The sequence below is a fragment of the Lolium perenne genome, chromosome 3 (assembly GCF_019359855.2).
Source record: "Lolium perenne isolate Kyuss_39 chromosome 3, Kyuss_2.0, whole genome shotgun sequence".
Classification (NCBI taxonomy): domain Eukaryota; kingdom Viridiplantae; phylum Streptophyta; class Magnoliopsida; order Poales; family Poaceae; genus Lolium; species Lolium perenne.
The window spans coordinates 319969924-320041464 of record NC_067246.2 but is presented as its reverse complement, the minus strand read 5'-3'; the positions used below and the strand labels follow the sequence as shown (position 1 = coordinate 320041464).

Sequence of the window (71541 nt, the reverse complement as noted above, 5' to 3'; positions counted from 1 at the left end):
TCTTCACAGTCCCGGCCTACCCTCGCGACAACATCATGTCTGCGGGGTTGGCTGCCGCCTTCTTCGCCTCGGTGGCCTTCTTCTCCTCGGCTGCCCTCGTTGCCGCCGCCCCGCGCGGGGATGGTCTTCTTCAGAACCTTCTGTTTAGCCCTGCAAGGAACCTTAGTTGGCTCTCCAATCTTCCGACAAATAACGATAAAACTAGAGAGCATGGGCGACGCTTACTTCACCGTCGGGAGCTTATTCACGCCATGTCCGACTCGCGCCCCGCCATCGAGCACGGCCTGGAGGGGCCGCTGGAGCTCCGTCGCGCCCTCCAGGATGGTTTGGTGCAGTCGCTTGGGTCGCGGTTCATCGGGCTCCACGGCGGGACCCTTCCCTTCCGGAGGGGAAGTCGTCTCCTCCTCTTCCTCCACCGCGCCTTCCTCCGGAGGGCTCTGTGACGAGGAAGTCGCTCCCCTCTTTGAGCCACGGGGGCGTCGAATGAAGTCCTGCGCCTCGGAGTCCGACTCCGTGCGGTATCCATCGTCCTCCTCCTCGTCCTCAACGATATCGTCTCCCTCGAAAATCTCCGGTGACTCTTTCCCGGCGAGCGGGGGCAGGTGGTTTGAGATCTTCTGCCACCGCTGCGTCACAGCCAAAAGAATAAATCAGTAACATCACCAAGTTCATCTACTCACCGCGAAGAAAGACAGAATCGTCGCGTACCTTAGGCGTCGGCTTGTCCTCGGAGAAGGGTTGTAGCTCTGCGTCGAAGGAGGTGAACGTGGCCGTGGTGATCTTGGCGAGTGCCTTCAGGTACTCGTCCTCGGTCCACTCGGCCGCCATGGAGCGAGTGCAGTCATTCTGCCCTCGTACTCTGATACGCGTTCAACACGCGTCCGTTGGGAACCCCAAGAGGAAGGTGTGATGCGTACAGCGGCAAGTTTCCCTCAGTATGAAACCAAGGTTATCGAACCAGTAGGAGCCAAGAAGCACGTTGAAGGTTGATGGCGGCGGGATGTAGTGCGGCGCAACACCAGAGATTCCGGCGCCAACGTGGAACCTACACAACACAACCAAAGTACTTTGCCCCAACGAAACAGTGAGGTTGTCAATCTCACCGGCTTGCTGTAACAAAGGATTAACCGTATTGTGTGGAAGATGATTGTTTGCAGAAAACAGTAGAACAAGTATTGCAGTAGATTGTATTTCAGTAAAGAGAATTGGACCGGGGTCCACAGTTCACTAGAGGTGTCTCTCCCATAAGATAAACAGCATGTTGGGTGAACAAATTACAGTTGGGCAATTGACAAATAAAGAGGGCATGACCATGCACATACATATCATGATGAGTATAGTGAGATTTAATTGGGCATTACGACAAAGTACATAGACCGCCATCCAACTGCATCTATGCCTAAAAAGTCCACCTTCAGGTTATCATCCGAACCCCCTCCAGTATTAAGTTGCAAAGCAACAGACAATTGCATTAAGTATGGTGCATAATGTAATAAACAACTACATCCTTGGACATAGCATCAATGTTTTATCCCTAGTGGCAACAGCACAACACAACCTTAGAACTTTCTCACATCGTCCCTGTGTCAATGCAGGCATGAACCCACTATCAAGCATAAATACTCCCTCTTGGAGTTACAAGCATCTACTTGGCCAGAGCATCTACTAGTAACGGAGAGCATGCAAGATCATAAACAACACATAGATATAACTTTGATAATCAACATAACAAGTATTCTCTATTCATCGGATCCCAACAAACGCAACATATAGAATTACAGATAGATGATCTTGATCATGTTAGGCAGCTCACAAGATCCAACAATGATAGCACAATGGGGAGAAGACAACCATCTAGCTACTGCTATGGACCCATAGTCCAGGGGTAGACTACTCACACATCACTCCGGAGGCGACCATGGCGGCGTAGAGTCCTCCGGGAGATGATTCCCCTCTCCGGCAGGGTGCCGGAGGCGATCTCCTGGATCCCCCGAGATGGGATCGGCGGCGGCGTCTCTGGAAGGTTTTCCGTATCGTGGCTCTCGGTACAGGGGGTTTCGCGACGGAGGCTATTTGTAGGTGGAAGGGCAGGTCAAGAGGCGGCACGGGGGCCCCACACCACAGGGCCGCACGGCCAAGGGGGGGGGCGCGCCGCCCTAGGGTGTGGCCCCCTCGTGGCCCCTCTTCGTCTCCTCTTCGGACTTCTGGAAGCTTCGTGGCAAAATAGGACCCTGGGCGTTGATTTCGTCCAATTCCGAGAATATTTCGTTACTAGGATTTCTGAAACCAAAAACAGCAGAAAACAGCAACTGGCACTTCGGCATCTTGTTAATAGGTTAGTTCCAGAAAATGCACGAATATGACATAAAGTGTGCATAAAACATGTAGATAACATCAATAATGTGGCATGGAACATAAGAAATTATCGATACGTCGGAGACGTATCAGCATCCCCAAGCTTAGTTCTGCTCGTCCCGAGCAGGTAAAACGATAACACAGATAATTTCTGGAGTGACATGCCATCATAATCTTGATCATACTATTTGTAAAGCATATGTAGTGAATGCAGCGATCAAAACAATGTATATGACATGAGTAAACAAGTGAATCATATAGCAAAGACTTTTCATGAATAGCACTTCAAGACAAGCATCAATAAGTCTTGCATAAGAGTTAACTCATAAAGCAATAATTCAAAGTAAAAGTATTGAAGCAACACAAAAGAAGATTAAGTTTCAGCGGTTGCTTTCAACTTGTAACATGTATATCTCATGGATATTGTCAACATAGAGTAATATAATAAGTGCAATAAGCAAGTATGTAGGAATCAATGCACAGTTCACACAAGTGTTTGCTTCTTGAGGTGGAGAGAAATAGGTGAACTGACTCAACATTGAAAGTAAAAGAATGGTCCTCCATAGAGGAAAAGCATCGATTGCTATATTTGTGCTAGAGCTTTGATTTTGAAAACATGAAACAATTTTGTCAACGGTAGTAATAAAGCATATGTATCATGTAAATTATATCTTATAAGTTGCAAGCCTCATGCATAGTGTACTAATAGTGCCCGCACCTTGTCCTAATTAGCTTGGACTACCGGATCATCACAATGCACATGTTTTTACCAAGTGTCACAAAGGGGTACCTCTATGCCGCCTGTACAAAGGTCTAAGGAGAAAGCTCGCATTGGATTTCTCGCTATTGATTATTCTCAACTTAGACATCCATACCGGGACAACATAGACAACAGATAATGGACTCCTCTTTTATGCATAAGCATGTAACAACAATTAATAATTTTCTCATTTGAGATTGAGGATATATGTCCAAAACTGAAACTTCCACCATGGATCATGGCTTTAGTTAGCGGCCCAATGTTCTTCTCTAACAATATGCAAGCTTAACCATAAGGTGGTAGATCTCTCTTACTTCAGACAAGACGGACATGCATAGCAACTCACATGAAATTCAACAAAGAGTAGTTGATGGCGTCCCCAGTGAACATGGTTATCGCACAACAAGCAACTTAATAAGAGATAAAGTGCATAATTACATATTCAATACCACAATAGTTTTTAAGCTATTTGTCCCATGAGCTATATATTGCAAAGGTGAATGATGGAATTTTAAAGGTAGCACTCAAGCAATTTACTTTGGAATGGCGGAAAATACCATGTAGTAGGTAGGTATGGTGGACACAAATGGCATGGTGGTTGGCTCAAGTATTTTGGATGCATGAGAAGTATTCCCTCTCGATACAAGGTTTAGGCTAGCAAGGCTTATTTGAAACAAACACAAGGATGAATCGGTGCAGCAAAACTCACATAAAAGACATATTGAAAACATTATAAGACTCTACACCGTCTTCCTTGTTGTTCAAACTCAATACTAGAAATTATCTAGACCTTAGAGAAACCAAATATGCAAACCAAATTTTAGCACGCTCTATGTATTTCTTCATTAATGGGTGCAAAGCATATGATGCAAGAGCTTAAACATGAGCATAACAATTGCCAAGTATCACATTACCCAAGACATTTATAGCAATTACTACATGTATCATTTTCCAATTCCAACCATATAACAATTTAACGAAGGAGAAACTTCGCCATGAATACTATGAGTAGAAACCAAGGACATACTTGTCCATATGCTACAGCGGAGCGTGTCTCTCTCCCATAAAGTGAATGCTAGGATCCATTTTATTCAAACAAAACAAAAACAAAAACAAACCGACGCTCCAAGCAAAGCACATAAGATGTGATGGAATAAAAATATAGTTTCAGGGGAGGAACCTGATAATGTTGTCGATGAAGAAGGGGATGCCTTGGGCATCCCCAAGCTTAGACGCTTGAGTCTTCTTGATATATGCAGGGGTGAACCACCGGGGCATCCCCAAGCTTAGAGCTTTCACTCTCCTTGATCATGTTGCATCATACTCCTCTCTTGATCCTTGAAAACTTCCTCCACACCAAACTCGAAACAACTCATTAGAGGGTTAGTGCACAATAAAAATTAACATATTCAGAGGTGACACAATCATTCTTAACACTTCTGGACATTGCATAAAGCTACTGGACATTAATGGATCAAAGAAATTCATCCAACATAGCAAAAGAGGCAATGCGAAATAAAAGGCAGAATCTGTCAAAACAGAACAGTTCGTATTGACGAATTTTAAAATGGCACCAGACTTGCTCAAATGAAAATGCCCAAATTGAATGAAAGTTGCGTACATATCTGAGGATCATGCACGTAAATTGGCTTAATTTTTTGAGCTACCTACAGGGAGGTGGACCCAGATTCGTGACAGCAAAGAAATCTGGAACTGCGCAGTAATCCAAATCTAGTACTTACTTTTCTATCAAAGACTTTACTTGGCACAACAAAATACTAAACTAAGATAAGGAGAGGTTGCTACAGTAGTAAACAACTTCCAAGACACAAAATAAAAACAAAGTACTGTAGGTAAAAACATGGGTTGTCTCCCATAAGCGCTTTTCTTTAACGCCTTTCAGCTAGGCGCAGAAAGTGTATATCAAGTATTATCAAGAGACGAAGTGTCAACATCATAATTTGTTCTCATAATAGAATCAAAAGGTAACTTCATTCTCTTTCTAGGGAAGTGTTCCATACCTTTCTTAAGAGGAAATTGATATTTTATATTACCTTCCTTCATATCAATGATAGCACCAGCGGTTCGAAGAAAAGGTCTTCCCAATATAATGGGACAAGATGCGTTGCATTCAATATCCAAGACAACAAAATCAACGGGGACAAGGTTATTGTTAACGGTAATGCGAACATTATCAACTTTCCCCAAAGGTTTCTTTGTAGAATGATCAGCAAGATTAACATCCAAATAACAATTTTTCAACGGTGGCAAGTCAAGCATATTATAAATTTTCTTAGGCATAACGGAAATACTTGCACCAAGATCACATAAAGCATTACAATCAAAATCTTTAACCTTCATCTTAATGATGGGCTCCCAACCATCCTCTAGCTTTTTAGGAATAGAGGCTTCGCGCTCTAGTTTCTCTTCTCTAGCTTTTATGAGAGCATTTGTAATATGTCGCGTGAAAGCCAAATTTATAGCACTAGCATTAGGACTTTTAGCAAGTTTTTGCAAGAACTTTATAACTTCAGAGATGTGGCAATCATTAAAATTCAAACCATTATAATCTAAAGCAATGGGATCATCATCCCCAATGTTGGAAAAAATTTCAGCAGCTTTATCACAGGCAGTTTCAGCAGTTTTAGCAGTTTCAGGCAGTTTCTCGCGCTTTGCATTAGAAGTGGAAACATTGCTAACACCAATTCTTTTATTATTAATAGTAGGAGGTGCAGCAACATGTGTAGTATTAGCATTACTAGTGGTGGTAATAGTTCAAACTTTAGCTACATTCTTCTCTTTAGCTAGTTTTTCATTTTCTTCTCTATCCCACCTAGCACGCAGTTCAGCCATTAATCTTATATTCTCATTAATTCTAACTTGGATGGCATTTGCTGTAGTAACAATTTTATTATGATGATTCTCATTAGGCATAACTTTCGATTTCAAAAGATCAACATCAGCAGCAAGACTATCGACTTTAGAAGCAAGTATATCAATTTTCCCAAGCTTTTCTTCAACAGATTTGTTAAAAGCAGTTTGCATACTAATAAATTCTTTAAGCATGGCTTCAAGTCCAGGGGGTGAATTCCTATTATTGTTGTAAGAATTCCCATAAGAATTACCATAGCCGTTGCCATTATTATAAGGATATGGCCTATAGTTGTTACTAGAATTGTTCCGGTAAGCATTGTTGTTGAAATTATTATTTTTAATGAAGTTTACATCAACATGTTCTTCTTGTGCAACCAATGAAGCTAATGGAACATTATTAGGATCAATATTAGTCCTATCATTCACAAGCATAGACATAATAGCATCAATCTTATCACTCAAGGAAGAGGTTTCTTTGACAGAATTTACCTTCTTACCTTGTGGAGCTCTTTCCGTGTGCCATTCAGAGTAGTTGATCATCATATTATCAAGAAGCTTTGTTGCTTCACCAAGAGTGATGGACATAAAGGTACCTCCAGCAGCTGAATCCAATAAATTCCGTGAAGAAAAATTTAGTCCTGCATAGAAGGTTTGGATGATCATCCAAGTAGTCAGTCCATGGGTTGGGCAATTTTTAACCAGAGATTTCATTCTTTCCCAATCTTGAGCAACATGTTCAGTATCTAATTGTTTAAAATTCATTATGCTACTCCTCAAAGATATAATTTTAGCAGGGGGATAATATCTACCAATAAAAGCATCCTTGCATTTAGTCCATGAATCAATACTATTCTTAGGCAGAGATAGCAACCAATCTTTAGCTCTTCCTCTTAATGAGAAAGGGAACAATTTTAATTTTATAATGTCACCATCTACATCCTTATACTTTTGCATTTCACATAATTCAACAAAATTATTGAGATGGGCAGCAGCATCATCAGAACTAACACTGAAAATTGCTCTCGCATAACAAGATTCAAGAAAGCAGGTTTAATTTCAAAGAATTCTGCTGTAGTAGCAGGTGGAGCAATAGGTGTGCATAAGAAATCATTATTATTTGTGGTTGTGAAATCACACAACTTAGTATTTTCAGGGTTGGCCATTTTAGCAACAGTAAATAAAGCAAACTAGATAAAGTAAATGCAAGTAACTAATTTTTTTGTGTTTTTGATATAGCAAACAAGATAATAAATAAAGTAAAACTAGCAACTAATTTTTTTGTATTTTGATTTAGTGCAGCAAACAAAGTAGTAAATAAAACTAAGCAAGACAAAAACAAAATAAAGAGATTGAGAAGTGGAGACTCCCCTTGCAGCGTGTCTTGATCTCCCCGGCAACGGCGCCAGAAAAAGCTGCTTGATACGCGTTCAACACGCGTCCGTTGGGAACCCCAAGAGGAAGGTGTGATGCGTACAGCGGCAAGTTTCCCTCAGTATGAAACCAAGGTTATCGAACCAGTAGGAGCCAAGAAGCACGTTGAAGGTTGATGGCGGCGGGATGTAGTGCGGCGCAACACCAGAGATTCCGGCGCCAACGTGGAACCTACACAACACAACCAAAGTACTTTGCCCCAACGAAACAGTGAGGTTGTCAATCTCACCGGCTTGCTGTAACAAAGGATTAACCGTATTGTGTGGAAGATGATTGTTTGCAGAAAACAGTAGAACAAGTATTGCAGTAGATTGTATTTCAGTAAAGAGAATTGGACCGGGGTCCACAGTTCACTAGAGGTGTCTCTCCCATAAGATAAACAGCATGTTGGGTGAACAAATTACAGTTGGGCAATTGACAAATAAAGAGGGCATGACCATGCACATACATATCATGATGAGTATAGTGAGATTTAATTGGGCATTACGACAAAGTACATAGACCGCCATCCAACTGCATCTATGCCTAAAAAGTCCACCTTCAGGTTATCATCCGAACCCCCTCCAGTATTAAGTTGCAAAGCAACAGACAATTGCATTAAGTATGGTGCGTAATATAATCAACAACTACATCCTTGGACATAGCATCAATGTTTTATCCCTAGTGGCAACAGCACAACACAACCTTAGAACTTTCTCATCGTCCGGTGTCAATGCAGGCATGAACCCACTATCGAGCATAAATACTCCCTCTTGGAGTTACAAGCATCTACTTGGCCAGAGCATCTACTAGTAACGGAGAGCATGCAAGATCATAAACAACACATAGATATAACTTTGATAATCAACATAACAAGTATTCTCTATTCATCGGATCCCAACAAACGCAACATATAGAATTACAGATAGATGATCTTGATCATGTTAGGCAGCTCACAAGATCCGACAATGATAGCACAATGGGGAGAAGACAACCATCTAGCTACTGCTATGGACCCATAGTCCAGGGGTAGACTACTCACACATCACTCCGGAGGCGACCATGGCGGCGTAGAGTCCTCCGGGAGATGATTCCCCTCTCCGGCAGGGTGCCGGAGGCGATCTCCTGGATCCCCCGAGATGGGATCGGCGGCGGCGGCGTCTCTGGAAGGTTTTCCGTATCGTGGCTCTCGGTACAGGGGGTTTCGCGACGGAGGCTATTTGTAGGCGGAAGGGCAGGTCAAGAGGCGGCACGGGGGCCCCACACCACAGGGCCGCGCGGCCAAGGGGGGGGCCGCGCCGCCCTAGGGTGTGGCCCCCTCGTGGCCCCTCTTCGTCTCCTCTTCGGACTTCAAAGCTTCGTGGCAAAATAGGACCCCGGGCGTTGATTTCGTCCAATTCCGAGAATATTTCATTACTAGGATTTCTGAAACCAAAAACAGCAGAAAACAAAGAATCGGCACTTCGGCATCTTGTTAATAGGTTAGTTCCATAAAATGCACGAATATGACATAAAGTGTGCATAAAACATGTAGATAACATCAATAATGTGGCATGGAACATAAGAAATTATCGATACGTCGGAGACGTATCATACTCCCACATATAATGGCCCCGACACCGTAGAGGAATCAGGCGCCGGGCGAGCCAACAGTTGTACATATTGGCGGCTGATGTCTACGCACGCTTCTATTCCTGTAGACAGTGTTGGGCCTCCAAGAGCAGAGGTTTGTAGAACAGCAGCAAGTTTCCCTTAAGTGAATCACCCAAGGTTTATCGAACTCAGGGAGGTAGAGGTCAAAGATATCCCTCTCAAGCAACCCTGCAATCACGATACAAGAAGTCTCTTGTGTCCCCAACACACCTAATACACTTGTCAGATGTATAGGTGCACTAGTTCGGCGAAGAGATAGTGAAATACAAGTAGTATGGATGTATATGAGTGGTAATAGCAATCTGAATAAAATATGGCAGCGAGTAAACATTGCAATAGAACAGTAAATAAACGGAGATTCGATGTTTGGAAACAAGGCCTAGGGATCATACTTTCACTAGTGGACACTCTCAACATTGATCACATAATAAAACCACTCTACACTCTCTTGTTGGATGACAAACACCATTAATTGTGTAGGGCTACAAGAGCACCTCAATGCTGGAGTTAACAAGCTCCACAACATTCGATGTTCATATTTAAATAACCTTAGAGTGCATGATAGACCAACGCAATTATACCGAGTACTAACATAGCATGCACACTATCAACATCAGCTATGAAAGGGGGAATAGATCACATCAATACTATCATAGTAATAGTTAACTTCATAATCTACAAGAGATCACAATCATAACCTATACCAAGTACTTCATGATGCACACACTGTCAACATTACATCATGGAGGAGGAATAGACTACTTTAATAACATCACCAGAGTAACACATAGATGATATTCAACTAGATCACAAAGAGAGAGATGAACTACATAGCTACGGTAGAGCCCTCAGCCTCGGGGGAGAATTACTCCCTCCTCATCATGGAGACAGCGATGGCGGTGAAATGGCGGAGGAGATGCCTTCCGGGGGCACTTCCCCATCCCGGCAGGGTGCCGGAACAGAGACTTCTGTCCCCCGAGTTGGAGTTTCGCGATGGCGGCGGCTCTGGAAGGTTTTCTGGTGTTTCGTCAATCCGTGTCGAAGATTTAGGTCAGGACGGCTTAAATAGGCGAAGATGCGGAGTCGGAGGGTCCACGGGGGTCCCACACACTAGGGGAGCGCCCCCCTGGGCCGCGCCGCCACCACGTGTGGGGCCCCCAGGGCTCCCCTCTGGTCCCTCTCTCGCTCTCTGGAAGCTTCCGGAAAAAATAAGGTTCTGGGCATTGATTTCGTCCGATTCCGAGAATATTTCCTTTGTAGGATTTCTGAAACCAAAAACAGCAGAAAATAGCAACTGGCCCTTCGGCATCTCGTCAATAGGGTAGTTCTGGAAAACGCATCAAAACGATATGAAGTGTGAACAAAACATGTAGGTATTGTCATAAAACAAGCATGGAATATCAGAAATTATAGATACGTTAGAGACGTATCAGCATCCCCAAGCTTAGTTCCTACTCGTCCTCGAGTAGGTAAACGATAAAAAGAATAATTCCTGTAGTGACATGCTACTTACATAATCTTGATCATACTATTGTAAAGCATATGAGATGAATGAAGTGATTCAAAGCAATGGTAAAGACAATGATTAAACAACTGAATCATATAGCAAAGACTTTTCATGAATAGTAATTTCAAGACAAGCATCAATAAGTCTTGCATAAGAGTTAACTCATAAAGCAATAGATTCAAAGTAAAGCTTTGAAGCAACACAAAGGAAGATATAAGTTTTAGCAGTTGCTTTCAACTTCAACATGTATATCTCATGGATAATTGCCATCATAAAGCAATATAACAAGTGCAATAGCTAAACATGTAAGAATCAATGCACATAGTTGACACAAGTGTTTGCTTCTAAGATAGAAAGAAGTAGGCAAACTGACTCAACATAAAGTAAAAGAAAGGCCCTTCGCAGAGGGAAGCATGGATTACTATTTTTGTGCTAGAGCTTTTATTTTGAAAACATAGAAGCAATTTTGTCAACGGTAGTAATAAAGCATATGTGTTATGTATAAGATATCCTATAAGTTGCAAGCCTCATGCATAGATTACCAATAGTGCCCGCACCTTGTCCTAATTAGCTTGGATTTACATGGATTATCATTGCATAGCATATGTTTCAACCAAGTGTCACAAAGGGGTACCTCTATGCCGCCTGTACAAAGGTCTAAGGAGAAAGTTCGCATTGGATTTCTCGCTTTTTGATTATTCTCAACTTAGACATCCATACCGGGACAACATAGACAACAGATAATGGACTCCTCTTTAATGCATAAGCATTCAACAACAGATAATATTCTCATAAGAGATTGAGGATTAATTGTCCAAACTGAAACTTCCACCATGGATCATGGCTTTAGTTAGCGGCCCAATGTTCTTCTCTAACAATATGCATACTCAAACCATTTGATCATGAAAATCGCCCTTACTTCAGACAAGACGAACATGCATAGCAACTCACATGATATTCAACAAAGGTGTAAAAGTTGATGGCGTCCCCAGAAGCATGGTTACCGCTCAACAAGCAACTTATTAAGAAATAAGATACATAAGTACATATTCTTCACCACAATAGTTTTTAAGGCTGTTTTCCCATGAGCTATATATTGCAAATACAAAGGATAGAATTTTAAAGGTAGCACTCAAGTAATTTACTTTGGAATGGCAGAGAAATACCATGTAGTAGGTAGGTATGGTGGACACAAATGGCATAGTTTTTGGCTCAAGGATTTGGATGCACGAGAAGAATTCCTCTCAATACAAGGCTAGGCTAGCAAGGTTGTTTGAAGCAAACTCAAGTATAAAACGGTGCAGCAAGACTCACATATGAACATATTGTAAGCATTATAAGACTTTACGTCGTCTTCCTTGTTGTTCAAACACCTTAACCAGAAAATATCTACACTCTAGAGACCAATCATGCAAACCAAATTTTAACAAGCTCTATGTAGTTTTTCATTAATGGGTACCAAGTACATGATGCAAGAGCTTAAACATGATCTATATGAGCACAACAATTGCCAAGTATCAAATTATTCAAGACCATATACCAATTACCACATGAAGCATTTCCTGTTTCCAACCAAATAGCAATGAATGCAGCAGCTTTTAACTCCGCCATGAACATTAAAGATAGAACTAAGAACACCAGTGTTCATATGAAAAAGCGGAGCGTGTCTCTCTCCCACACAAGCATAAATTTATTCAGAGAATGAAAATAACAAAATGAAAATAAAAGCACACAGACGCTCCAAGTAAAGTACATAAGATGTGACTGAATAAAAATATAGTTTCACTAGAGGTGACCTGATAAGTTGTCGATGAAGAAGAGGATGCCTTGGGCATCCCCAAGCTTAGATGCTTGAGTCTTCTTAAAATATGCAGGGATGAACCATAGAGGCATCCCCAAGCTTAGACTTTTCACTCTTCTTGATCATAGTATATCATCCTCCTCTCTTGACCCTTGAAAACTTCCTCCACACCAAACTCGAAACAAACTCATTAGAGGGTTAGTGCATAATCAAAAATTCACATGTTCAGAGGTAACACAATCATTATTAACACTTCTGGATATTGCCCAAAGCTACTGGAAGTTAATGGAACAAAGAAATCCATTCAACATAGCAAAAGAGGCAATGCGAAATAAAAGGCAGAATCTGTCAAAACAGAACAGTCTGTAAAGACGAATTTTTTAGAGACACTTAACATGCTCAGATGAAAAAGCTCAAATTGAATGAAAGTTGCGTACATATCTGAGGATCACGCACGTAAATTGGCAGAATTTTCTGAGTTACCTACAGACGGGGCTGCTCAATTTCGTGACAGTAAGAAATTTGTTTCTGCGCAGTAATCCAAATCTAGTATCAACCTTACTATCAAAGACTTTACTTGGCACAACAATGCAATAAAGTAAAGATAAGGAGAGGTTGCTACAGTAGTAACAACTTCCAAGACACAACAAAACAGTAATAAAATAAAATATGGGTTATCTCCCAAGAAGTGCTTTCTTTATAGTCATTAAGATGGGCTCAGTAATTTTAATGATGCTCACATAAGGATGAGAGTTGAAGCAAAAAGAGAGCATCAAAAAGCAAGTATGAAACAAATTTAAGCCTAACCCACTTCCTATGAAAAGGAAAATCTTGTAAATAAACAAGTCAATGAAGAACAAAGTGAATAGCATAGGAAGACAAAACAAGTGTAACTTCAAGATTCTCAACATAAAGAGGGGAAACTTAATATTATTAAGATGCATATAACCATGTTTCCCCCTCTCATAATAACTTTCAGTAGCATCATTGATGAAATCCACAATATAAGCATCACTTAAAACATTCTTATCATGGTTCATATGCATAAAAGTATCATTAATTTTGGCATAAGAAGAATTCTTCTCATTAATAGTAATTGGAGCAGGATCATTATCAAGAATTTGAACATGGTAAACAAGTTGCATACTAAGGGAATTGTTTTTGGCAATCCAATCATAACTATGACAAGTTTCATAAGGATAGTTATAACCTATATCATAGCATTCCTTATAATAATCATCAAAGATTGGAGGCACAGTGTCATCATAAGAAATAGAATAGTTATCTTTCACAGTATGTTCATCTATGACCATACCATCATTGTTACTAGAAGGAGATGTATCAAACATATAATGATCAGTAGCAAAAGGATTTTCAAACACCTCATCCCCAAGCTTAGAGCTTTCTATATCATTATGGGAGGAAGCATGGATAGTACTGATACTATGGCAATTATTAACATTATCATTTTCAGAATTAGTTTCCCAGAGATTTGCAATATCAAAAGTAGTGTGCTCTTTCAAATCATGATCACTAATGTAGGTAAAGGGCATAGGAAGATCATTGTACTCAGATTCATTATCATAATAATCATCAGGAGCAACATACTTACGGTTACCTATCGTTATCTCATACACGCGGGGATATGCTGTTACCTCTTTCTTTTTATTCCCCTTCTTCTTCTTCTTCTTCTTCTTCGTTCCCTTCTTCTTCTTTTTCTCATTCTCCTCATTCCTTTCTTTAGGAGGGAGAGGCTTGATGAGAGGCTTCTCCACATAACCTGTTTTATTTCCAGAAACAATAGAAGAAACTTGGGAGGATTCCTCCTTTTCATTAATGAGTTCAAAACACACAGAGGTCCTATCATATTTTGGCAAAGTGTCGTCTTCTAAAATATTTTGTATGTAAGTATTTGTATGGCAATTATCAATGCAATAAGAAAAACACCCATGCAGGACATTATCAATATCAAGATCACTCATATGTAACAAAGAGATTTTTCTTGATAACTCTTCACACCACAAAAATAAAGTAAGTTCATCATGCTGATTAGGAGTAATTTCATCATCACAATACAAATTTGCAGCACGCATGGGGTTCGAATTATCATTGGAGGAGCATTGAAAATTAAAATGACCCGCTCTATGGCAAAGTTCACAAATAAAAGGATAGAGGGCACAAACTTTTTTACCAAGATCATCTAGAGCCCTAGACCACTTTCTAGTTTTTTCATTTCTGTGATGGATACAAATTCATCTTCGATTTGATTAATTCCACAAGGTCTATGTATTCCACAAAAATTAACATGCTTATAGGAAATAGCATTCTCAGAAGTTTGAGCATGTTTATTGCAATCATTAACAACAATTTCATTTTCCATGCAAGTGTCTTTGAAAGGTTCATGATACTTATCAAAATTCTTCCTAGGCAATTCAAAATGAGAGGCAAAAGCTTTATAAAGATTTGCAACAACTTGAGAGTCAAGACCATAAGTAGCACTCATATTTCGAATTTTATCAGTATCCATAAAAGTTTCAATGCATTCATAATCATAATTTATACCTGACTCTTTACCTTTGTTGTTCTCCCATCCTTCAGTATTCTCCTGAATCCGATCAAGAAGGTCCCTTTTAAACTCTTCTTCATTGCGTGTAAATGATCCAGAACAAGTAGTATCTAGCAAGGTTTTATCTTGAAAAGAAAGTCTTGCATAGAAATTATCAATGATGATATTACCAGGAAGCTCATGAATGGGGCATTTGAGCATTAAAGACTTCAATCTTCCCCATGCTTGGGCAATACTCTCTCCATCATGAGGCCAGAAATTATATATGCGGTTCCGGTCTTTGTGAATTTCACTTGGAGGATAGAATTTAGAGTAAAATAGAGGCACAATATCCTTCCAATCAAGAGAATTCTCATTCTTCAGCAATTTATACCAATGCGCCGCTTTACCAGACAGCGATATAGAGAATAGTTTCTTCCTAACTTCATCCATAGAGATACCTGCACACTTGAATAACCCGCATAATTCATATAATTTTCATAGCGGTTATCCATAACACGTTCAATAATTTTCATAGGTATTTTATATGGAATACTTTCAGTTGGTGGATTTAAAATATCACAAGCATCATTAGAGTTATCGCATATGGGAGATAATGTATTATCAGAGCAAATTTTCTCCCCTAAAGATGGGAAGCTAAAAAGATCACAAAAACTAGCTTCCCCAAGCTTAGACTTCTCCATAGCATTAGCAGTAATTGCGTTCATACTAATAACATTGCCATTAGCATGCAAATAAGGTTCCATAGGTTTTTAAATTTTCGCATCACATAATTCATGTCTTATTTCAGGAAATAGATTAAAAAGCTCTCTGTTGTTTTCCATTATGCCTAACTAGTGAAAAATAAAAACAAGAAACAAAAAGATGCAATTGCAGGATCTAAAGGAAATAGCTTCGAGCACTCACACACCGGCAACAGTGCTAGGAAATAGCTTAGTAGTCGGAGGATGTGAATACCTTTTACCTTACCTCCCCGGCAACGGCGCCAGACAATAGCTTGATGTCTACGCACGCTTCTATTCCTGTAGACAGTGTTGGGCCTCCAAGAGCAGAGGTTTGTAGAACAGCAGCAAGTTTCCCTTAAGTGAATCACCCAAGGTTTATCGAACTCAGGGAGGTAGAGGTCAAAGATATCCCTCTCAAGCAACCCTACAATCACGATACAAGAAGTCTCTTGTGTCCCCAACACACCTAATACACTTGTCAGATGTATAGGTGCACTAGTTCGGCGAAGAGATAGTGAAATACAAGTAGTATGGATGTATATGAGTGATAATAGCAATCTGAATAAAATATGGCAGCGAGTAAATATGCAATAGAACAGTAAATAAACGGAGATTCGATGTTTGGAAACAAGGCCTAGGGATCATACTTTCACTAGTGGACACTCTCAACATTGATCACATAATAAAACCACTATACACTCTCTTGTTGGATGACAAACACCATTAATTGTGTAGGGCTACAAGAGCACCTCAATGCCGGAGTTAACAAGCTCCACAACATTCGATGTTCATATTTAAATAACCTTAGAGTGCATGATAGACCAACGCAATTATACCGAGTACTAACATAGCATGCACACTGTCAACATCAGCTATGAAAGGGGGAATAGATCACATCAATACTATCATAGTAATAGTTAACTTCATAATCTACAAGAGATCACAATCATAACCTATACCAAGTACTTCATGATGCACACACTGTCAACATTACATCATGGAGGAGGAATAGACTACTTTAATAACATCACCAGAGTAACACATAGATGATATTCAACTAGATCACAAAGAGAGAGATGAACTACATACCTACGGTAGAGCCCTCGGCCTCGGGGGAGAATTACTCCCTCCTCATCATGGAGACAGCGATGGCGGTGAAGATGGCGGAGGAGATGCCTTCCGGGGGCACTTCCCCGTCCCGGCAGGGTGCCGGAACAGAGAATTCTGTCCCCCGAATTGGAGTTTCGCGATGGCGGCGGCTCTGGAAGGTTTTCTGGTGTTTCGTCAATCCGTGTCAAAGATTTAGGTCAGGACGGTTTAAATAGGCGAAGAGGTGGAGTCGGAGGGGCCACGGGGGTCCCACACACTAGGGGGGCGCGCCCCCCCTGGGCCGCGCCGCCACCACGTGTGGGGCCCCCAGGGCTCCCCTCTGGTCCCTCTCTCGCTCTCTGGAAGCTTCCGGGAAAAATAAGGTTCTGGGCGTTGATTTCGTCCGATTCCGAGAATATTTCCTTTGTACGATTTCTGAAACCAAAAACAGCAGAAAACAGCAACTGGCCCTTCGGCATCTCGTCAATAGGTTAGTTCCGGAAAATGCATCAAAACGATATAAAGTGTGAACAAAACATGTAGGTATTGTCATAAAACAAGCATGGAACATCAAAAATTATAGATACGTTGGAGACGTATCAGCGGCGGTCAACCCCGCGTCCTTCAGCGCCTGGATCGACGATCGCATCGTCTTCACCACTTCTTCCTGGTCGCGTGGCAGCGACCGCACGTTGAGGCACCGAGGCACACTCGGCTCGGGCGAGTACTGGGCGATGTGGACCTCGCCCGCTCAGGTGTGCTCCATGGCGTAGAACCAGTACTTGCGCCACTGCGATTTTGCCTTCTTCGAAAGCGCCATGTCAATGAAAGCTTCCCCAGACTTCACCTAGAAGGTGATCTCGCCGTTGCGGATGAGCGACTGGTCGCTCTTGCTCACCCGAGTCGCCCGACCATGGAAAATCGACACCCACAACGGGAAGTAGGGCGGGCAGCTCAAGTAGCACTCGCACAGCGCCACAAACAATGCAATATGTTGGACATTGTGCGGCCCGAGGTCGGAGATCTTGATGTTGTAGAACGCCAGGAGCTGCCGCAGTAAGTCGGAGTTGGGGAGCGCGAAGCCGCGGTCGAGGAAGCTCATGAAGATCACGAACTCCCCCGGCCTCGGCAGCGGCTTCGTCTCATTCGTCGCCGGGACCCTCCACCTCTCGTGTCGGAACTCGGGGATGATTCCGACGGAGATATACGGGAGGAGCGCCTCCCGAGTCACCTTGGACTTCGTCCATCCTTTGGCCGCCATTGACGCAACCGGAGCTTGAGCGCAGAATGGGTGGAGGATGAGAGCAGAAAGAGATGGAGGAATCGAGAAGGGAGAAGTGCGGCGGAATGAGCAGCCCTAGCCCACAGTCTGGTCTTTTATACCTCCCCACTCGCCCGACTTAAGGAACAATATCTACCATTCAATACCATTCCGAAATCACCGTCCGGAGATCAATGGCCGAGATTCACGCCGAAGTTATTTGCACGATCGTTAACTAGCCGTTAACGGTCTTGTCACGCCCAACGGTCAAACGTAGAGAAGAAGCTCACTCCTTGGTCAACGTGAAACTAGCCGTTGTGCCCACCACGTGTCTCTTCTGACGACATGCGCCGAGTGACACACGATGACTGGCGAATGCCGACTGTCATACGTCGACTGGTAAACGCCGACTGGCCCTTGGCGACTGAGGGCTGGAATTCTACTCTTGGTTTCAGGAGCCAGTCGATGACTTGCTTCGATCCATCGCCAGACCTCTTCGAGCCCTGCCTTAAGCCCTTGCTTCATCATCAACGCACTCGGGGACTACTGATGTCTACTTCCCCCTCCTTTTCCTGTAGACAGTGTTGGGCCTCCAAGAGCAGAGGTTTGTAGAACAGCAGCAAGTTTTCCCTTAAGTGGATCACCCAAGGTTTATCGAACTCAGGGAGGAAGAGGTCAAAGATATCCCTCTCATGCAACCCTGCAACCACAAAGCAAGAAGTCTCTTGTGTCCCCAACACACCTAATAGGTGCACTAGTTCGGCGAAGAGATAGTGAAATACAGGTGGTATGAATATATATGAGCAGTAGCAACGGTGCCAGAAAATAGCTTGCTGGCGTGTAGTTGATGGTGGTAGTATTGCAGCAGTAGTAACACAGTAAAACAGTAAACAAGCAGTAGTAACGCAGCAGTATTTAGGAACAAGGCCTAGGGATTACACTTTCACTAGTGGACACTCTCAACATTGATCACATAACAGAATAGATAAATGCATACTCTACACTCTTGTTGGATGATGAACACATTGCGTAGGATTACACGAACCCTCAATGCCGGAGTTAACAAGCTCCACAATTAATGTTCATATTTTAGTAACCTTATAGTGTAAGATAGATCAAAAGACTAAACCAAGTACTAACATAGCATGCACACTGTCACCTTCATGCATATGTAGGAGGAATAGATCACATCAATACTATCATAGCAATAGTTAACTTCATAATCTACGAGAGATCATGATCATAGCATAAACCAAGTACTAACACGGATGCACACACTGTCACCATTACATCGTGCAGGAGGAATAGACTACTTTAATAACATTGCTAGAGTAGCACATAGATAAATTGTGATACAAACACATTGCAATCATAAAGAGATATAAATAAGCACCTCACTATGCCATTCATCAGTGAATAAGTATTCTGTGAAATATAGCCTAAGAGACCCACACGGTGCACACACTGTCACCTTTACACACGTGGGACAAGGAGTCTCCGGAGATCACATAAGTAAAACTCACTTGACTAGCATAATGACATCTAGATTACAAGCATCATCATATGAATCTCAATCATGCAAGGTAGCTCATGAGATTATTGTATTGAAGCACATAGGAGAGAGATGAACCACATAGCTACCGGTACAGCCCCGAGCCTCGATGGAGAACTACTCCCTCCTCATGGGAGCAGCAGCGGTGATGAAGATGGCGGTGGAGATGGCAGCGGTGTCGATGGAGGAGCCTTCCGGGGGCACTTCCCCGTTCCGGCAGCGTGCCGGAACAGAGACTCCTGTCCCCCAGATCTTGGCTTCGCGATGGCGGCGGCTCTGGAAGGTTTCTGTGGGTTTCGTCGAACGTATCAGGGTTTTCGATCCAAGGGCTTTATATAGGCGAAGAGGCGGCGCAGGAGGGTCGAAGGGGCGACGACACCATAGGGCGGCGCGGCCAGGGCCTGGGCCGCGCCGGCCTATGGTCTGGGGGCCCAGTGCCCCCCCTCTGGTCCTTCCCGGGTGTTCTGGATGCTTCCGGTGAAAATAGGAACTTGGGCATTGATTTCGTCCGATTCCGAGAATATTTCGTTACTAGGATTTCTGAAACCAAAAACAGCAGAAAACAGGAACTGGCACTTCGGCATCTTGTTAATAGGTTAGTTCCAGAAAATGCACGAATATGACATAAAGTGTGCATAAAACATGTAGATAACATCAATAATGTGGCATGGAACATAAGAAATTATCGATACGTCGGAGACGTATCAGCATCCCCAAGCTTAGTTTCTGCTCGTCCCGAGCAGGTAAACGATCAACAAAGATAATTTCTGGAGTGACATGCCATCATAACCTTGATCATACTATTTGTAAAGCATATGTAGTGAATGCAGCGATCAAAACAATGTATATGACATGAGTAAACAAGTGAATCATAAAGCAAAGACTTTTCATGAATAGTACTTTCAAGACAAGCATCAATAAGTCTTGCATAAGAGTTAACTCATAAAGCAATAAATTCATAGTAGAGACATTGAAGCAACACAATGGAAGATTAAGTTTCAGCGGTTGCTTTCAACTTGTAACATGTATATCTCATGGACATTGTCAACATAGAGTAATATAACAAATGCAATATACAAGTATGTAGGAATCAATGCACAGTTCACACAAGTGTTTGCTTCTTGAGGTGGAGAGAAATAGGTGAACTGACTCAACATAAAAGTAAAAGAATGGTCCTTCAAAGAGGAAAGCATCGATTGCTATATTTGTGCTAGAGCTTTGGTTTTGAAAACATAAAGAGAGCATAAAAGTAAAGTTTTGAGAGGTGTATGTTGTTGTCAACGAATGGTAGCGGGTACTCTAACCCCCTTGCCAGACAAACCTTCAAAGAGCGGCTCCCATTTTATTTTATTTTTGGGTGGCACTCCTTCCAACCTTTCTTTCACAAACCATGGCTAACCGAATCCTCGGGTGCCTGCCAACAATCTCATACCATGAAGGAGTGCCTTTTTATTTTAGTTTTATTATGATGACACTCCTCCCAACCTTTGCTTACACAAGCCATGGCTAACCGAATCCTTCGGGTGCCGTCCAACAATCACATACCATGGAGGAGTGTCTATTTAGTTTGATTAATTTGGGACTGGGAATCCCATTGCCAGCTCATTTTGCAAAATTATTGGATAAGCAGATGAAGCCACTAGTCCATTGGTGAAAGTTGCCCAACAAGATTGAAAGATAAACACCACATACTTCCTCATGAGCTATAAAACATTGACACAAATCAGAGGTAATAAATTTTGAATTGTTTAAAGGTAGCACTCAAGCAATTTTACTTTGGAATGGCGGAAAAATACCATGTAGTAGGTAGGTATGGTGGACACAAATGGCATAGTGGTTGGCTCAAGTATTTTGGATGCATGAGAAGTATTCCCTCTCGATACAAGGTTTAGGCTAGCAAGGCTTATTTGAAACAAACACAAGGATGAACCAGTGCAGCAAAACTCACATAAAAGACATATTGAAAACATTATAAGACTCTACACCGTCTTCCTTGTTGTTCAAACTCAATACTAGAAATTATCTAGACCTTAGAGAAACCAAATATGCAAACCAAATTTTAGCATGCTCTATGTATTTCTTCATTAATGGGTGCAAAGCATATGATGCAAGAGCTTAAACATGAGCACAACAATTGCCAAGTATCACATTACCCAAGACATTTATAGCAATTACTACATGTATCATTTTCCAATTCCAACCATATAACAATTTAACGAAGAAGAAACTTCGCCATGAATATTAAAAGCTAAGAACACGTGTGTTCATATGCAACAGCGGAGCGTGTCTCTCCCCCACACAAGCATGATGTAATCCAATTTATTCAAACACAAACAAAAACAAAAACAAACCGACGCTCCAAGCAAAGCACATAAGATGTGACCGAATAAAAATATAGTTTCAAGAGAAGGAACCTGATAATTTGTCGATGAAGAAGGGGATGCCTTGGGCATCCCCAAGCTTAGACGCTTGAGTCTTCTTGATATATGCAGGGGTGAACCACCGGGGCATCCCCAAGCTTAGAGCTTTCACTCTTCTTGATCATAGTATATCATCCTCCTCTCTTGACCCTTGAAAACTTCCTTCACACCAAACTTCTCATAAACTTCATTAGAGGGGTTAGTACATAATCAAAAACTCACATGTTCAGAGGTGACACAATCATTCTTAACACTTCTGGACATTGCTCAAAGCTACTGGAAGGTAATGGAACAAAGAAATCCACCCAACACAGCGAAAGAAGCAATGCGAAATAAAAGGCAGAATCTGTCAAAACAGAACAGTCCGTAAAGACGAATTTTTAATAAATACTTCCGTTGCTCAGATCAGAAAACTCAAAACTAATGAAAGTTGCGTACATATCTGAGGAACACGCACGTAAATTGGATTAATTTTCTGAGCTACCTACAGGGAGGTAGACCCAGATTCGTGACAGATAGAAATCTGTTTCTGCGCAGAAATCCAAATCTAGTATCAACCTTCGATTAGAGGCTTCACTTGGCACAACAAAACACAAAACTAAGCTAAGGAGAGGTTGCTACAGTAGTAAACAACTTCCAAGACACAAATATAAAACAAAGTACTGTAGCAAAATAACACATGGGTTATCTCCCAAGAAGTTCTTTCTTTATAGCCATTAAGATGGGCTCAGCAGTTTTGATGATGCACTCGCAAGAAATAGTATTTGAAGCAAAAGAGAGCATCAAGAGGCAAATTCAAAACACATTTAAGTCTAACATGCTTCCTATGCATAGGAATCTTGCAAATAAACAAGTTCATGAAGAGCAAAGTAACAAGCATAGGAAGATAAAACAAGTGTAGCTTCAAAAATTTCAGCACATAGAGAGGTGTTTTAGTAACATGAAAATTTCTACAACCATATTTTCCTCTCTCATAATAACTTTCAGTAGCAACATGAGAAAACTCAACAATATAACTATCAAGTGAAACATTCTTATCATGAGTCTCATGCATAAAATTATTACTCTCCACATAGGCATAATCAATTTTATTAGTTGTAGTGGGAGCAAATTCAACAAAGTAGCTATCATTATTCTTCTCATCAAGTGTAAGAGGCATATTGTAATCATAATCAAATTCACTCTCCATAGTAGGTGGCACCAAAAGACCACTATCATTATAATCATCATAAATAGGAGGCAAAGTATCATCAAAGAAAATTTTCTCCTCAATGCTTGGGGGACTAAAAAGATCATGAAAACCAGCTTCCCCAAGCTTAGAACTTTCTATATTATTAGCAACAATGGTGTTCAAGGCGTTCATACTAATATTACTACCAGCATGCAAATAAGATTCCATAGGTTTTTTAATTTTCGCATCAAACAATCCATGTTTTAAATCAGGAAACAGAAATAGAAGCTCATTCTTGTCCATTATGCCAAACTAGTGTAAACAAGAAACAAAAAGATGCAATTGCAGGATCTAAAGGAAATAGCTTTGAGTACTTACGGCGCCAGGAAATAGCTTGGTAGCCGAGGTCCGGAGTGTGAGTACCTTTTACCTTTCCTCCCCGGCAACGGCGCCAGAAAATAGCTTGATGTCTACTTCCCCCTCCTTTTCCTGTAGACAGTGTTGGGCCTCCAAGAGCAGAGGTTTGTAGAACAGCAGCAAGTTTTCCCTTAAGTGGATCACCCAAGGTTTATCGAACTCAGGGAGGAAGAGGTCAAAGATATCCCTCTCATGCAACCCTGCAACCACAAAGCAAGAAGTCTCTTGTGTCCCCAACACACCTAATAGGTGCACTAGTTCGGCGAAGAGATAGTGAAATACAGGTGGTATGAATATATATGAGCAGTAGCAACGGTGCCAGAAAATAGCTTGCTGGCGTGTAGTTGATGGTGGTAGTATTGCAGCAGTAGTAACACAGTAAAACAGTAAACAAGCAGTAGTAACGCAGCAGTATTTAGGAACAAGGCCTAGGGATTACACTTTCACTAGTGGACACTCTCAACATTGATCACATAACAGAATAGATAAATGCATACTCTACACTCTTGTTGGATGATGAACACATTGCGTAGGATTACACGAACCCTCAATGCCGGAGTTAACAAGCTCCACAATTAATGTTCATATTTTAGTAACCTTATAGTGTAAGATAGATCAAAAGACTAAACCAAGTACTAACATAGCATGCACACTGTCACCTTCATGCATATGTAGGAGGAATAGATCACATCAATACTATCATAGCAATAGTTAACTTCATAATCTACGAGAGATCATGATCATAGCATAAACCAAGTACTAACACGGATGCACACACTGTCACCATTACATCGTGCAGGAGGAATAGACTACTTTAATAACATTGCTAGAGTAGCACATAGATAAATTGTGATACAAACACATTGCAATCATAAAGAGATATAAATAAGCACCTCACTATGCCATTCATCAGTGAATAAGTATTCTGTGAAATATAGCCTAAGAGACCCACACGGTGCACACACTGTCACCTTTACACACGTGGGACAAGGAGTCTCCGGAGATCACATAAGTAAAACTCACTTGACTAGCATAATGACATCTAGATTACAAGCATCATCATATGAATCTCAATCATGTAAGGCAGCTCATGAGATTATTGTATTGAAGCACATAGGAGAGAGATGAACCACATAGCTACCGGTACAGCCCCGAGCCTCGATGGAGAACTACTCCCTCCTCATGGGAGCAGCAGCGGTGATGAAGATTGCGGTGGAGATGGCAGCGGTGTCGATGGAGGAGCCTTCCGGGGGCACTTCCCCGTTCCGGCAGCGTGCCGGAACAGAGACTCCTGTCCCCCAGATCTTGGCTTCGCGATGGCGACGGCTCTGGAAGGTTTCTGTGGGTTTCGTCGAACGTATCAGGGTTTTCGATCCAGGGGCTTTATATAGGCGAAGAGGCGGCGCAGGAGGGTCGAAGGGGGGGCCGCGCCGGCCTATGGTCTGGGGGCCCAGTGCCCTCCCTCTGGTCCTTCCCGGGTGTTCTGGATGCTTCCGGTGAAAATAGGAACTTGGGCGTTGATTTCGTCCGATTCCGAGAATATTTCGTTACTAGGATTTCTGAAACCAAAAACAGCAGAAAACAGGAACTGGCACTTCGGCATCTTGTTAATAGGTTAGTTCCAGAAAATGCACGAATATGACATAAAGTGTGCATAAAACATGTAGATAACATCAATAATGTGGCATGGAACATAAGAAATTATCGATACGTCGGAGACGTATCAACTACTGATGGGGATATACCCTAGGGGGTGTGTCACCAGTCTCACTCACCACGGAGAAGGAGGCTCCAAAAGAGTTCCAGTCGACGAAAGGCGCCTGGGCCCTAAGGCCCTGGTGTGACTGGGCTAAGGCCCTCGGGAGGGGCGACTGGGCTGGAGGCCCAGGCGACTGAAGATGAAGATTACTTGGATGAAGAGCAACGAATCCCGTATTAGTAGCGACTGATGTGATTCGGACTTATCCTCATGTAACCCTAGATCGGGGGTGTCTATATAAACCCCCGATGTAGACCCTAGAAAGCACACCATCTGAGATCCAATCTTTCCCACATTGCTCTTGGCGTAGCCGCCGACTAAGCCCCCCATTGTAATTCTCCACTGAGTAATAGATCTAATAGGACGTATGCCTTTTACTCTCCGGAGTGGCTGAACCTGGGTAAAACCTTGCGTCCTGTGCACCTCGCTCCGCAGATGGCTATGTCTCCTTGCTCCCGCATCAACGAAGTGCTGCACCCTGTAGCCGTGGTCACATCCACGACAGATAGGCTGCATGTGAAGCGAAATAGGATCACATATTAAGAAAGATTATAGATTCCATTTGATGCATAAACTTCTGAAACAGTGAAACGCGAGAAAATGACAAACACAAACCACCACATTTTGGGCAATCTTGACACAAAATTACGACCTTTGGACTTTTTAACACATAAATTAGCTCTTTTTGGGGCAGGGTTGTGACGTGGAGCACTTACTCATGGTTAACCGTTTAATCAGTTTTTTGACCGGTCTGGCCCATCCTGTAAGCCACACGTGAAAAAGCTAGGCGACATCATCTCGACTCGATGTCGATACCTTTACAACTAAAAGGTAACCCTAAAGGTCCCGACATCGTCTCGACTCGATGTCGGGACCTTTACAAATAAAAGGTAACCTAAAGGCCTCATAATTCAACATATCATTAAATAACTAAGCCTCACATTCAACATATTACAAAAAATAGTTTAACACATCATTCAACATGTGACAACAAACTATTCAACATATCAGTTCATCGCCACTAGTTCAACAGTAGTAGGATATCTCCAACACTGGCTACTACAAATAATATTGCATAACACATGTTCATCATTTCTCAACTTTATTAATTATAAAGTTATATGATCTTCCACATCTTTCCCCTTGTCTCTTCCTTCTACTTTAGCAAATCTACAATCATGAACTCTATCTTTCTCTTTTCCTCCCTGAACTTGTCTTTGCCCTTCTCTTCCTTAATTACCATAACTTTGTGCATATTTGGATGATAAGGTCGGTTATTTTCTTCTACTACCGCAGTTCACCCGTAGCATAAATCTGAGCTTGTTCCTCTTTTGCCTTAAGAGCTAGTGTCACATGCTTGTCCTCTACAACCCTCTTAAGTTCATCTTGAGCATTCCTAAGATCCATGCGTAGCTTCTCTTTCTCATCCCACAGTTGAAAATTCTTTTCCATGTAGTCAAGAGCCATACATTTCCTAAAGTTTTCCAGTTACATTATGCATCGATGGGGGCATTCTAGATCTATCCATTTCACATTATCACAACGGTTCTCTTTCCTACATATATCATAAAAAAAGTGTTACTTCTACATATACTACATAATCACAACTATCTATTCTACAATCCTAACGAATTGCATTACTTAAATCCGAGAAAGGTTGCGCAAAATCCTCCAAAGGTACATATCTTCCGGCTAAAACTCGATGTTTGCAACGTGTAGGTTCTTTTCCATCGTCTAACCCATAAAAATCAGAGTAATACATGACATTGAATGCCTAGAAATTGGATTACATGCCAAATCACATTACATCTAGCTGAAATCACAAAATCCCCAACTGCAAAGTTAACCCTGACCCTAGAAATTAGATAACGAAATCACTCACTGAGCTGAGATCTATAGATGATTCTTCACGATCGCCCGAGGAAACCATGGCGCCAGCGATAGAGGCGAAAAAACAAGCTCCAGCAGCGGAAGCGGCAGATGCGAACAGGGACAACATGGAGTGGAGTGAGAGTGAGAGAAAAAACAGCTATTTCCCATTTTATCGATGCTGCCCGAACGAACTCGAACGGTCGTGAGTCGTCCGCCATCCAGCCTTGCTACGTGTACATGAAAGGGTGGGCCAGGCCCGTCAGAAAACTGATTAAACGGCTAAACCACGACCAATCAGGCCGTGCCCCAAATGAGGAATTTATGTGTCGAAAAGCCTTAAGGTGGTAGCGCCGTATCAACACCGCCTCATGTGTGGTGGTTTTTTTAATCATTTTCTCATAAAAACTAGCATAATTTATATAGCAACGCTCTTTACTCTCAAAGAGTCCATCCTATATTAGTTAATAGCAAACTAAAGTACGGGAAAAGTAAAAAAAAAAACAACCGTTCGATGAATTTTGGCTAAAATTCATGAACGTTTTAATAAGTCGAACACAAGTGGAGAGGCTAGATCACTAACATCAATGTTAAGTAGGTGGCACATTCTTGTTATACGTCCAAATGCCGGCTATTAGACTATGTTTAGTGGTTTATATGCACTATAAGACTATGTTTAGTGGTTCGATGAATTTGTATGACTATATTTATGTGTAATTGCAAAAAAAAAATCCACACAAACAATTTTTTAAGAATTTAAATTTAGAGGAACCGTTTTTCTTTTAAAGAGCAAATATGCTTGTCTAAAATATACTCAGGCGGATATGCGTCTAAAATATAAAGGATTCGATAGAGATGCCCATAGAAGTTAGAACTATACTAGCTGAATGCCCGTGCGTTGCTACGGGTGACTTAAAATTTTCTTGTCGTATATGTTACCTGATATACCTGGAAATTCATGTAGAGATATGCATTTAATGTTTTAAAGAGGAATACCCCCCTCTCTCTCTCTTTTAGTTGACTCTAAGTTAGTACACCTTTAGAGAGTACATTTTATTTTTTTCTTAATAGGTAATTCGATGGATAGCTATAATTTGGTATCACATACATACAAAGCAACAACCCAACAATTATCTCTTGTGACTAAGATTTGCTTTCGATCATATCCTGTAGATGGTGGCTTTAAGTAATAGCTTACAGTAAAATCTCTTTTTGTGGGAAAGTTCTAGTACATACATCTGCTAATGCAAATAATATTTGTATTGAAAGCGTCTTAAGACATCACGACTTCTAAACCAAAAGAGATGATAGTTCATTCGTTACAGTATTACCATTTTGCTGCCGTTTCTATCCATATTTTTGTGTAATGGTCTGTTTTCTGTGTAAGTACAACTATTTCCCCTGATCCGGTTACTTAACACGGTTTATGAGTTTCAAAAATGTATGCAAAAAATCTGAATGTGGCCAATATATGTTGTATCCCACAAACATACAAAATATCAATTTACAATACTTTATATTTTAAGCTACGGAAAAAAATAACAAAAGTGTGGATCTTTTTCTATGCATATTTTTAAATCTCCAAATTTTATTAGATTTTGTTATTTTGGGTAACCTACAATATAAATAATTTTTTGGCATTGTGGTTTTCTTTGTGTGCAGGTTACAACATTGACTATGTCCAGATTTTTTTCCATAATTTTTTTAAACATATAAATACGATTTTTGATTTATTTTTTAAATAAATCACACTCATCCTAGTGGCTTCTACAGATTTTGAGAGTCAATGAAACTTGCTAGCACCTGCTGCAGCATCAGTCAATCCATTAGAAGAGCATAGAGAGTGTTTCTGATGTCAATTTAGCCTAATGAAGCTCCTCTCGTGCCTTCTTGCTGTAGGGTTGGTAAAATATTTGGTCGGACATATCCTGAGACTTTAGGCTAAATCAATTTTTGGTTCACTTTTTTCGATGTTAATCTGACCTTCTTTCCGAAGCATTTCTTAGAACTTTTGGGTATGCCACGTCGCATTCCAGATTATCCAGATGTATATGCTGGATGGAATGCTCTGAGCAGTTGTGATTCTTATATATCATTATTCATATGCCACACAACAACCTTATTTCCGATATTTCGATCAAAGCATCCTATGATACTGTATGACATGTAAGAGTAGATCTATGTAAAAGTACTGTCGGGGTGCAATTAGGATGTCGTTGTTTGTTTTGCTCACCTTCAGCTAGCTGCAATCTCTCGAGAGCGAATGGAGTTGAATTCCGTTTGGATACAGCTACAACTAATCCGTGAACAATGTAGACTTGTTACAAATGAGTTTTATGTAGAAGATCGTGAGTATTATCTGTTTAGCTTTCTGAGCAGTGCAAGGTACTTCCCCTTTTTGTGTAGCCGCTACTGAACTTGCATGCATCAAAGTGACTCTTCAGCGTGGAACGGAAGAAGAAATAAAGATTGGACACATGCCTTTTCTCCTCTACGCACTCCATGAAGAAAATAATAAACGTGTTGATGGCTAAAAGGAATTGCTTGCTTTAACGTCCGCGCACCGACGCCTGAAGCTGGACATAGAATGGCAAACTTCTCCACGCGTCGTAACAGACCTGGAATTAATACAGATCAACCAGCGAGTTCCCAGAAGCAGCCACATCCAAATAATCCGAGCTGATCTTGAGCACATAAGCATGGTTTTCGTAAGTGCCGGAGGGGCACAATTCTTTTTTTTTTTTTTGAAACTCGGAGGGGCACAATTCTTTGACGAAACTACGGCCGCGACACCAGCGATAGGCAATGAGCAGGCTGCCGCGGCGGCGCTTCAACCGTTGTGCGCCGCGGGTTGTGACGGCATCCTAATTAAGAAAGCACGTTGGTATGGAAGTTCCTTTTGTCAGTGTTGATCATCAGGTTGATTGGAAATCACATCGGATTGTAGGGATATAGCAAACCGAGGCACATGGACGTCTAGGTTTTGTGTAGGGATAGAATTAGGAAACCTTTGACTGGAAATCATATCCGATCGTCGGTAGGGATAGAATTAGGAAACCTTTGACTGAAAAAACGAAACGTTTTTCTACTTGCGGATGGCAACGGTGGGTAATTTCTCTCTAAATTCAGGGGTAAATCGGTCAAACAGCGACGACTTACCACGGTTGCATTGTAATTTAATAGTAAAGATATGTTATATATTACGCATGTCAATGAGCAAACATGAATTGCATCTATACGCAAGATTCAACAGGTCCCAACAAATTTCTACAAATAAAACACTCCCCAGCGCAGCATCACCATTCACCAGGCAAAATGGCTCTGAAACTCCAAACTTTTCTTCACCTCTTCGTTCTCTCCATTCTCCTATGCACATCATCTTCAGATCATAGTCTTGCGAAAGCCTTGGTAGCTCCTCCGATCAATGCCTTGGTGGCTCAAATAACCAAAGCAGCCGAGACCTCTCTGTACACGCTCTCACTCTCGCACAAGGACTACTTGCTCGACCTCTCTGGCCCGCTCCTCTGGTCGCCCTGCTCCGCTGGGAACCCCACCGTCCCGTGCTCCGCCGCCGAGTGCACCGCCACGTTGGGGACGCACAGGTACTTCGCCCAAGGCCAGTGCAGGTGCACCGCTCGCCTCAAAAACCCCGTCACGGGCGACCGGGCCGTCGTCGGCGATCTCACGCTCGTCGATGTAGTCACCAACGCAACCGACGGGAGCACGCCGACGGCCGAGGTCACTGTCGGCGGCGTACTCTCTGCGTGCGCTCCGGCCGGTTTCCTCGGGTCTTCGCCGTTGCCGGCGGCGGTGGCCGGTGACGCGGGCCTTGGCCGGGGCTGCGCCAGCCTGCCAGCGCAGCTCCACTCCAAGTTATCACTCAAGCGGCAGTTCGCCGTCTGCCTGCCGAGCACGGTTGGCCGCATCGGCGTGGCGTTCTTCGGGGACGGGCCGTACGGGCTCATGCCGCCAACGCCGTTCGACGTGAGCTCCGTCCTCTCCTACACGCCCCTCGTTCGCAACCCTTGGAACCCCTCCGCATACACCATCCAGCTCGCCGGCATCGCCATCAACCAAGAAGCCGTCCAGCTCCCGCCCGGCGCGCTCGACCTCGTCACGCTCGACACGGCGGCGCCGTACACGGTGCTGCGGCACGACGTGTACCGCGCGTTTGTCGCGGCCTTTCAGCGTGCCACCGCGAGTGTGCCGCGCGTCCCGGCCGTGGCGCCGTTCGAGGTGTGCTTCAACATCAGCGATCTCGGGTTCTCGGGGGTCGGGTACGCCGTGGCGCCGGTGGACCTGGTGATGGCACGCGGCGGCGGGAACTGGACGGTGTTCGGTTTCAACTCGCTGGCGGAGGTGGCGGACGACACGGCGTGCCTGGCGTTCGTCGACGGCGGGTGGGCGGCACCAAGCGCGGTGACCGTCGGTGGGTTTCAGATGGAGAATAATTTCTTGGTGTTCGACGAGGCCGCGTCCAGGCTCGGGTACAGTGGCGCGCTGCTCTTGACGAGGACCGCTTGTGGCAACTTCAACTTCGCGAGGAACTGACCGCTCTCTCTTTGTGACTTGGATCGGTACGGCTGTGATACGAAACTTCACTTTGTACTTGCTAAATAAATACAGTAGTTTGAAACTTGGAGCAAGGCTGGAACTTGTATCTCTTTTCTGGTACCTTGATAGTTTGGTACTCCCTTTGTTTCAGTTAATAAAACTTATATTAACTTTTTTAAATCAAGCAAAGTATAGTTTGACCAAATTTTTAGAAAAAAATATTAATAACTATGATACTCTATACATAACATATGAAAATATATTTAATGGTGGATCTAACTATATTAACTTGGTATTTTGCATGTTAAGGCTTTTTAGTAAAAGCTTGGTCAAACTTTACATGATTTGACTTTTCAAAAATAATATAGGTCTTATTCATTGAAATGGATGTGGTAGCAATTATCAGTTGTCTGAATCTCAATGGCAGAAGTTGCACATCAAGTGGAGTCTCTTATTATTACTCACTCCTTACATAAAATCATGTCAGAGATTTATCTAAATTTAGATGTATTTATACACTAAAAAGTAGATACATTCAAATTTGAAGAAACATTTAACATCCTTTATAGAGGTACTACTTTTAATTTGAACACCATCACTTATTAGTATTACTTGGCCAAAATGAAAGTTACATTTTATAAACATACACGTAGTAGTCCTGTAAAACACCATAGGAAAACAGTCAGGCAGTGAAAAGTGTTGGCACTCTTAATGAAATTGGAAAAATGCAGGCAGTGGTGCGATTAAACACTATAGATAAACAGATTTATTTACAAGATTTATTATTGAGCGTTCCGAGTGAAATTAAACTGGCTGCACGGCGTGTAGAAGGGCAGATTGAGGAAGCCGAGCCGCTTCTTCTCTAGGTCGAACTGGAGCACGAAGTTCTCCATCTGGAACCCTCCCACGACCACCGCTGGCGCGTTTACGTCCCCGGGCTTGACCCCCTTCATCTCCACGAACGCCAGGCACGCCGTCCCCAGCTTCACGTCCACCATCGAGTTCACGCCGGCCATCCTCCATTTCTTCCCCCCATCCAGCGCCAGCGTCACGCTCGGCACCATGTACCCGCTATGCGCATTGACCAGCGTCCGTGCGTCGTAGCACAGCCCGAACGGCGCCACCGGCTTCACCGTGCGCGCGTACTGCCACTGCGCCGCCATGGCCTTGCCGAACGCGGCCACGAACGGGTGGTACACGTCGGCGCGCAGCGCGGTGTAGGGCACCGTCGTCCGGAGCACCACGCCGCCGGTGCCGAGCGCGCGCGGCGGGAGGAGCACGCGGGAGTTGTCCAGTGCGATGTACTTGGCCGTGATGTAGTACGCGGGGCTGTCTTTCTTGGTGACGAGCGGCGTGTACTCCAGCGACTGTGTGAACTCCGGCTGCCCCTCGAGGAGGTACAGCGGGCCGCCACCGAAGATGGCCACGCCGTCGCCGTAGGAGCCACCGCCGGGGAGGCAGAGGAGGAACTTCCTTGCGACCTTCTGCGACGACGCCACCTGCGCCGGCAGCGCCAGGCCGGAGCCCGCGAGCCCGGCCACGCCCGAGGCTCCCCGTGGCAGGGACGCTAGGAGTTTCTTTGTCGTTCCGCACGCTGAGACAGCCCTCACGGACACCTGTCTCATCGGGTTCTTGCCGTCGGTGGTGTTGGCAACGAACCTCGTGTGGACAAGGCTCCCGGCGGCGCACGAGCCGGTGACCGGGTTGTACGGGTACGTCGTGCACGTCCTGTCCTTGCGCGGGTCGCGGCCGCAGCCGGCTGCTCGGCAACCCGGGACGGGGTAGGCCTTGGCGAGCTTGCAGGTGTCACTCTGACACGTGAACTTTGCCGGCAGGTGGCCGCGCTGGCATGTTGACCAGACGAGCGGGCCGGCGATGTTGACGATGAGGTTGGCGCCGTTGTAGAAGGGGATGGTGTACAGGGAGGTGGCGGGGTCCTTGGTGACCGGAACAACCACCGGAAGAGTCTTGCACGACGCCGGCCACGCCAGCGAGGCGGCAAGGACGAGTAGGAGCAGGAGGACTTGTGACATATTTCTCTGGTCAAGATTGGAACTGTACTAGGTCTGGCGGCTGTTTGATGGATCGGTGCGTGTGTGCTTCCTTATATACTGCCGGTGATCACCGTCTGTGGTACTGAATGTCAATTCCCGTCGACGTACGGTGAGAGACAACTGTACTTGTTAAACTGTTTTGGACCGCCAGCGTGTCCGATCTTGCTGCGGCGTACACAGGAAGATCATCTACACATGCAGTGTGAGAATGAGTACAAAAACCATGTTCTTCTATAGTTCTATCTATCCGTTCGTGTGGGACGGTGATTTTCCCGTTGCTCGTCCTCGTTCAATCATCTAGTGTATTTTAAGTTTTTTTAAGTTTGACCAAGTTTACACATAAAAGTTTGAATATTTACATTACCTCAAAAAAATTAATATTTACAATACTGAATCAGTATCAATACATTCACAATAAAGTATACTTTCCTAATGTGTCCACTACATATTATAGATATAAATCTCTTTTCTAAATATTTGGTTAAAGTTAGTAAGATTTGATTTTTGATCAATCCTTAGATGCCTTACACTTTCAAGATGAAATATGTTATATTAGAGGCTACACAAAAATGACAAATTCTAATAAATGATGGAGGTTTCAAAATCTACACTCTTGTATGTTTTCAGATTCATGAATTTGTGAATTTTGCACAGCCCAAAATACTGAGTCTTTTGTATTGCTTTTTCTTCACAGTCTTAGAATACATTATTGGTTAACTATAGAATTTGTGTTCCTAATTTTTTAAGTACAAAATGCCATTTTCGAATTTTTGGAAAAAAAAGGGTTACATATAGCCCAAGCTACAAAATGCCACACTCCTCTAATTCGTATTACTTGCCACTAATATGTATGTATCTAAAAATAAAATATGGCATAGTATAACATGTTATTGTAATTAATATTGTATATAAGTAATTCGCAATAAGACCTTGAAATATGAGTATATTGGTTGTAAGATCTTATATTACGTGATGGCTGAAATTTTACTTGGCTTGTGTGAAATCTTCCATTTTCTACAGGATTGTACAGTAACAGGTGGTATTCCAATTAACACCTCAGAACATTTGTTTATTTATTATTACAAGCAGTAAAAGGTCAAAGGCTCTCCAAGTGACATACTATAAGAATTACAGGGAGTGGTCTAAAAAAAGCAACGTAGGTGAAGACATTGACATTTTAAGGTCTAAGAGCTCCGAGTGAAATTGAAGTGGCCGCATTGCGCGTAGTAGGGCAGCCTGAGGAACCCGAACCGCTTCCTCTCCAGGTCGAACTCTAGCACGAAGTTCTCCATCTGGAATCCTCCAACGATCACCGCCGGCGCCTTGCCATCTCCGGCCTTCACATCCTTCATCTCCACGAAGGCCAGGCACGCCTTCTCCGGCTTCACGGCCACCATCGAGTTCACGCCGGTCATCGTCCAGTTCTTCTCTGCCTCAAGCGCCAGCGTCACGCTCGGCACCATGAACCCCATCCGCGTGTTGGCCAGCGTCCGCGCGTCGTAGCACACCCCGAACGGCGCCACGGGCTTCACTTCGCGTGGCTTCTGCGCGTACTGCCACTGCGCCGCCGTGGCCTCGCGGAACGCGGCCAGGAACGGGCGGTACACGTCCGCGCGGAGCACAGTGTAGGGCGCCGTCGTGCTCAGCACCACGCCGCTCGTGGCGAGCGCGAGAGGTGGGAGCGGCACGCGGGAGTTATCCAGCGCGATGTACTTGACGGCGACGTAGTACGCGGGGCTGCCCTTCCTGGTGACGAGCGGCGTGTGCTCCAGAGACGAGGTGTACTCCACCGACCCCGTGTACTCCAGGTACAGCGGGCTGCCGCCGAAGATGGCCACGCCATCACCGTTGGCGCCGCCGGTTGGGAGGCAGAGGAGGAACGTCTTGGCGACCTTCTGCGACGACGCCACCTGCGCCGGCAGCGCCAAGGCGGAGCCCGCGAGCCCGGCCACACCCGAGGCGCCCCGCGGCAGCGACGCCAGGAGTTTCTTTGTCGTTCCGCACGCCGACACGGCCCTCACAGACACCTGTCTCACCGGGTTCTTGCCGTCGGTGGTGTTGGCGACGAACCTCGTGTGGACAAGGCTCCCGGCGGCGCACGAGCCGGTGACCGGGTTGTACGGGTACGTCGTGCACGTCATGTCCTTGCGCGGGTCGCGGCCGCAGCCGGTCGCTGGGCAGCCCGGCACGGGGTAGGCGTTGGCGAGCTTGCAGGTCTCGCTCTTGCACGCGAACTTCGCCGGCAGGTGGCCTCGCTGGCACGTCGACCACACGAGCGGGCCCGCGATGTCGACGACGAGGTTGGCCCCGTCGTACAAGGGGATGGTATAGAGGGAGGTGGCGGTGTCCTTGGTCACCGGAACGACCACCGGACGAGGCTGGCCCGACGCCAGCACGACGAGCGAGACGACAAGGACAAAGAGGACGGGGAGTCGCGATTGTGACATCTTTCTACCTTTGTAGGATGCTTGGGACTGTACTATAGGTCGGTGGGTGCCATTCGATCGGTGCGCGTGGGCTTCTTTATATACTGTAGGCGATCACGCGTCTGTCATCTCTCGATGCCGGAATTAGTACTAGTGGTCAATTCCCGTCGACGTTAAGGGCCAACTGTACAAGTTAACCTGTTTTAGACTTACCCACCGTGTCGAATGTTGCTGCAGCGTCCACAGAAAAGTATAGTCTGCATGGGTGTGATCCATGCAGTGCGAAAGAGTGAGTAGAAAAACCATCTTCTTCTTTCTATATGTCCATTCCTGTGGGGCGAGGAGTTTTCCATTGCACGCCGTCAATCAATCATCTCGAGAATAGAGTCCAAAGATTTTGTTTGCAATATAGGAGTAGAGAGCTGTACCTAGAACATTTGATTTAAATCGAATCGATGGGTAGACTCCGTGACTTATATGAATTTTAGGGCATCTCCAGCCTGACCCCAACCATGGACTGCAGCTGTCTGTTTTGGTCCGTGAAGAACTGAAGACATGAAAAATGCCATCTATCGGCCCGACAAAAACGAACCGATGAGTCTCCGTAAGATTTTCATAATGGGTATTCGGAGTTAAGAAACTAAGTGAAGAAAAAATTAGGCATCCTTTGATTCGTAGAATAGAAAAACATAAAAATAGGGAAAGCATAGAAATGAGATGGCATGTCTAATTGAATCCTATTAAAAGATCATGTGTGTTTGATTGTAGCAAATGATTTTTTATGAGGTATGACCTAATATTTATTACTGTAGGATTTACACACTAAAATATTTCTATAAGGTTAGTTCTTATAGGATATGTTTCTATGAATCAAATAATTTGTGTAGAAATTTTTCTATACGATTCAAACTCAACGTAATTTCTATACACATCATACTCGAATAAAAGGAGCCCTTAGTGAAGAGAGGAACATCATATCCTATGACTAACCACCACACCAATCCATACTTATACTCTTCCCGTCGTAGAAAAGATATCTTAAAAATGTCTAAATTTGGATGTATCTATACACTAACTTATATATAGAAATATTTAATTTAGATAAATCTACGGCGTCTTTTTTAATGGAGGAAGAACTACAATTAAGTTTGGCGAGTTTTTATACAAACTAGATCTGAATTTGTGGCTCTATCCTATGATTTAAAAGTTTTGCCTGCAATGAGCGCTGCCCGAACCATTCCTAGTCCAAATTTAGGTGGAAAATGTGTATGCTCGGAGATGCAAAGGACCTCGCGTGTGTACTCCCTCGTCGACCAAGGACCCGCCTAGTAGCGACACAATGTTTGCTCGCCATTCACGCACCCCGTTCGTCTTTTGCATGGCATCAATGCTACCGTTGTTGGACTCATGCGCCAAGATCAATGCCACAGCCGATTGGAATCTAGTGTCAAAATCCATGGTACAGTCCTACGAGACCTTTGAAATCCCAACAACCACACGTGCGAGCCCCCACAAGCTCCCTCGAATCTCGCCATTCCCATTTCAAGCCTATCGTGTTCCCTCACCACCGGCAGCAACATCAACGATGTGTTGGATAACGTTGCATAGAAAACAAAAAATTTCCTACCGCGAACACGAAATCCAAGCCAAGATGCAATCTAGAAGACGGTAGCAACGAGGGAATTATTGAGTCTCACCCTTGAAGAGATTCCAAAGCCTACAAGATGAGGCTCTTGTTGCTGCGGTAGATGTTCACTTGCCGCTTGCAAAAGCGCGTAGAAGATCTTGATCACGATCGGTTCCGGCGCCACGAACGGGCAGCACATCCGTACTCGGTCACATGTTCGGTTGTTGATGAAGACGACGTCCACCTCCCCGTTCCAGCGGGCAGCGGAAGTAGTAGCTCCTCTTGAATCCGACAGCACGACGGCGTGGTGTCGGTGGTGGTGGAGAAGTCCGGCGGAGCTTCGCTAAGCGTGCAGGACGTGGTGGAGGAGAGAGGCCGCTAGGGTTTGGGGAGAGGGGGCGCCAGCCACTAAGGGGTGCGGCCACCTTGGTGGTTCTTGGGTGGCCGGCCCCCTCCCCTTGGCCCCTCATTATATAGGTGGATCCCCAAGAGTTGGTCTCCAAGTCTTCGAATAAGACCCGAACCAAAAACCTTCCATATGGTGGGGAAACCTAGCCAAGCTAGGACTCCCACTAGAGGTGGGAGTTCCACCTCCCATATGGGGGGGTGGCCGGCCCCCTAAGGGGGAGTCCACTTGGGACTCCTCCCCCACTAGGGCTGGCCGGCCATGGAGGTGGAGTCCCATGTGGACTCCACCTTCCTTGGTGGTTTCTTCCGGACTTTTCTAGAACCTTCTAGAACCTTCCATAGAACCTTCCGCGTCAATTTAATTCACATAAAATGACATCCTATATATGAATCTTATTCTCCGGACCATTCCGGAACTCCTCGTGATGTCCGGGATCTCATCCGGGACTCCGAACATATATTCGAACTCCATTCCATATTCAAGTTCTACCATTTCAACATCCAACTTTAAGTGTGTCACCCTACGGTTCGCGAACTATGCGGACATGGTTGAGTACTCACTCCGACCAATAACCAATAGTGGGATCTGGAGATCCATAATGGCTCCCACATATTCAACGATGACTTTAGTGATCGAATGAACTATTCACATACGATACCAATTCCCTTTGTCACGCGATATTTTACTTGTCCGAGGTTTGATCTTCGGTATCACTCTATACCTTGTTCAACCTCGTCTCCTGACAAGTACTCTTTACTCATACCGTGGTATGTGGTCTCTTATGAACTTATTCATATGCTTGCAAGACATTAGACGACATTCCACCGAGAGGGCACAGAGTATATCTATCCGTCATCGGGATGGACAAATCCCACTGTTGATCCATATGCCTCAACTCATACTTTCCGGATACTTAATCCCACCTTTATAACCACCCATTTACGCAGTGGCGTTTGATGTAATCAAAGTACCTTTCTGGTATAAGTGATTTACATGATCTCATGGTCATAAGGACTAGGTAACTATGTATCGAAAGCTTATAGCAAATAACTTAATGACGAGATCTTATGCTACGCTTAATTGGGTGTGTCCATTACATCATTCATATAATGATATAACCTTGTTATTAATAACATCCAATGTTCATGATTATGAAACTAATCATCCATTAATCAACAAGCTAGTTAAGAGGCATACTAGGGACTCTTTGTTGTTTACATATCACACATGTATTAATGTTTCAGTTAATACAATTATAGCATGGTATATAAACATTTATCATAAACATAAAGATATATAATAACCACTTGGCGTGGCCGAGGTCGCCGTCCGTGCACGCGAAGAGGAACTGCATCTCCGGCGGCCAGCCAGTACCTAGAGGCGCGAGCGCGACGAGGAGGAGAAAATAGAAACACACCATATGCCGCCGTTAGAGGGTGTCGATCGCAGAGCAAATGCCGCCCAGAGCGGCGGAGCGGGAGAGGAATCGAAGTGGATTCGCGGTGGTTGCGTACGTACCCGCGTCGGTAGCCTGGAGGCTGCGGCGCACGGCGGCGTCGATAATAGTCACCGCAACTCGCTGTCGCTGGAGGTCGTTTGGGCGCGCCGGCCCGCGGCCCCATCCACCTTCGCCGCCGCGTCCACCGCGACGGATCAGGGCCTGCTGCTGGATCAGCCGGAGCAGCAGCAGCGCAGCAGCAGCACCGGCCGGGCGGCGGGCTCGCAGCAGCAGCCCCGGGCGGCGAGCTCGCAGCAGCAGCAGGTGGCGGCGGGCACGGCAGGCGGCGGCCTGTGCGGGCGCGAGGTGGGGAGCAGAGGCGCGGGCGCGAGGTGGGGTGCGGCGGTGGTCGATGGCGGCGCGAGGTTGGGGGCGGCGCGCGAGGTCGCGGGTGGGGGACGGGTGCGGGTGCGAGGTTGGGGGTGGGGGACGGGTGCGGGATTTTTTCCCCCTATCCAAATCCAATTCGATCCGGCCAGCCCAAACCCTAAGTCCCTGCACCTTTGCCGTGTGCCTAACCGTTGCACACGGCAAAGGGACATTCGCCGTGTTCCTTTTCCAAAAGATACACGATATAGCTATATTTGCCGTGTTTCTAGACAAGTGCACACGGCAAAGGTGTTTTTTCAAAACAAAAATTGTTTTCCCTTCCTTCTTTACTAAAATGAACGGAACACGCCAACCACGCGTGAAACTGAGGTTACCTTTACACATAAAATAATGTGTCCTGGTTCTAAAAATGATTTTTCCAAAAAATTTGGGGCGACAGAAAGTGAACGCTTAGTTCAAATCCAGACCTTTTTCAGCGGAATCGGCGGGACATCGCACGGAGCAGCAGGTCTACCTGAAGCTAAATCGCGCAGTACGCATGTGATCTGTGGTGTATATGCGTTCCTCTATCAACGTGTAGAGGTCCCGCTGAATTATTGAATGCGCCCTCTGTAGCTGCTTCACAAAAATAGCCCGCTTCGGCACTCGAGAAATGGGAAACGGGTTTTTCGTTGCACCGAAAGGGAAACACTGCATACGGCGTTGCTTCCCGTCCCAAGGGACACGCACGTGCTCGATATGGGCTCGTTCCGACGAACTATGTGTGTCTGGAGGGCAATACCTAGCTCTTATGCCCAAAAAGCCATATAACTCCGGATGTGATAGCTCATTTCGTGAAGGGTTTTTCAGAAGAAGATCTGTATCCCACATCCGTCTTTTGTTCTCGCTACTAGGTCACATAAAACGACGCCCCGCAACGTCTCGCATATTTCCGACTTTGTTTCGATACATTTCTGCCCAAAATGGGACCCACATGAAATGACGGACCGCCAGAACCGCCGGCCAGGGTTCACCAGGTCGGGAACGCGCGAAACCGAGGTTACCTTTACAAATAAAATAACGTGTCCCGGTTCTAAAAATGATTTTTCCAAAATTATTGGGGCGACAGAAAGTGGACGCTTAGTTCAAATCCGGACCGTTTCCAGCGGAATCGGCAGGACACCACACGGAGCCGCATGTCTACCCAGAAAGCTAACCCGCGTGGCACGCATGTGATCTGTGGTGTATATGCGTTCCTCTATCAACGTGCAGAGGTCCCGCTGAATTATTGAATGCGCCCTCTGTAGCTGCTTTACAAAAATAGCCCGCTTCGGCACTCGAGAAATGGGAAACGGGTTTTTCGTTGCACCGAAAGGAAACACTGCATACGGCATTGCTTCCCGTCCCAAGGGACACGCACGTGCTCGATATGGGCTCGTTCCGACGAACTATGCGTGTCCGGAGGGCAATACCTAGCTCTTTTGCCCTAAAAGCCATATAACTCCGGACGTCATAGCTCATTTCGTGAAGGGTTTTTTAGAAGAAGATCTGTATCCCACATCCGTCTTTTGTTCTCGCTACTAGGTCACATAAAACGACGCCCGCAACGTCTCGCATATTTCCGACTTTGTTTCGATACATTTCTGCCCAAAATGGGACCCACATGAAATGACGGACCGCCAGAACCGTCGGCCAGGGTTCACCAGGTCGGGAACGCGTGAAATCGAGGTTACCTTTACAAATAAAATAACGTGTCCCGGTTCTAAAAATGATTTTTCCAAAATTATTGGGGCGACAGAAAGTGGATGCTTAGTTCAAATCCGGACCGTTTCCAGCGGAATCGGCAGGACACCACACGGAGCCGCATGTCTACCCAGAAAGCTAACCCGCGTGGCACGCATGTGATCTGTGGTGTATATGCGTTCCTCTATCAACGTGCATAGGTCCCGCTGAATTTTTTTTCTGTGATGACACTTGAAAAGGAGCGCTGCTACAGATTTTTTGGATACTAGAATAGCTTTAAACATACCAGATTTATTTCACGCCATGGGAAAATCCATTCAAACTAGTAGGACAGTACAAGAACACGAGCCTGAAGCTAAACCTACACAACACAACAGCACAGACGATGCCTAGCTAGCTGCAATTTTCAGTCCGAACGTGAAACCAAAACAAAAATACATTCTGGAGCAGCCGGACACACAACACTTGATCCTCAACCTGAAACAACGTCACGTCACACGTACCACAAGCTATCTTCAGGAAAGCCCACACACAAATCTTGAGCTATCATTCAGCTAGCTAGCTAGCTGAAACTGTCCATTCGCTGCACAAATGAACGGAAACTACCTGAAACTTTCAGAGCACTAGGTGCAAAGTATGCAACTCTGCATACCGAGCTACCTACCTCGTATTCTTGACCTGTAGGTACATCTACAGCTGTATAATTAACGATGTCACCTGCTCTAGTCCTCCTCGTACTGCTCATCAAAGTAGCATTTAACCAGGAAGCGAACAATCCATTTGACAAATGAGATCGAGCTAGCTAGGGTGACCATGTACAAGCTCCACTCACTACGGGAAAACATGGCTTTGCCGTGTTGGCAAAATACACGGCAAAGGACCTTCGGAACACGGCAAAGCCCTTGCCGTGTGGCGGAACACGGCAAAGTCCACACGGCGAAAAACAGCTCGGCAAAGGACCTTTGCCGTGTGCCTTCCACCCAAGAACACGGCAAAAATGCAGTTGACGGAATCTCGACTTAACGGACGGCGCCACGTCAGATGATCTTTGCCGTGTGCCTACCATCAAGGAACACGGCAAAATCTTTTCTTTGCCGTGTGCCACACCATGAGACGAGCACGGCGAAGAAACGGCACGGCCCACCCCTTTCCCTTTCTTTGCCGTGTGCCACCGACGAGGGAACACGGCAAAGGCCTCCCTCTTTGCCGTGTGCCACCAAAATAGGGAGCACGGCAAAGGCCGTTTGGCCTGACCAAATGGTCGCCCCGGATGCACAGGCTGCTGCCACGTGTGCTCTTTGCCGTGTGCATGCACACGGCAAAGGGCACACCCAGTTTTTTTTTTTTTTTGATTGTTTCCTTTTAATCCTGCATGCATATAACAGTTCAAAACTCATAAATATCATCATATATCTCCATATCATCGTAGCCGGTGTCACCATATCATCATAACCACATAAATAACAACAAAATAGATCATCAAATGTCCATAGAAGTCACATAGTTCATCAAATGTCCATACAAGTCACATAGTCCATCAAATGAATCAAATGTTCAAAGAAGTCACATAGTCCATAGTGGTTACATATCCATAGTGCAAAGTACATAAACACTATATAGATAAGGCAAAGCTAGCCACGTGTCCTCCGCAAACACATGAAAATCATGATGATCAAGGGCTCTACATGTTGGCCACACCGGTGATGATCAAGGAGCATCATGTTGCACATCCTAAATCAAGAGGGCATTGTGAGATTGGCACATCATATATTTTTGACAAGTTGCAGTTTTGACAAGTTTGTACAATAAAGTGAGATTGACAAGTCATATATGTTTGAGAAGTTGCAATTTTGATGAGTTTGAAGACTAGAGCAAGTGAGGCTAAACTTAGAAGCGCGTGAGTCGCCAATTTAGGAGAACTAACCTGGAACAACGTGCGTTGGTTCCCAATGTTCGTGCTTTGCTGAGCTGACGTACGAGGGGTCGGTGTGATTTCCAATTCACCTTGGGCCGCATGGTTGGAGCCGCCAACCGAACTCTATGACTACAACAACAAATGGTGAGCATTATTTAACAATAGACGCAAAGACAACAAAATGGCATATGTACCGACTACTTACCCAAGGGAAGGTGAAAGGAGGACCAGTCCCGCCAGTCAGCATCAAGGATTGCATCTGGACTCTCATAACCTCCATCATCTGCTGCTGCTGGATCAGGGCCTGTTGCAAGTCCGTAAATCTCAGAGAGGCAAGCGACTCCCTCTCAGCCACATCCATGGCATCTACCACGGCTTCAAGGCCCAATATTCACAGGAAGCACGTTAGTCGTTAAAACACAAAACTTGCGGTATAGTATCCAGTATCCACCAAGGTTGGTGCATAAAACAAGATTGAAATACTCAATACACTAAAGGTGAAATGCGATTTCCGACCGAAACTCGACGCAACTTTGCCATGAATCAGATTCCACCAACTACAGATTAGAAGTCGCTCGATCTCGTGCACACACAAAGGTGCATGCATCCGCAATCAGAGAACACAATCCGGCTACAGAACACCTCGCGACCATGCCATATTTGTGCAGCCAAAGGAAAAAAGGAAAGCCAGCGACGTACTCGCGCAAATTAAGCACCATCCCAAAAAATGTCTGCAGCGCACAGCACACAGCAGCGCACGCGAGGAAGGCGTGCGAGGCCTAGCAGAAATCACGGCTAAAATTAACAGCTACATCGAGAAGCAACGCCATTACGGGGGAGCAGGATTTTACCCTTGGCGTGGCCGAGGTCGCCGTCCGTGCACGCGAAGAGGAACTGCATCTCCGGCGGCCAGCCAGTACCTAGAGGCGCGAGCGCGACGAGGAGGAGAAAATAGAAACACACCATATGCCGCCGTTAGAGGGTGTCGATCGCAGAGCAAATGCCGCCCAGAGCGGCGGAGCGGGAGAGGAATCGAAGTGGATTCGCGGTGGTTGCGTACGTACCCGCGTCAGTAGCCTGGAGGCTGCGGCGCACGGCGGCGTCGATAATAGTCACCGCAACTCGCTGTCGCTGGAGGTCGTTTGGGCGCGCCGGCCCGCGGCCCCATCCACCTTCGCCGCCGCGTCCACCGCGACGGATCAGGGCCTGCTGCTGGATCAGCCGGAGCAGCAGCAGCGCAGCAGCAGCACCGGCCGGGCGGCGGGCTCGCAGCAGCAGCCCCGGGCGGCGAGCTCGCAGCAGCAGCGGGTGGCGGCGGGCACGGGCAGGGCGGCCTGTGCGGGCGCGAGGTGGGGAGCAGAGGCGCGGGCGCGAGGTGGGGTGCGGCGGTGGTCGACGGCGGCGCGAGGTTGGGGGCGGCGCGCGAGGTCGCGGGTGGGGGACGGGTGCGGGTGCGAGGTTGGGGGTGGGGGACGGGTGCGGGATTTTTTCCCCCTATCCAAATCCAATTCGATCCGGCCAGCCCAAACCCTAAGTCCCTGCACCTTTGCCGTGTGCCTAACCGTTGCACACGGCAAAGGGACATTCGCCGTGTTCCTTTTCCAAAAGATACACGATATAGCTATATTTGCCGTGTTTCTAGACAAGTGCACACGGCAAAGGTGTTTTTTCAAAACAAAAATTGTTTTCCCTTCCTTCTTTACTAAAATGAACGGAACACGCCAACCACGCGTGAAACTGAGGTTACCTTTACACATAAAATAATGTGTCCTGGTTCTAAAAATGATTTTTCCAAAAAATTTGGGGCGACAGAAAGTGAACGCTTAGTTCAAATCCAGACCTTTTTCAGCGGAATCGGCGGGACATCGCACGGAGCAGCAGGTCTACCCAGAAAGCTAAATCGCGCGGTACGCATGTGATCTGTGGTGTATATGCGTTCCTCTATCAACGTGTAGAGGTCCCGCTGAATTATTGAATGCGCCCTCTGTAGCTGCTTCACAAAAATAGCCCGCTTCGGCACTCGAGAAATGGGAAACGGGTTTTTCGTTGCACCGAAAGGGAAACACTGCATACGGCGTTGCTTCCCGTCCCAAGGGACACGCACGTGCTCGATATGGGCTCGTTCCGACGAACTATGTGTGTCTGGAGGGCAATACCTAGCTCTTATGCCCAAAAAGCCATATAACTCCGGATGTGATAGCTCATTTCGTGAAGGGTTTTTCAGAAGAAGATCTGTATCCCACATCCGTCTTTTGTTCTCGCTACTAGGTCACATAAAACGACGCCCCGCAACGTCTCGCATATTTCCGACTTTGTTTCGATACATTTCTGCCCAAAATGGGACCCACATGAAATGACGGACCGCCAGAACCGCCGGCCAGGGTTCACCAGGTCGGGAACGCGCGAAACCGAGGTTACCTTTACAAATAAAATAACGTGTCCCGGTTCTAAAAATGATTTTTCCAAAATTATTGGGGCGACAGAAAGTGGACGCTTAGTTCAAATCCGGACCGTTTCCAGCGGAATCGGCAGGACACCACACGGAGCCGCATGTCTACCCAGAAAGCTAACCCGCGTGGCACGCATGTGATCTGTGGTGTATATGCGTTCCTCTATCAACGTGCAGAGGTCCCGCTGAATTATTGAATGCGCCCTCTGTAGCTGCTTTACAAAAATAGCCCGCTTCGGCACTCGAGAAATGGGAAACGGGTTTTTCGTTGCACCGAAAGGAAACACTGCATACGGCATGCATTGCTTCCCGTCCCAAGGGACACGCACGTGCTCGATATGGGCTCGTTCCGACGAACTATGCGTGTCCGGAGGGCAATACCTAGCTCTTTTGCCCTAAAAGCCATATAACTCCGGACGTCATAGCTCATTTCGTGAAGGGTTTTTTAGAAGAAGATCTGTATCCCACATCCGTCTTTTGTTCTCGCTACTAGGTCACATAAAACGACGCCCGCAACGTCTCGCATATTTCCGACTTTGTTTCGATACATTTCTGCCCAAAATGGGACCCACATGAAATGACGGACCGCCAGAACCGTCGGCCAGGGTTCACCAGGTCGGGAACGCGTGAAATCGAGGTTACCTTTACAAATAAAATAACGTGTCCCGGTTCTAAAAATGATTTTTCCAAAATTATTGGGGCGACAGAAAGTGGATGCTTAGTTCAAATCCGGACCGTTTCCAGCGGAATCGGCAGGACACCACACGGAGCCGCATGTCTACCCAGAAAGCTAACCCGCGTGGCACGCATGTGATCTGTGGTGTATATGCGTTCCTCTATCAACGTGCATAGGTCCCGCTGAATTTTTTTTCTGTGATGACACTTGAAAAGGAGCGCTGCTACAGATTTTTTGGATACTAGAATAGCTTTAAACATACCAGATTTATTTCACGCCATGGGAAAATCCATTCAAACTAGTAGGACAGTACAAGAACACGAGCCTGAAGCTAAACCTACACAACACAACAGCACAGACGATGCCTAGCTAGCTGCAATTTTCAGTCCGAACGTGAAACCAAAACAAAAATACATTCTGGAGCAGCCGGACACACAACACTTGATCCTCAACCTGAAACAACGTCACGTCACACGTACCACAAGCTATCTTCAGGAAAGCCCACACACAAATCTTGAGCTATCATTTAGCTAGCTAGCTAGCTGAAACTGTCCATTCGCTGCACAAATGAACGGAAACTACCTGAAACTTTCAGAGCACTAGGTGCAAAGTATGCAACTCTGCATACCGAGCTACCTACCTCGTATTCTTGACCTGTAGGTACATCTACAGCTGTATAATTAACGATGTCACCTGCTCTAGTCCTCCTCGTACTGCTCATCAAAGTAGCATTTAACCAGGAAGCGAACAATCCATTTGACAAATGAGATCGAGCTAGCTAGGGTGACCATGTACAAGCTCCACTAGTACCATGCATGGCCAGCATTGCGCGATCAAAGTAATCATGAAGTTGCTCATCAGACTTTCAATGCTTCAATATTCAGTGGATGATTGAACATCACATCAGAACCAGATGAAGCTCATGTTTCAGAATCACAAAATTAATCGCAGCTACTGGAAACGATGACCTTTCCATTGTTCATTGTTGGGCGAGCTCCGCCTGGTCGGGCATGCATGTCCAGGTCGTCCCCTTGTGCGTCAGCGTCCATGCACAGCTGCAGCTCCGGACGACGGCGTGTCCTTTCACGTCCAGGCGACCACACACGGGCAGGAGCTGATGGAGGCCGACCTCGATCTCCTCTGTGCTTTCTGCACGGGATGGAGCTTGAGCAAGCAGGAGGTCAGATCGTAAACTTAAACTGGCGAGGTCGACGCGGTCTCCGTCGATGAGATCCAGCGCCGGGTTCAGCCTCTGGCGCTGCTGCTGCTACTTGGGCACCATGGTCAGCCACAACTAGTGCAGCTGCATCCACTCTGATGGCGGCCTCGACGGCGTCGAGGGCCAGCACCGTGCTGATTTGCTCGACTCCGGTCTGGCCTGCTCATTTATAGGGTTTCGTGGTGGCGCGGGGAATCCAGCGGGGCTGTGGGAGGAGGAGCCGGTGCTGTGGTAGAGGAGAAGGGGCAGAGGGCCGGCGAGGAGGAGGCGGCGCGGTGATGGCGAGAAAGGAGGCCGGACAAGGACGCGAGAGACTTGGGACCAAAGAAAGGGGACGTACGGCAGGGTGCTCCTCTTGGGCCCACATCAAAATATTTCGGATGGCAACTCAAATATTCGTGGCGGCATGTTTGTTTGGCGCTCCCACATTTCGGGATTCGTTCACGAGAAAAACCCGGAATGCGCCAATGAAGTTTCGCAAGTCCATTGTGGGATTTAGAAATTTGCCAATGTGTCTCTTCCTCATTACGCGGGATTCCCATTGTTTCAATCCTTGCTCCTCGTGACCTCCTCAGCGCTGCTCTTGTACGAAAACCAAAACCAACCCCAAATAAGAAGCACATGCTACATAACAGAAGCAAACAACACGGTGTAAAAGTGAACTTGTTCGATTTTTTCGGGCCTAAAGTTGATTCATGAACATTGGCATTTTGAAAAACTATGGTAATTCATCAACAACTACTGCAAAAAGATGCACCTAGTAAACTTAATACATTTCACACAAAAAATTATCGTAAGATTTAAGCATATGGCATTTCCTTTTTTATTTTTAGGGAAAGCCATCATGGCAAGAGAAGAACCCGTCCCTCCCGTGTCGGCCCCGTCTGGAGACCGGGGGGAAACCCTAATCCCCGCCACCGCCGGGCTTCTCCTCCCCTCCCCCCTCCCTCGCCACCGCCTGAGGGCGTGGCCGGGCAAAGCCCGGTCAGAGCCGGCTCCGGCGAGGCACTCTCGTTCCCTTGCTCACGAGGGTGGGCGCGTGGAGCACCCTCCGATCAGGGTGTGGCGTGATCGTCGGGTGCCACGGCGGCCGGCGCGCGGGCTTGTTTCGCTGCCTCCACGCGATGGGAGGCGGTGTGGTGGTGGCACGTCCTGGATGTCAACGGCATCGGTGTCTCTGGGCGGCGCGGGCTGGGCCGTGCTCGATTGCCTTTGCAGTAGCGGGTGGAGGCGGCGCCGTGGTGGTAGGTGGTCGGCCGTCCTCTGAGGAGGAAGGAGGGGAGGCTCGATGGAGGGCTGGTTTGCTGGGAGGCCGGCGGGCGAGATGCGCTACTGCATTGTGCTCGTTTGCGGGACGGATCTGGGACAGGCGGGCCTGGATCTGTCGGTGGTGGTGCGACGGTGTCCTCTTGGCGGTGCTGGCCCAGGAGAGGCGGCGATGGTGGCTCAAGTCTAGGACGATGCGGGCTGGTGGGCGGCAGGCTGGTGGTGACGAGATCCCTGCGTCGGGGTGGGATGGTGTGGCTTGCCGGACAAGGGGAATGCAAAGGTGGCGGCTTCGGCGAGCTTGCTGGCTGGATCTAGGCCAGACAGGCCTAGAACTGGCCATTGCTTTACGGGCCTTGTTGGGCCCAAGCTCTGCGGGCCGTTCTGCGTCTGTCTTATCTTGCGTCCAGCGGCTGGCGTACCCTACCACCTTTGCGTATGGACCTCGTGGGGCCCCTGGGCCACGGATCTTCGGGGGTTGGTGGTAGTGGGGTTCAGGAGAAATCCTTACCGGATCGTCCGACACTGATGTGGCAACGCCTGCGGGTGTCGCCATTCCTTCTTTGAGGGCATCGTAGATCCCCTATACCACCTAACCCCGAGTACCGGTGGAAACCCTAGGTCCAGTTCGTTGGTCCGGGCAGCAGTGTCATGTTGGCATCGCATCCCTTCTTGAAGGTGTTTCCTTGGTACTTGGTAATCAGTGGTGCTTGTAGCATGGTGGGACAATTTCAGAGGGCGCCGACAGTTGCGGACTGCCATCATTTAGTCGATCTACCATTAGCTTCCTTTGTATCTTCCTTTTCCAGTTGGGCATGTTTCTGCTGTTGCCCAGCACTTTTCTTTGTTTCAACTCTTGTATGATGTGGTCGCTCGGGGCGAAAGCCAGGAAGATTTAATGTATACAAGCCATTAAAGAATTTGGTATACCACGTAGCTTGTCTCATCAATGTCCACCTTAATTATATAATAAAGTTGTACATGAGCACAATAATTTTGAGATATCCCCATGTGATGTCGGAGTAGTGTGTATGTTCAAGTATAATTGACTAAAGAAGGTGTTTAAACACGTATGGTTTTCAATTGATTTTCCATCCTACCGCTAATAGGTAAATTCGGATTGATAGTGTTTAGGTGGGATGATGCGGGTTCTTTTTCCGTGCGGACAACAAAATTCCCGCTTTATAGTAGTAGAGACCTCTCCATGTTTGGACAAGTTGAAATAAATTCTATTTTCTTGCTACTAGCTTTGTTTGAGCTAATAAAGTGTTACTTTTATGTCGGTTTGTAAGCACGAAATGCAAGTCATCCTACATACATGAAACATGGCCCCGTGTGCATATATACCAATGATCCCATTGCACATGCAATGATTGCACACGACATGTCTATTGACGGACACGGGTATAAGGACTGCCGAAGAAAGACAACATCAAATAATAGGGATGTCGCGTTTCCCCATCGCCCCTCCATCAGATTGAGCTGATCCACATGGTCTAGAGATCATGTTGTTGATATCCACCGAAAACAGTTGTGTTTAGATAGATCTTTTTGTTGTATTTATAGTGAGCCCTAGCTCGTTGAAATTGGAGTCCGTGTGCAAAAGATATTGCGTTTGAGGACATGATTTTCGTTCCGGCATTTTGCCCGCCTATTTTCGGTAGTGGCAGTGGCGAACTTACTTTCGGGGTCTTCCTCGCCCAAATTTACAATGCTCACTATGTTTAATGAAAATTCAATACACAAATGTGCATGGCACTTACTTCACCAAGTGGACTATTACTCATGAAGATTATGGACTTATTATAGTGTCAAAACTATTAGGCTAGCCATAGTGCTAGTATCATAGGTAGTATCATGCACATTGGTCTCACAAAAATGCTGATGTGGCAGCTAATTAAGGAGGAGAGAGAAGATTAGAGTAACATAGGTAGATACTGTATCATAGCGCATGTCACGAGAAAAGTTAATGCTAAACAAATCTTGTGCATAAATTTGCATTGAGATTCTAAAAAATAATAAATATAGCATAACTATGATACTACTTCATGATACTAACCACTATAGAGATAGTATCATACACAAGTATCATATGCATGATACTACTACATGATACTTACCACTATGACCAGCCTTAGTTCGAGGCCACCGACCCACTTCTTGTAAGAACTTGACCACATTTTGGGTTGTTCATATTCCTATGGCCTACAATAACACTACCAAATAGTAAAGTCCCATGGAATGACCACTTGTGATGGAAAGCTAGGTGTAGAGGTTGCAGGGTTAGTCGGGTAGTTATACACATAAAATCACGTGAGAATGAGTCGGAAACCCTTCAAATTTTGCATGTGGTCCTAATATGGGCATATATTGTAAGGACTTGTCCTATTTTGGGTTGTTAGTGTTCCTATGACCTACTATAACACAAGTAAACAGGAGATTCACATGGAATCAAAACTTTGGTGTAAATATAGTGGTACGCGCCGCGGGACCAATCAGATAGAGGACACATGAAATAGCGTGAGGAAGGGTCAGTAAGCATTCACATTTTGCATTTGTCCTAGTGGGGTTATACTAAGTTAGGGTGGTGCTAATATGGAAATCCAATACACAACTTAGAAGTTGCACTAGCTTTTCAAGTAGGACTATCCCGCATGAAGATTATGGACTTCAAGTGCAAAACTCCCACTTTGAAACTACTGGCCTAACTGTTGTAAGAACATGGGATATTTTTAGGTTTTTCATGTTCCGATGACCAGATATCCTGCATCTATCCCCGTGTACAAAAAAGTTACCATCTCCAAAAAGTATGTATCTCATGTTGTCAATATGTATTCTTAGGCTTCTCTCTCATATCTATTTGAGAAAACCCATGTTGTCAATATGTCCTACCATCACCTCACAGCACCTCCCTCCCTCGGACTTCTCATCATCTTAACCCCCGACATTTCAAAAGGCCAAGGATCTAGCTAATTGCATCCGAGATGAGGCACTCGCCTTTGGATTCGGCATTTCTAGATAGGATTTCCCGCGTGTGCAGTCTTGCCCTGCGTATTAATCGGATCCTAGACAACGTGTTTTATATCCAGTAAATAAATCGTTGGTTGGCACAAGAAGAGCGATTTCGAGGTGCTTTAAGCTTAAGTCTAACTTCAGCAGGAGGGTGCAGCAGTCCCCCTCGTCCCGCTCGGGTCGTCCCCTCCAGGGCGACTCGGGCGGAAACCCTAGCCGCCGCCACCGTCTTACCATCCCCCTCCCTCCCTCCTCGTCATCCCCGGAGGCCGTCGCCGGCAAAGCATGGCGCGGCCGGTGATGGGGGCGGCGGGGATCCTCGCGTGATCCCCCTGTGCGGCAGATGGAGGCTAGCCGCCGCACGGGGGGATGGTCCCGACCCGTGGAGGATGTTGGCGGCGCGGCCTCTCGCCAGGCGGGCGGTGATGGCGGCGGCGGCGTGGCCATGATCTGGTGGTGCGGCCTCTCCTCTTCCTCGCCGCGGCCTCATTGGGCGGGCTTTGATGGGGGCGGCGGCGCGGAACCGGAACCTGGCGGCGCGGTCCACTCCTTCCGTCCTAGCCTTGGCATCGCCGGGCCAGTGGTGATGGAGACGGATCTCGTACTCATCCTCCTCAAGGTTTGGGACCACGGCACCAAGGGCGGTGCCTCTGGATGGCGGGGACAGCGTCGACCTGGTGGCAGGTGGCGAGCGTTTAGAAAACCCTAGATCTTGCCGCTTCTCTCCGCATAAAACCGTAGAGCCACCACCATCCACGGCCGCCCGTTTCGACGTAGACGGCGCCGCCGCCAACATATTCGGCCGCCATAACCTCCACGAGGATGAAGCACGTGCGTTGTACGAGGCGGGGTACATGGCCCAACCTGACATGCGTGTTCCCGACGGGGGTAGCAAATTTATTTGTTAGAGAAAATTCCCAGATCCTATTGGTTTTGTACGTGTCAATTATTTTGTGCAAAAAAAAGAGAAAAGAGAAAGGGATTTGGTAAATAGGTAGTACGCGATTGGAGTCAGATGGATGAATGAGTTTGTTTTTTTATGGTTGAAATTCACGTTTGGTGTAGGAGCAGTGGGTGTTGTAAGAGGCGGGGTACATGGCCCAACCTGACATGCGCGTTCCTGACGGGGGTAGCAAATTTATTTGTTAGAGAAAATTCCCAAATCCTAGTACTGGTTTTGTAAGTGTCAATTCTTTTGTGCGGAAAAAAAAAGAGAAAGGGATACGTACATTTTGTTTCTCAAAAAAATGGTGGTCTAGTTGATCTAGGTAGCTGTAATATTGGAAGCCATGTAGTAGTATGTCGTCAGCTTGAATTGGGCGGGTGAAAAGAAGGGGAGTCTTTTTGAATTGGGGAGATGCATTCGATGGAATTAATTGAGTGTGGGAAAATGAAGGAAAGGTATAGCAGAAAATTACTAGGGAGCATTGAAAAGAGCAAAGGCGTACAGGAGCTCGCTTGATATGCACGAGTTTGTTGGCGACGCGCGCCAACTGAACTGCGTCATCCAAAGCCAAAGCGTAGACAGGGGTGGGGCGTTAAACGCGCCGCGCGCGCACTTGCGTACGTATGCACGTCAACTCCTGCGGTCCCGCCACACGCGCAGGCGCAGCTAATCTAATTTTCGGTAAACCACCTCGCGCGTGTACAAAAGTTGCACGGACGTCTAGCGGTCGGCCTTTCGCTTTCGCGCGAAAGCCTGATCTCGTATTTACCCCGGCCCAGATCAGCCTCCAGTCGCACGCACGCGGAGACCAAGGCCTTGCTAGCTCCTAGTCCGATTAATGCCTTGGTGGCTCAAATAACCAAAGCAGCCGACACCTCTCTCTACACGCTCTCACTCTCGCACAAGGACTACTTGCTCGACCTCTCTGGCCCGCTCCTCTGGTCGCCCTGCTCCGCCGGGAACCCCACCGTCCCGTGCTCCTCCGCCGAGTGCACCGCCACGTTGGGGACGCACAGGTACTTCGCCCAAGGCCAGTGCAGGTGCACCGCTCGCCTCAAAAACCCCGTCACGGGCGACCGGGCCGTCGTCAGCGACCTCACGCTCGTCGATCTAGTCACCACCGCAACCGACGGGAGCACGCCGACGGCCGAGGTCACTGTCGGCGGCGTACTCTCTGCGTGCGCTCCGGCCAGTTTCCTCGGTTCTTCGCCGTTGCCGGCGGCGGTGGCCGGTGACGCGGGCCTTGGTCGGGGCAGCGCGAGCCTATCGGCGCAGCTCCACTCGAAGTTATCACTCAAGCGGCAGTTCGCCGTCTGCCTGCCGAGCACGGTTGGCCGCATCGGCGTGGCGTTCTTCGGGGACGGGCCGTACGGGCTCATGCCGCCAACGCCGTTCGACGTGAGCTCCGTCCTCTCCTACACGCCCCTCGTTCGCAACCCTTGGAACCCCTCCGCATACACCATCCAGCTCGCCGGCATCGCCATCAACCAAGAAGCCGTCCAGCTCCCGCCCGGCGCGCTCGACCTCGTCACACTCGACACGGCGGCGCCGTACACGGTGCTGCGGCGCGACGTGTACCGCGCGTTTGTCGCGGCCTTTCAGCGTGCCACCGCGAGTGTGCCGCGCGTCCCGGCCGTGGCGCCGTTCGAGGTGTGCTTCAACATCAGCGATCTTGGGTTCTCGGGCGTCGGGTACGCCGTGGCGCCGGTGGACCTGGTGATGGCACGCGGCGGCGGGAACTGGACGGTGTTCGGGTTCAACTCGCTGGCGGAGGTGGCGGAGGACACGGCGTGCCTGGCGTTCGTCGACGGCGGGTGGGCGGCGCCAAGCGCGGTGACCGTCGGCGGGTTTCAGATGGAGAATAATTTCTTGGTGTTCGACGAGGCCGCGTCCAGGCTCGGGTACAGTGGCACGCTGCTCTTCATCAGGACCACCTGTGGCAACTTCAACTTCGCCAGGAACTAACCACGCTCTCTTAATTTGTGACTTGGATCGGTACGTACTGCTGTGATACGAAACTTCACTCTGTACTAAATAAATACTACAGTACTGGTACTTTGGAAGTTGGAATAAAAGCTAAAACTCTTTTCGACCCGGATTTGGTGGACACGGATCTAGAGAGAGGACGGTGAGGGGGTCGTACGGGTTCACCAGTACGACTCCCTCACCGTTCCCTACCGAGTTCAGACCAGCTCACGGAAGATGTCCTCTCGCACTCCCTTAAAAAAATTGAAAAATACTAATTTTTTAAAAGTTTCAAAAAAATTTAAAAAATTTGCGCATGTACATATTCGGTTGGTACTTACTTGTGCAAATTTTCGAAACAAAATACGACCGTTGCCTACACACAAAAGAAAGTAGAAAATTGTATTTCTTGGAACAGTTAACTCGAATCATTAGTGTTATTTTGATACAATTTTCATTTTTCTGTAGGAAACATACAATTATATTTTGTCTTGTGAATTTGCAAGAGTAAGTACTAAAATAATATATAACATGCAAAGTTTTAATTAATTTTTGTCCAAACTTTGAAATAGCAATTTTTGTGTGTCTTGAAAACCAAGGTCCACTAGCTACTCTAGTGAACTTCTATCTCCTTCCTACCTTGCTAGTTTGCTACTCGCTCCACATTAGCTATCCTTGATATTGTTCGATAAAGGGAATATATTAATATCATAAAATACCAATTACACCCAGCCTCTGCAACAACGCAACAGCCTAATGGCAGTACGAATGCACACAGCCAAAAAAATAAAAGAAAGCTATCCCTGATATGGATACATTCTAGGCCCAATTTTTTATAAATACATATGAATCTACGATAATAATATGAACTGGATGAAGTAATTATCAATTGTCCACTAGTGAATCTCAAAGACAGAACATCACTTAGTATTACTTTTAGTCTGAACTTCATCACTTACTAGTATTACTTGGCCAAAATGAAAGCTCCTATTTTCGATAAACATACAGGTAGCGCTCCTAGTGAAATTCAAAAATTACAAGAGTAGTGCGATTGTTGAACACCACAGATAGACAAATTTATTTACTCTCTCCGATTTTAAGTAATTACCCAAAAATAAATATGAACATCTATTTTTTGGTAATTATTTTAAATCAGAGAAAATATTACTATTGTACATTTATTATTTGGCGTTCCGAGTGAAATTAAATTGGCTGCACGGCGTGTAGAAGGGCAGCCTGAGGAACCCGAGCCGCTTCTTCTCTAGGTCGAACTGGAGAACGAAGTTCTCCATCTGGAACCCTCCCACGACCACCGCCGGCGCGTTTACGTCCCCGGCCTTGACCCCCTTCATCTCCACGAACGCCAGGCACGCCGTCCCCAGCTTCACGTCCACCATCGAGTTCACGCCGGCCATCGTCCATTTCTTCCCCCCATCCAGCGCCAGCGTCACGCTCGGCACCATGTACCCGCTATGCGCATTGACCAGCGTCCGTGCGTCGTAGCAAAGCCCGAACGGCGCCACCGGCTTCACCGCGCGCGCGTACTGCCACTGCGCCGCCATGGCCTTGCCGAACGCGGCCACGAACGGGCGGTACACGTCGCCGCGTAGCGTGGTGTAGGGCACCGTCGTGCGGAGCGCCACGCCGCCGGTGCCGAGCGCGCGCGGCGGGAGGGGCACGCGGGAGTTATCCAGCGCGATGTATTTCACCGTGATGTAGTACGCGGGGCTGTCTTTCTTGATGAAGAGTGGCGTGTACTCCAGCGACTGCGTCAACTCCGGCTGCCCCTCGAGGAGGTACAGCGGGCCGCCACCGAAGATGGCCACGCCGTCGCCGTAGGAGCCACCGCCGGGGAGGCAGAGGAGGAACTTCCTTGCGACCTTCTGCGACGACGCCACCTGCGCCGGCAGCGCCAGGCCGGAGCCCGCGAGCCCGGCCACGCCCGAGGCTCCCCGTGGCAGGGACGCTAGGAGTTTCTTTGTCGTTCCGCACGCTGAGACAGCCCTCACGGACACCTGTCTCATCGGGTTCTTGCCGTCGGTGGTGTTGGCAACGAACCTCGTGTGGACAAGGCTCCCGGCGGCGCACGAGCCGGTGACCGGGTTGTACGGGTACGTCGTGCACGTCCTGTCCTTGCGCGGGTCGCGGCCGCAGCCGGCTGCTCGGCAACCCGGGACGGGGTAGGCCTTGGCGAGCTTGCAGGTGTCACTCTGACACGTGAACTTTGCCGGCAGGTGGCCGCGCTGGCATGTTGACCAGACGAGCGGGCCGGCGATGTTGACGATGAGGTTGGCGCCGTTGTAGAAGGGGATGGTGTACAGGGAGGTGGCGGGGTCCTTGGTGACCGGAACAACCACCGGAAGAGTCTTGCACGACGCCGGCCACGCCAGCGAGGCGGCAAGGACGAGTAGGAGCAGGAGGACTTGTGACATATTTCTCTGGTCAAGATTGGAACTGTACTAGGTCTGGCGGCTGTTTGATGGATCGGTGCGTGTGTGCTTCCTTATATACTGCCGGTGATCACCGTCTGTGGTACTGAATGTCAATTCCCGTCGACGTACGGTGAGAGACAACTGTACTTGTTAAACTGTTTTGGACCGCCAGCGTGTCCGATCTTGCTGCGGCGTACACAGGAAGATCATCTACACATGCAGTGTGAGAATGAGTACAAAAACCATGTTCTTCTATAGTTCTATCTATCCGTTCGTGTGGGACGGTGATTTTCCCGTTGCTCGTCCTCGTTCAATCATCTAGTGTATTTTAAGTTTTTTTAAGTTTGACCAAGTTTACACATAAAAGTTTGAATATTTACATTACCTCAAAAAAAATAATATTTACAATACTGAATCAGTATCAATACATTCACAATAAAGTATACTTTCCTAATGTGTCCACTACATTTATAGATATAAATCTCTTTTCTAAATATTTGGTTAAAGTTAGTAAGATTTGATTTTTGATCAATCCTTAGATGCCTTACACTTTCAAGATGAAATATGTTATATTAGAGGCTACACAAAAATGACAAATTCTAATAAATGATGGAGGTTTCAAAATCTACACTCTTGTATGTTTTCAGATTCATGAATTTGTGAATTTTGCACAGCCCAAAATACTGAGTCTTTTGTATTGCTTTTTCTTCACAGTCTTAGAATACATTATTGGTTAACTATAGAATTTGTGTTCCTAATTTTTTTAAGTACAAAATGCCATTTTCGAATTTTTGGAAAAAAAGGGTTACATATAGCCCAAGCTACAAAATGCCACACTCCTCTAATTCGTATTACTTGCCACTAATATGTATGTATCTAAAAATAAAATATGGCATAGTATAACATGTTATTGTAATTAATATTGTATATAAGTAATTCGCAATAAGACCTTGAAATATGAGTATATTGGTTGTAAGATCTTATATTACGTGATGGCTGAAATTTTACTTGGCTTGTGTGAAATCTTCCATTTTCTACAGGATTGTACAGTAACAGGTGGTATTCCAATTAACACCTCAGGACATTTGTTTATTTATTATTACAAGCAGTAAAAGGTCAAAGGCTCTCCAAGTGACATACTATAAGAATTACAGGGAGTGGTCTAAAAAAAGCAACGTAGGTGAAGACATTGACATTTTAAGGTCTAAGAGCTCCGAGTGAAATTGAAGTGGCCGCATTGCGCGTAGTAGGGCAGCCTGAGGAACCCGAACCGCTTCCTCTCCAGGTCGAACTCTAGCACGAAGTTCTCCATCTGGAATCCTCCAACGATCACCGCCGGCGCCTTGCCATCTCCGGCCTTCACATCCTTCATCTCCACGAAGGCCAGGCACGCCTTCTCCGGCTTCACGGCCACCATCGAGTTCACGCCGGTCATCGTCCAGTTCTTCTCTGCCTCAAGCGCCAGCGTCACGCTCGGCACCATGAACCCCATCCGCGTGTTGGCCAGCGTCCGCGCGTCGTAGCACACCCCGAACGGCGCCACGGGCTTCACTTCGCGTGGCTTCTGCGCGTACTGCCACTGCGCCGCCGTGGCCTCGCGGAACGCGGCCAGGAACGGGCGGTACACGTCCGCGCGGAGCACAGTGTAGGGCGCCGTCGTGCTCAGCACCACGCCGCTCGTGGCGAGCGCGAGAGGTGGGAGCGGCACGCGGGAGTTATCCAGCGCGATGTACTTGACGGCGACGTAGTACGCGGGGCTGCCCTTCCTGGTGACGAGCGGCGTGTGCTCCAGAGACGAGGTGTACTCCACCGACCCCGTGTACTCCAGGTACAGCGGGCTGCCGCCGAAGATGGCCACGCCGTCGCCGTTGGCGCCGCCGGTTGGCAGGCAGAGGAGGAACTTCTTGGCGACCTTCTGCGACGACGCCACCTGCGCCGGCAGCGCCAAGGCGGAGCCCGCGAGCCCGGCCACACCCGAGGCGCCCCGCGGCAGCGACGCCAGGAGTTTCTTTGTCGTTCCGCACGCCGACACGGCCCTCACAGACACCTGTCTCACCGGGTTCTTGCCGTCGGTGGTGTTGGCGACGAACCTCGTGTGGACAAGGCTCCCGGCGGCGCACGAGCCGGTGACCGGGTTGTACGGGTACGTCGTGCACGTCATGTCCTTGCGCGGGTCGCGGCCGCAGCCGGTCGCTGGGCAGCCCGGCACGGGGTAGGCGTTGGCGAGCTTGCAGGTGTCGCTCTTGCACGCGAACTTCGCCGGCAGGTGGTCTCGCTGGCACGTCGACCACACGAGCGGGCCCGCGATGTCGACGACGAGGTTGGCGCCGTCGTACAAGGGGATGGTATAGAGGGAGGTGGCGGTGTCCTTGGTCACCGGAACGACCACCGGACGAGGCTGGCCCGACACCAGCACGACGAGCGAGACGACAAGGACAAAGAGGACGGGGAGTCGCGATCGTGACATCTTTCTACCTTTGTAGGATGCTTGGGACTATACTAGGTCGGTGGGTTGCCATTCGATCGGTGCGTGTGGGCTTCTTTATATACTGTAGGCGATCACGCGTCTGTCATCTCTCGATGCCGGAATTAGTAGTGGTCAATTCCCGTCGACGTTAAGGGCCAACTGTACAAGTTAACCTGTTTTAGACTTGCACACCGAGTCGAATGTTGCTGCAGGGTCCACGGAAAAATATAGTCTGCATGGGTGTGATCCATGCAGTGCGAGAGAGTGAGTAGAAAAACCATGTTCTTCTATATATCCATTTCCTGTGGGACGAGGAGCTTTCCATTGTACGCCGTCAATCAATCATCTCGAGAATAGAGTCCAAAGATTTTGTTTGCAACATACGAGTAGAGAGCTGTACCTAGAACATTTGATTTAAGTCAAATCGATGGGTAGACAAAATTTCATGCTCTGAATGGGACTCGACGACTTATATGAATTTTAGGGCATCTCCAGCCTGACCCCAACCAAGGACTACATCTGTCTGTTTTGGTCCGCGAAGACATGAAAAATACAATCTATTGGCCCGACAAAAACGAACCGGTGAGTCAATGATGTGCTTAAGATTTCATAACGGGTATTCGGAGTTAAGAAACTAAATGAAGAAAAAATTAGGCCTCCTTTGATTCGTAGAATAGAAAAACATAAAAATAGGGAAAGCATATAAATGAGATGACATGTCTAATTGAATCCTATTAAAAGATCATGTGTGTTTGATTGTAGCAAATGATTTTTCATGAGGTGTGACCTAATATTTATTACTGTAGGATTTGCACACTAAAAGATTTCTATAAGGTTAGTTCTTATAGGATATATTTCTATGAATCAAATAATTTGTGTAGAATTTTTTCTATACGATTCAAACTCTACGTAATTTCTATACACATCATACTCGAATCAAAGGAGCCCTTAGTGAAGAGAGGAACATCATATCCTATGACTAACCACCACACCAATCCATACTTATACTCTTCCCGTCATAGAAAAGATATCTTAAACATGTCTAAATTTGGATGTATCTATACACTAACTTATATATAGAAACATTTAATTTAGATAAATCTACGACATCTTTTTTAATGGAGGAAGTACTACAATTAAGTTTGGCGAGTTTTTATACAACTAGATCTGAAATTGTGGCTCTATCCTATGATTTAAAAGTTTTGCCTGCAATGAGCGCTGCCTGAACCATTCCTAGTCCAAATTTAGGTGGGAAATGCGTATGCTCAGAGATGCAAAGGACCTCGCGTGTGTACTCCCTCGTCCACCAAGGACCCGCCTAGTAGCGACACAATGTTTGCTCACCATTCGCGCACCCCGTTCGTCTTTTGCATGGTATCAATGCTACCGTTGTTGGACTCATGCGCCAAGATCAATGCCACAGCCGATTGGAATCTAGAGCCAAAATCCATGGTACAGTCCTGCAAGACCTTTGAAAGCCCAACAACCACACGTGCGAGTCCCCACAAGCTCCCTCGACTATCGCCATTCCCACTTCAAGCCTATCGTGTTCCCTCACCACCGGCAGCAACATCAACGATGGGCAAGTCGTGGCCATGGAGGAAGGGCGGTCGAAGCAACTACGAGGTCAGCCCCTCACCGGGTCATGGCTGTCATGGATCACCACCGCCCATATGCGTGCGAGCGGCGCTATGATGCGAACTCCAACGCTAATATGTTCCAATCGAGGTAGCTTGCGTTGTGGGAGACGAGGAGATCATTGTCCTAACCCGAGGTCCACCTCCCTAGCGGCTGGCACATAAACGTACGACGGATCCCAGTGTCGCCCATCCCACGTGAAGGATCGGAGCAACGCCGAGAGATAGGGTGTGACACGTCCTACCTCTTCCATACATGTGGCATGACCCCGCCTACACGCATAACTCAAGGGCATGCGACACATTCTTATAGTGGAAATTGGACCCTTAGCGTCGCGCCGCCTTCCTTTATGACACCGCCTGATGCTTGAACGAGTTTAATTGCAATTTATTTCAAAAATATTATGAATAATTTTATTTTTATGTTTTCATTATAGTGTGTAATATGGTTGAGTTATTGTTTCAAAACTAGAAGAAACCTTACTACTTGTAAATAAACCTCAATTTTAGGGCCATCGTATTGGGAGTGCATGTGTAGGACGACCCTCTTAATATGCAGGCAACATGTGTCAACATCCACGTAACACACTAGAGGCACTGTTGCCGCCACGATCTGGGCTGCTGGTGGACATGGTCGGTTATCAATACAGTGCATCCGTTCCATTGAACAAGGCTTATACATTTAACGAAAAGTCAAAACTTACTAAGTTTGATAAAATGTAAAGAAGAAAATAAACATTTAAGACAAGAAAAGAATATTATAAAATATATTTATGGTGAATTTACTGTTATTGATTTGGTATCGTAAATGTTCATGTATTTGGGGAAACTCAAAGTGTAGCCCGAGCTACACATATCCTGATTTTTTACAAAATTCGAATTTAACATTTAAAGTTTCAAAAAAATCTAAAAAAATCTGAATGTAGCCAATGATGTACTTTACCACTGTGCAAAATTTCAGGATGAAATGTGTTATATTAGAGGCTACACAAAAAAAGGCAAATTTTGAAAAATGTTGGAGGTTCCAAAATCTACAGTGTTCATGTTGTCAGATCCATGGATTTGTGAATTTTGTACAGCCCAAAATACTGAGTCTTTTGTATTGCTTTTTTTTCGCAGTCGTAGAGTACACCATTATCTATCTATAGAATTTTTGGTCATAATTTTTTGAACCTTTAAAATACCATTTTCAGATTTTGGAAAAAACGGGATCCATGTAGCTGGAGCTACAAAATGCCACGCTCATGTATTTGTCCATATTATTGGTCATGTTTAAAGATATTGACTTATGAGTAGCAATGGACATTTAATTCTGCTCTAAGTGCCAGATGCACGTGCTCCCTTCACCAAAAAGTATATTTCTAATTGAATTTCTTTGGAGTGATGTTTTGGCTCTTGTGGTATATGCTCTTTTTATTTTGAAATACATTACTGGGATGTTTTAAAATGTTAAGTATATCCATACTGAAAATTCATGTGTACAGCTTCACATGAAAAATCGATTTGTCATTTAGGCTTTGCATAAAAGGAAAAAAAAAGGTAGTGCTAAAAATAAAACTTTTTGGGAGACATATTTTACATCGATCAAACAAAAATATATGTTTTTCACGGATGTACGTAGATTGTTAAGATGTACATAAAAAATATTTATTAACTTTTTATGGATTTTAAAATATGTTACCATGAAAGAGAAACATTTATTGAGCACATTGGCACTGCCATACACGTTATCTCCTAAAAGGCTGCTCAGTGCAGCGAAGGAGCAGCGTTCGGTCAAAACAAGTGCTATTTCGGTGAATGTGCATGAGAGATGTGAGAAAAATGAGAGAGCGTACGGGGCGCATGGTGGGATTGATTTGACGTGTGCATTGAAAGGGGGAGCAGCCATTGCATGCTGGGGGAAGGCCAACGCGAAGGAAGCAACCCGCGTCGTTAGGGTGATCGCGTGGTCACGCTAGGTCCAACAAGGCCAGATCTGAGTCACGGTCATACAAGTTGGTATTTGCTTTTAAATTCAGTATTATTCAAATAAAAATATAAAATGATACAAATGGTCTAGGTATTGTTTTCTTCGAAATTTTCTTCATTTTTATTGTTTGCAGCATTGTTGTTAATATGCGTCCACATGTGTTCAAACAAAATCAGCCTAGAGTTGTGTAATATCCTAGAACATAGAATCAACGAAGGGTAGGCTTAGAAATGAGATGTGCATTTTATCGCAAAACATGGGAAATTTTCGCGTTTTATTGCATAAAACCTAAGAGGGACCGATGTTTCTCTCTCGTTGCTATTAGGGTTAGAGCAATGTGAGTGTTGTGAATTTCTCCATGATCTCTTATGAAGTTTAGAGTTTTGGAAGAATATTTAATTTGCATTTCAAATTAAATTCGAAAAAAAGAAGTGATAATTAAACAATATATAAATGAATTATGAATTCATAACCACACCACACTTATACAATTAATTCAAAAGTATATCAAATATATACAAATAACTCATAAGTAAATATCAAATATTTACAAAAGCTCATAAGCAAAACTTTGAGCTTTATTGATCATGCACACATAATTACATTGTCATTACAATATCCAATATACAAGAATGAATAATAAAATACAGAAAATGAAGATTACATCAAATGGATTATTTCTAAAACTAAAGTCTTCATCAATTCTTCATCTTGTTATTCTCCAAAGCTTAATATGTCTTGGAAACCTGTAGAATATGAGAAAATAGAAGAATTTGTCCAATAACAAGTGTCATTGACACTTGACAATTAAAAAGAGCTAGAAATGCAAGTGATAAGCCTTGGCAGGAGGGATCAAGTCCCAACCAAAGCCAAAGAGGGAGCCAGCACCTTTTCACCATCATGAGCAAAGGGAGAAGGGCAGGACAGCACATCACACACACACACAAGTGTTGTCGACCAAGGAGCACAGCACCTTGTGCTATAAATAGCACAGTGCTTAGAGATAGGGTTGGATTCATCGGTTCATCAAGAAGAACCGCAAGAACAGCTTTAGAACCACCTGTAGAGCATATCCATATTCATCCAGAGAAATCAAACCAAAAACCAAAACCAACCATCCATAGATCATGGTGACCTAAGGATAGATCATCCAGGAGCTAGGAGGTGAAGGGTTGTGATCAAATCAATCATCCAGAAGTACTGCAACAACACAAAATATCTATCTAGAAGCTGGAGCAAGGTATAATTTACACCCCTCAGAATGGCCGTTCTACGCCCCTGCCAACCAAAGGGGCAGTTCTTCCACTCTCAGTGCATGCAGTCTATGTTGCCAAGCATTCTAGAAAACCCCTGGAAGCATTGATTGAGAACAGACGGGCTATGTACTATGCATTAGGTTGTCGTAGATAATCTTCTCCGAACACACCGATCACTGCTCTGCAGAACCTGTACATCGCTTCCAAGAAGCTCGACTCGCTCATGCGCATGTACTCATCTATGAAATCACCGGCAACACCATATGCGAGCATCCTAATCGCTGCCGTGCATTTCTGATACGAAGAGAGGCCTACCTTGCCAATTGCATCCACTTTGGCGCAGAAGTAGTTGTCGTAGACCTTGACACCATCCATTATCCGGGTGAACAACGGTCTGGACATCCGAAAACGATGGTGAAACATGACCGGCGTGAACAATGCCTTGCGGTAGAAGTAGTCGTTGAAGAGCATGTCGTGGTCGCGTTCTCTTTTGCGGTCCAAGGCCGCCGCGCACCCCGGCAAGGACCCCCGGTACACGTGGATCTGCGCGACATTGTGCGCGTGGATGATCAGTGCATCTCCCTGAGAAAGTCATCGTTAGACTCCTCGTCTGAGGACGTGTCGATCAAGTTCTTGAAGAAGAACTCGTTGTCGCTGTCTGCCATGATCAACAGATGAAATGGGACAAATTTTAGTTTGCCCATTTCATCGAACACCTCGCAGGCGGAGGCAAACCAATGTATCTGTAGGAACCTGCAGGCAATGGCCGTCCCGGCCGACTTGCGGCCTGGAAGCACGGTGCACGAGAGCTCACCTTTGACGGCAACTGCGAAGCTACTGACGGCGAGAGGACAACATCGTCGGCGACGACGTCCTCCGACTTTGCTACGAGGCCGCAAAAGCACATCGCGACAGCGCGGGGCCGCGTCCTATGCTTCCGCACCGCTTGTCGGCATCTCGACGTCGGTGGCCGACGTCGACAGCGCTCCCAAATCGCCGGTCCTGAGGTGGCGGCAGAGCGGGGGGAGATGTGTGCGAGGTGGGTGTGTTTTGGGATGCAGACTGGTGGGCCAGGGGAGGAGAAGGGGGGACGCGAGCGGCCAGCCCCCAGTGTTCGTGGCCACGCAAACGAGGTCCAGACTTGGGCCGGGTTTGGGTCATCCGGGAGGTCGCGACCATCCGTTTTAGGGATTAGTGCGCGTACTGGGCCGGATTTTTGTCTGATTTGACTCATCGAGACGCGCGAGCGCGGGATGGATGCAAGCGTTGAAAAGGAATAGTGTTAGGTATTTTCTATGTGTCCGGTGTCATGTGGTAGCATTGTTGGACTATATATTTTATGGTGCTTCTAAAGTACCGAGCCGTGATTTTCAGAATAAAGACCTAAGATGTTGCATTTGTTGGTTGTATCCAGATATAGCTTTGCTGAAAACTTTGTTCTATGAACTCGAACATTATTTAGTGAAAAAACCAAGATCATTGGGTGTAAAAAATGCTCGTACATTATCTGTTTCTTGGAGGCATTTTATGGAGTATTTATTTTGTAATTTGAATGGTGTCTTCGGTGCTGGGTGGAATAATGTATTTGCGATTATTTCATCACCGTGATTGGTAACTTTCTATTTTTCTTCATTTATTATTTTTAGTTGTGAGCGTCTGTTATATCTAGGAATATTTTGTTAATGCAGAGCCTACATATAAATATCCGTACGAAATTAATACTCCCTTTAATTTAGATATATGTTTACATATATATCTATATAAATCTAAGGGAGTAATTTTTTTTAAGAAAAAACACACTTCTCCGAGGTGCTGTGCAATACTCGTTGGAGTGGTACCAAGGCAAGCAGCTAGCAGCTAGCAGCGAGTGTAGTTGGGCTTTATGGGCATGCATGCACGCATGCAGCACTGAGTAGCAGTAAAGTCACAGCGCGCGGCCGCACGTAAGATGACCAAAACAACACGCGATGCGACCCTTCACTGGCGTGAATAGTAGCGGTGAGAGTGACCTGCAGATAAGCTCGATTTTTGAACGTGCGAACCCGCTCCGGATTTTTGTGCTAGCCAGCCGCGGAGCGGAGCCGTTGGTTGGAACTTCACCACAGAATCCACGTGTAATTTTTTACATTTTCTTCCAAATAGTCTTTCATCACGGGAGTGATGTTTTGGCACATGGGAGCGTATGCTCCCTTTATTTTAAAATACATGTTAGATATATTTTAAAATATTAAAAAAATTGAAACAAAAATTTCATACGTACATCTTCATGTGCTACACGCTTACAAAGTGGTTTCATGAAAAATCGACATGTCATGTGGCGTGTGTAAAAAAGACAAAATTCGGTGCTGAAACAAAGACTTGTTACAAGATAAATTTTCTTTTTTTCGCTTAGACTACAAAAAATATCATTTTTTCGTGAAACTTGACGAATACACATATATTATGGAGATGCACATGTAAATTTTTTTATCAAAATTTTTTAACACTTGGAAATATGTTTTTATGGTAGAGGGATCATATGCACCCGGAAGCCAAATTGAGTTTCTCTTTCATCGGGAGTTCGCATTATAAAATTAAACGGTTAAACTGATATATGATGATGAAAAAAATCCTCTTATAAACAGATTAAAGATTAAAAAAACTAAACTAAAAAGTATCGAGCTTGCCACCCAAAACGTTGAGAAACTAAGGAGACCTGAGCTCCACGACAACGCTCCCAATAAGGTATCGACGCAACAAGCGCCACCATCGCCAAGACCAAGGGGGTCTAGGAATTTCAGCGAAGCTCGAATGTGGAAAGGGTAACCACAACGATATCCTTAAGAGGATCACGACACTTGCAGGCGTCACCATCGCTGGGGTCGGAGTGCTCGGATCTCGCCCGGAAAACAACACCACACCTGGTCCCTCACACAACTGGACATCCCCGATCCGAGCTTCTACCACGCGATTTGGGCACTGACCACGTTGTGACGCGCCAGCAAGAGGAGCCCCCAACACCGACTACTCGCCACCCGCATAGCACCAAGGGACATTCATCACCACCACCACATCACCCGCCATCGAGCCAATCGTGCAGTCCTCCTTTCGAGGTCGCCACCTCGGCATCCTAAAACTCGCTCCTGTGCAGGAAGGACGACAATGCTTGACCTGCGAGTCGGGGGAGGAAGGCGGGTCGAAACCGGAGAGCGGCAACAACACAACCACCTAGAGGGATTCTTCCACCGCCATCGGCGGGTGCCGACTGGATGTGGTAGCAGGGACACACCAGGAAAATCTCGGGCCCATAAAGCCCTGCCGCCACACTTCAACGCGTAGGTCATCCTGCCCCACTACCCTCATGCTTGTCGCTGCACCCCTGCCACCAGTTCCACGAGGTGTCAATGGTGGGAACCAGCCAACCGTCCATGCCCAAATCTAGCACGCAGGGCCCAGATCTAGGCCATCGGAAATCGGCCGCCACCACCGCGCCACCCCTCCGCCCCAGACCACCCGAACCGGGACGCCATCTCAGTGCGAAGTCAGACTGACATCGCCGATGGAGAAGCTGCAGAGAGGGGCTCAAACTGTCGCCCCCAAGGGCCGCAGCTGTCGTGAGCACCGCCACCCGGGGCCTCCACATGCGGGAAGTCGCTCCTGACGCAGCGCGTCGACTGTCGCTGCGCCAGGACACGCCGACCTCCACCTAGCTGCACCACAGCCCCGCCTGATTCTCCTCGCGCCGTGGGAAAGAAGGCCAGCCGTCACCGGTACCGTGTGAACTTTGCCCGACGACGCACGCTGGCGAAATCCAAGAAGGGGAGAAAGAGGAGGCGGGGTTGGGAAGAAACTAGGGTTTCCGCTACAGATCGCATGGGGGCGAACTAGGAGCGGCGACCGATCGAGAAACTGCATTCATGGATGTTGCTGCAGCTAGGTCACCACACCCCAAACAAAACGGTGGGATTTCTCGATTCTCAAGATGCCTGATTCACGCGGCTTGCCCGGGAAGACTCGTCGTCGGCGCGATATGTCAGAAGGTCAATGCCCATGCACATGAATTCATGGAAGCACAACATGGACAGATAGATTATGAGTAGTAGTACTGGTTTTCCGATTCTCACACTGCGCGCGTGGCTCGCGCAGATGCATCTTCATGTGCACGCCACGCACCAATATCACACACGAAACAATTTAACTATACTACGTAAGTACGATGGAGGAGATCGCCATTAATTCCGGTGTCGAGAGCGTCACGAGTAGTATAAAGAAGCTAGCACACGCCCGTCCAACTCCACACTAGTTCAAACAAAGCTTCAAAGATGGCACCACTCCTCCACCTCGTCCTGGCCGCCTCGCTGGTGGCGCTGGCGTCGAGCAAGGCTCTCCCGGTGCTCGTTCCGGTGACCAAGGACAACGCCACCTCCCTCTACACCATCCCCTTCTCCTACGGCAACAAGCTCGTCGTCGACATCGCCGGCCCGCTCGTCTGGTCCGCGTGCCAGAGCGGCCACCTGCCGGCGCCGTTCCCGTGCGACGGCGCCGACTGCCTGCGCGCCAACGCGTACCCCGTCCCGGGCTGCAGCAAGCCCGGCTGCGGCAACGGCGCGCGCAGGGACAGGACGTGCACGGTGTACCCGTACAACCCCGTCACCGGCGCGTGCGCCAACGGGAGCCTGGTGCACACGCGCTTCGTCGCCAACACCACCGACGGGGTCAACCCGGTGAGCCAGGTCTCCGTGAACGCCGTGTCCGCGTGCGCCACGAGGAAGCTGCTCACGTCGCTGCCGCGGGGCGCCACGGGCGTGGCCGGGCTCGCGGGCTCCGAGGCGCTGCCGGCGCAGGTGGCGTCGTCGCAGAAGGTCGCCAAGAAGTTCCTCCTCTGCCTCTCCCGCGGCGGCGTCTACGGCGACGGCGTGGCCATCTTCGGCGGCGGCCCGCTCCAGCTCACCGCGCAGCCGGGCACGGACTACACGCAGTCGCTGGAGTACACGCCGCTGCTCGCCAAGAAGGACAACCCCGCCTACTACGTCTCCGTCAAGTCCATTCTGGTGGAGGACTCCCCCGTGCACTTCCCGCCGCACGCGCTCGACACCGGCGGCGTGGTGCTCTGCACGAGGGTGCCCTACACCTTGCTCCGCCCCGACGTGTACGGCCCGTTCGTGGCCGCGTTCGGCAACGCCATGAAGGCGCAGAACGCCACCTCCGTGAAGGCCGTGGGGAAGTTCGGGCTCTGCTACGACGCGAGGAGGCTGGCCAACACGCGGCTCGGGTACCTGGTGCCGGGCGTCCATCTGGCGCTCGACGGCGGGAAGATATGGAGGATGACGGGCGTCCACTCGATGGTGGACGTGAACCAGGATACGGCGTGCCTAGCGTTCGTGGAGATGAAGGGGGTCAAGGCCGGGGACGGCAAGGCGCCGGCGGTGATCGTCGGAGGGTTCCAGATGGAGAACTTCGTGCTGCAGTTCGACCTGGACAAGAAGCAGCTCGGCTTCTTCAAGCTGCCATTCTTCACCAACTGCGGCCAGTTCAACTTCACTCGGAGCGGCTAGACCACTACTAGTCTACTACTGTGCTTCTCTAGTTGTAATGAACATGTCATTTTTCGTTTCCTTTTGGTCGGCGCTGCCATAGACCATCGCTTGGCTTTGCTTTTGTTTTAGTCGGCTTCTCTAGGGTGTCAACAACTCTTTTGGGTTGTATATCGTCTTATGCAACGCGTTCAGAATTTCCTTACTGAATATCTGTGATAAAGCCATCAGCGGGCTGTAAGATCATCTTCTATGCGTGTCGGTGCGAAAAATCATGTCCAGCTGGCCCTAAATTCGTTTTGGCGTCGGTACGTCTCAGTTAGACTAGTCACGGTTAGAAGTAGGTATTTCTATTTTCGTGCTCTCGGGTCGTTAGTTGTACTCAGTTTTCTCCAGCCCCTTAGTTTTCCTCAGTTTCCCCTAAGTCTATGTCTGAAACCTGCAGAAGGAGCTCAGACGGAAGGAATCCGTTTATTTGAACGTTCTGTGCTGACGTGTTGCGCCGCGTCGTCTGTGGGGCTGCGTCGTGTGGGGCCGTATCATGTGGGGCCACGTCGCGTGGGGCTGGTAGAAAGGGACCGCGTGGGACAGGACGAGAAGCGTTTGGTTGCACGTGAGCAGGAGCTGGGTTTTGTCTCTCTCGGCCCAAATTGGCATTTTTAAGAGCACATTTTCCCCTCTTTCTCTCTCTGTCTTTTTCACCAAATTAGTATCAAATCTAGAGAAGCTTCTATTTCTGTCTTTCTTCAATATGGCAGCAAATCTAGTAGCAAATTTAGTAGCAAATCTCTGGGGTTATTTATGCCTTTTGGCCCTCGTTTTTTGCCCAATATGGCAGCAAATCTAGTAGCAAATCTAGAAGCTAGTGTATGATAAATTCACAACAGCATAATCAGAAAACTAAGTATAAACATAAACTGCATACAGCAGCCAAAAGCAGTCAATAACGTTGTTAATGTTCACGACAAACTAAGCTGAAAAATATGCAAGACGCACGCAATATATGGACA

The 71541-nt window shown here is 46.5% G+C and overlaps 7 protein-coding genes and 1 long non-coding RNA gene across 8 annotated transcripts; 3 read left to right on the top strand and 5 right to left on the bottom strand.

The window, feature by feature from the left end:
* Positions 1-30486: 30486 nt before the first annotated feature.
* LOC127345633 (chitinase CLP-like) lies at positions 30487-31825 on the top strand. Its single transcript, XM_051372114.2, has one exon. The coding sequence runs from the start codon at positions 30505-30507 to the stop codon at positions 31738-31740; it is 1236 nt and encodes a 411-aa protein (XP_051228074.2). The 5' UTR covers positions 30487-30504; the 3' UTR covers positions 31741-31825.
* Positions 31826-32525: 700 nt separating this feature from the next.
* Positions 32526-33811, bottom strand: LOC127340356 (chitinase CLP-like). The gene has a single exon (XM_051366117.2). The coding sequence runs from the start codon at positions 33774-33776 to the stop codon at positions 32526-32528; it is 1251 nt and encodes a 416-aa protein (XP_051222077.1). The 5' UTR covers positions 33777-33811.
* Positions 33812-34874: 1063 nt separating this feature from the next.
* On the bottom strand, positions 34875-36244 carry LOC127340355 (chitinase CLP-like). The gene has a single exon (XM_051366116.2). The coding sequence runs from the start codon at positions 36242-36244 to the stop codon at positions 34982-34984; it is 1263 nt and encodes a 420-aa protein (XP_051222076.1). The 3' UTR covers positions 34875-34981.
* A 7006-nt stretch (positions 36245-43250) lies between these two features.
* LOC139837720 (uncharacterized) lies at positions 43251-44089 on the bottom strand. The gene is made up of 2 exons (XR_011754366.1): positions 43734-44089; positions 43251-43540 (listed from the first exon to the last, which is right to left on the bottom strand). It is a non-coding gene; the product is annotated as an uncharacterized lncRNA (long non-coding RNA).
* A 9623-nt stretch (positions 44090-53712) lies between these two features.
* Positions 53713-55384, top strand: LOC127340353 (chitinase CLP-like). Its single transcript, XM_051366115.2, has 2 exons — positions 53713-53747; positions 54072-55384. Exons 1-2 carry the CDS (start codon positions 53713-53715, stop codon positions 55255-55257), a joined length of 1221 nt encoding a protein of 406 aa, XP_051222075.1. The 3' UTR covers positions 55258-55384.
* A 666-nt stretch (positions 55385-56050) lies between these two features.
* LOC127338855 (chitinase CLP-like) lies at positions 56051-57724 on the bottom strand. The gene has a single exon (XM_051364822.2). The coding sequence runs from the start codon at positions 57687-57689 to the stop codon at positions 56439-56441; it is 1251 nt and encodes a 416-aa protein (XP_051220782.1). The 5' UTR covers positions 57690-57724; the 3' UTR covers positions 56051-56438.
* Positions 57725-58736: 1012 nt separating this feature from the next.
* On the bottom strand, positions 58737-60214 carry LOC127345632 (chitinase CLP-like). The gene has a single exon (XM_051372113.2). The coding sequence runs from the start codon at positions 60154-60156 to the stop codon at positions 58894-58896; it is 1263 nt and encodes a 420-aa protein (XP_051228073.1). The 5' UTR covers positions 60157-60214; the 3' UTR covers positions 58737-58893.
* An 8999-nt stretch (positions 60215-69213) lies between these two features.
* LOC127345630 (chitinase CLP-like) lies at positions 69214-70736 on the top strand. The gene has a single exon (XM_051372112.2). It carries the CDS (start codon positions 69320-69322, stop codon positions 70550-70552), a length of 1233 nt encoding a protein of 410 aa, XP_051228072.1. The 5' UTR covers positions 69214-69319; the 3' UTR covers positions 70553-70736.
* The last annotated feature ends 805 nt before the right edge of the window (positions 70737-71541 follow it).

What these genes read in the sequence shown, in the direction of transcription:
- LOC127345633 (XM_051372114.2), top strand. Translation starts at nt 30,505, where the DNA reads ATGGCTCTGAAACTCCAAACTTTTCTTCACCTCTTCGTTCTCTCCATT.
- LOC127340356 (XM_051366117.2), bottom strand. Translation starts at nt 33,776, where the DNA reads ATGTCACAAGTCCTCCTGCTCCTACTCGTCCTTGCCGCCTCGCTGGCG.
- LOC127340355 (XM_051366116.2), bottom strand. Translation starts at nt 36,244, where the DNA reads ATGTCACAATCGCGACTCCCCGTCCTCTTTGTCCTTGTCGTCTCGCTC.
- LOC127340353 (XM_051366115.2), top strand. Translation starts at nt 53,713, where the DNA reads ATGGAATTAATTGAGTGTGGGAAAATGAAGGAAAG. An exon ending in TGTGGGAAAATGAAGGAAAG is followed by an intron (nt 53,748 to 54,071) that starts GTATAGCAGAAA and finishes ACCCCGGCCCAG; the next exon opens with ATCAGCCTCCAGTCGCACGC.
- LOC127338855 (XM_051364822.2), bottom strand. Translation starts at nt 57,689, where the DNA reads ATGTCACAAGTCCTCCTGCTCCTACTCGTCCTTGCCGCCTCGCTGGCG.
- LOC127345632 (XM_051372113.2), bottom strand. Translation starts at nt 60,156, where the DNA reads ATGTCACGATCGCGACTCCCCGTCCTCTTTGTCCTTGTCGTCTCGCTC.
- LOC127345630 (XM_051372112.2), top strand. Translation starts at nt 69,320, where the DNA reads ATGGCACCACTCCTCCACCTCGTCCTGGCCGCCTCGCTGGTGGCGCTG.